This window comes from Hoplias malabaricus, chromosome 4, assembly GCF_029633855.1.
Source record: "Hoplias malabaricus isolate fHopMal1 chromosome 4, fHopMal1.hap1, whole genome shotgun sequence".
Taxonomy (NCBI): domain Eukaryota; kingdom Metazoa; phylum Chordata; class Actinopteri; order Characiformes; family Erythrinidae; genus Hoplias; species Hoplias malabaricus.
The window spans coordinates 9,261,073-9,333,161 of NC_089803.1; the positions used below are offsets into that span (position 1 = coordinate 9,261,073).

At 40.2% G+C, this 72,089-nt stretch overlaps 1 protein-coding gene across 1 annotated transcript; it reads right to left on the reverse strand.

Annotated features, from left to right (window-relative positions):
- Positions 1-11,334: 11,334 nt before the first annotated feature.
- Positions 11,335-48,725, reverse strand: LOC136695678 (chromosome partition protein Smc-like). The gene is made up of 7 exons (XM_066669899.1): positions 48,716-48,725; positions 48,582-48,631; positions 48,245-48,432; positions 46,896-47,050; positions 31,853-32,316; positions 13,288-13,493; positions 11,335-11,631 (listed from the first exon to the last, which is right to left on the reverse strand). The coding sequence occupies exons 2-7, from the start codon at positions 48,595-48,597 to the stop codon at positions 11,431-11,433; spliced, it is 1,230 nt and encodes a 409-aa protein (XP_066525996.1). The 5' UTR covers positions 48,598-48,631; positions 48,716-48,725; the 3' UTR covers positions 11,335-11,430.
- Positions 48,726-72,089: the final 23,364 nt, after the last annotated feature.

Consider the following 72,089-nt stretch of genomic DNA (forward strand, 5'->3'; position numbering starts at 1 on the left):
CCAAAAGGAGTTGTATGTTTACGGCAGGAACGACGTTGTTTTACTGCGCGAAGCATGTATCAAGTATCGCGAAGAATTCATTCAGTGCACAAAGCTAGACCCGTTTAATTATACGACATTAGCATCATGTTGTATGGCAGTATACAAAACACATTTTCTACCAAAAGACAAGCTGGCGTTGACACACAACAACGCATACATTAACCAGCACAAGACATTTTCTAACGTCTCTATTGAATGGCTTGAGTATGTTAAGCATGTAAGAGATGTTGATGTGCACCACGCTTTAACTCACGGGGAAATGAAGTTTGGCGCATATTATGTGGATGGTTATTATGAAAAAGATGGTGTGCGAAAAGCTTTAGAATTTAATGGTTGCATGCATCATGGTCATGAATGTCGTTACAACCCGAACCAGTGCCATCCTATGTCAAAGGTCTTGTATGGAGATTTGCGAATGCGGTTTGATACCAAGGTGGAGACGCTTGTTCGTGCATATGGTCTAGAAGTTGAAGTGATGTGGGAATGTCAGTGGGCATCTGCTAAGAGGGATGATTTGGATGTTGCCACGTTCATTTCTAATTACACAGCTCCTGAAAGACTCAAACCAAGAGACGCACTTTTTGGTGGTCGAACAAATGCGTATAATTTGTATTACAAAGCAAAGGAGGGTGAGAAGATTAGATATTTGGACTTCACCAGCTTGTACCCATTCTGCCAGGCCCGGAAGAAATACCCAGTAGGGCACCCCCAAATATTTTTCAAAGACTTTCAACCTCTTGAGGATTACTATGGTCTAGTCAAGGCAACAGTATATCCGCCAAGAAAACTCCTTCACCCTGTTTTACCATACCGTTGTAATGGAAAGTTAATGTTCCCGCTGTGCCGCACATGTGCCGAGCACGAAAACCAGTTGCATTCATGTATGCATAGTGATGAAGAGAGATCTATAACGGGGTCATGGGTCAGTATTGAACTAGTGAAGGCTGTTGAGAAAGGGTATGTAGTTGCAAAAATCCATGAAGTTTGGCATTTCCCAGACAGTTCAGAGACATTGTTCTGCGAGTATGTAAAGACGTTTTTACAGTACAAGCAGGAGGCCAGTGGTTATCCAGCACATGCTGTCACAGAGGAAGAGAGGGCCGAATACATCAGGGATTATTTTGAAAAGGAAAATATCCAACTGAATCCTGACAAGATATGCCTTAACCAGGCGCGTCGCTCTATTAACAAATTGTTGTTAAACAGCTTGTGGGGCCGTTTTTCAATGAGGGAAAACCTGCCCGTGTCTGAAGTGTTAACGGACCCTGAACAGTTTTCACAACACATCTTTGGTGACGGCTATGAGGTTAAACACTTTTCATTTGTGTCCGACACCGCAGCATTGATTCAGTGGTGCTATTCGGCTGGAGACAGCTGTCCAACACGTGATATTAATGTATTCCTCGGCGCATTTACAACAGCGCACGCTCGTTTAGAATTGTATAATCTAATGGATAAATTGGGAGACAGATTGTTGTATAGCGACACTGACAGTGTTATTTTTGTTTCTCGTGAAGGTGATTGGGAACCCCCTCTGGGGCCTTATTTAGGCGATTTGACAGACGAGATTGGTGGTGGTGATTACATTACAGAGTTCTGCTCTGGAGGTCCTAAGACGTACGGTTATCTTACAGCTGGCGGTAAAACATGCATGAAAGCAAAGGGCATTACGCTAAATTCTGAAAACTCAAAAGTTATTAGACTCGACACACTTATTGACCTTGTTGATAATTATGTGACGAATCGCGATACTAGCCGACACATACTTGCTCGCGCTGACGGCATTGTGAGAAATAAAAAGAACCTCACGCTGAAAAACAAATCAGTAGTGAAGCGGTTTAAAGTTGTGTACAACAAACGTGTCCTGTTGCCTGATTTTTCAACACTTCCTTATGGGTACTAAAGACGGTCGAGGTGTGATAGATGTTGACGGGTTTGATTTTAGATTACAACACCCATTTTCGTGTGTAATAAGCGGACCATCAAATTCCGGAAAAACTTTTTTTGTAAAACAGTTGATTGAGCGTTCTGATGAGTTGATTTCAAATAAAATAGAAAATATAGTATACATTTATGACTGCTGGCAACCCCTTTATGATGAAATGTTAAAGATAAGAAATATTGTTTTTGTTCAAGGGATACCAACGTCGCTATGTGATGACACACTTTTACCGCTTAACAGAAATAATTTGTTAATAATTGATGATGTTATGAAAGATGCCAGCAATAATGCCGAAGTGGAAAAGGTGTTTACACAGTATGTACATCACAGAAATTTAAGCGCCATTTACTTAATGCAAAATTTGTTTTTTCAAGGAAAGTCTAGTAGGACAATTAGTTTGAATACAAACTATCTCATATTATTTAAAAATCCAAGAGACAACAATCAGGTTTGTGTATTAGGTAGACAGATGTACCCCGGCAACACCAAATTTTTCATGGAATGTTTTCAAAATGCTGTTAGCAAGCCGTTCGGTCACCTTTTAATTGATTATAAAGCTAAGACTCCTGAAAACTTTCGTCTCAGAACAGATCTGCTTTCAAACACGCCTGTTGTTTACATTCCGAAAATACACAGATAGATCAGCATGTCGGACAGACTATATAGAAACCTGCCGCTTCTTAAACTTTTATTTAAAGCCACACCAGCACAGAGACGTGTTATTTTACAAACGGCGTCTAATGAACTTATCTTAACTCTGTGTGAGGTTGCCCTTAATGTTCTTAATGGCATTGTACCTCTCACATCAACACAATATCGTGAGTTAAAGAAGAAGAAGTCTGAAATTAAATTTATCGCTGATAAAAAGGTTGGTGTTTCACGGAAAAAGAAAATAATTAATCAGAAAGGCGGCTTTCTTTTACCATTGTTAAGCGTTGCTTTACCATTTATAGCAAGCTTGATAGCGGGGAAATAAACTGAAGACATGGAGTATGCTGAAAAATTATTTTTGGTACCTCAGCACCAGTTGGATAAGTTAAAGAGCGATAACAGTCGGGGCGCTGTCCGACAAATTGTAGAAAATGATTTGGACGTGTCGATCAGAGATATTTTGGCCAGGAGGGATCTCGACCCCCACGAGAAGGCCAAACTTTATACATCCGTGTTACAGAGATATTTAACCATCGCTAAACATGGTGATATGGAGACCAATACTTTAACATTGTCATTGCCGCATGCGGATACTGTTAATAAGGAAATAAATGTTGTCGATCAGACTGGTAACAAACATTCCATACTCGATGATGTTCTTAGAAATGTATCTTCGCGAAGCAGACAGAATGTTCAGTATGTTTTAGATACAATGTCTAAATCAAAAGATGTGTCTTCCTGGAATGAATTAGGAGAATTTGTCTTAAATGGACGTACGATCCCAGGGTCACATATTCTGGACTTGGTGAAAAGCATCACCGCCGCACACCGTGTTAGCGATGATCGTAGACCTCAGGGGTGGAGCGAGTTTCTAGAGGCTTTTGCTGTTTTAAACATCCCTCTTTCTACCATACCAAATAAGTTTGTCAGACAAAAAATTAATTTGTTAAAAAATAAAAAGTCTGCTGATTATGCTACACCAGTGAAAGACACTTTGCAATCGCCTGTTAAGAGTGTTGAACACCCCAGATTTCACTCCCCCGTTTTAGACAGAAGTGTTTGGTTAAACTTCTAATTGTTATATATTTTATTTTTATTTTATTTGATGTGTGTGTGATTGTGTTGTTTAATTGATTGTTTTGAATATTTTTCACATTGTTTGAAAACTGTCATTTGTTGTTTTATTATTGTTACATGTATATTTGTAAATAAACGAACCAGAGTTGAAAATCTTTTTTGAAAATCAGTGTTTTTATTCGTCAGCTTTACACTACACAGGGTTATACAATAAACATCTCTCTTTTTTGAACATGTTGTATACAAATAAACGACCTGTTCTTACAAACACACGGATACAAATGTTTCACAAAGGCTGAAACCATATTGTCATTTTTAGTTAAATTAAAACCATATTTTGACATCACTTCTTCATAATTACACAGTCTAACCATGTGGTATAGAAAAAACACACAATGTTGACCGCATGTAGTTGATGTAAAATCTTGAACTTGTCTGGTAGAATACCTCAAAGTCGTGCATGTTGTTTTAAGGAAATCACTAATAATTTTAGGGAACTTGTCATAGGTAGGTGCATTTCCAAAACTGTCAAAAAAACACCCGACACGGTCTTCACTTATGTAGATAGCAAGCCAATGTTCGCCAGGAAGATCAGATGAGTGTGTATTGACAATAGCCGTCACAGGTAATTTCCATATACCATTTGTTGGTAATTGGTCACATGCTAACACACCGAGAAAATGTGTGTTAACAGCCACTTTGTCCATTACAGCAGACAGCTCCAACGTATTCATTAGTAATAATCCACTAAAACTTGTCTTCGGTTAGAGATTTCAATGATGCTGTCAAAAACAGCATACACAACCAAATTTACAGTATGCGGGAGCGGCTGTCTGAAACGGACCTCCAGTCTAATATTACCTGATTTGACCAAAGACACGTGTTGACCGCATTCTTCATCAGGTGTGAGGTTAAACGCATACAGAGTGTAGCCCTGTAGGAAATCCTGCCTATCAATTGGCAATGCCTGGTTTTTCAGATGTCTTCCAGATGCAAGCGCTAACTGGAAGAATTCGCGCACGGCGGAACCAGTGTGGAAATCGGGTTGGTGTGGTTTGGCTGGAAATTGTTGGCCGTCTAAATAGACCGCAAGAAACTCCAAGTTGTAATGTTTAAACGCGAAGGGGTTTTTATTATACGCGCCTGTGAATGCATCATTATCAACCATGGCTATTATCATAGACTTGGGTAGAGTCCCCAAGAACAAATTTTCTTGGTTAGAAACACGTGTTCCAGCGGGTATGGAAAAGTTTTTTAGACACACTCTGTCAATGGGGTATTTAGCCGTTGTTGACAACAATGTCTGGGCATGACCCAACCTTACAGCTGGTGACACAGATACTTTTTTGACAAATAACGATGCAGAGAGAATATTCACTTTGTATGCTAACGCGTCATGCCGCATTAGACAGAAATCATCCTTATTACGTGTCATGCAAATTTTTATATCAACACCGTTAAGCATCAATTTCTCCTGAAAAAATATGTCGCTATGAATCGGGGTCAGCAGTTCTACCACATTACTAGCGTTTGTAAATGCGGCCCTCTTTGCCAAACCGCGATTGTTCCTTGCGGGGTTTGTTTCATCCATATGCCCTGCAGTGTCCAGATAAAAGAGGCCTGCAGAGAAGACAGTTTCCAGGGTGTCCCGACCATAGTTGGCAAGACATTCTATCATGCTACGGTATGGGTAGGTACTTGAACTCTGTGATACCAGCCTGTCTCCTAGGGACACGTCGACCTGTGAAAATATTGTGGCTCCAGGATAGTTTATCAACCCCACAGCGGCACCGTCATCAATGTCGCTTCCGTCAGGTTTTGTGATTTTAAGACGAAGGTATAATAGTGTGTTATTTAGATCCATATAATCTTCACCATGGCCGGCTATGAAAAACTCCAGTGGGGCAGTGTCGGATATTGCTGACAGCGGCGGAATTTCGACATAAGTGTTTTTCTCAATAGCGGTTTGTGTTAAAGGTACTGTAAACAAGTCCAGTTCTGATTTAATACACTCCTCAGACATGCGATGAAGTAGAGCCATGATCAGAAAATGGTTTTAATAGGTTTCCTACAGGTCGAGGTTGTTGTCTGCTTCCCCTTACGCTTTCTTTTTGACACTATGTGTTTTTTCATCTCAAGCTTGGTTTTCTTAGCAGGACGGCCACGCCTCTTACCAGGGGGTCGTTTCACAGATTTTCGAGCCATCACCAACATACCCGACCCATCTTGATTGTGTGCCATCATACGCGTCAGACCGTTACTGACAACATCGCTTACAATGTTTTTAGCAGCTGTTTTTAGATGTGGTTTGGCTATATTAAAACCCTTCTTGAACAACGGTATAGCCATTCTGAATAAATTTCTAAAAATCCCACCAAATCCCGCACCATACATTGTTGGGCTACCTGTATAGCCGGGCATGTGGCCTCCGGCCTGACTTTGATAGTAAGAAACGTAACGTTCAGGATCCATGGCCTGTCTGTTGAAAGATTCCATTTTCAAAACCTAATTCCTTGTTTTACAGGTCTAAAGTGTAGCTTTACAACCACTTTCCCATAAGAAAAATTTACGTGCTGGTTCTGATCGGTTTTCACTTCTATAGCGATATCGTTTATCTGTGATTTTGTTGTCGACACGTAGTGTGGCTTACTGTATCTAACTGTGACAATATCATGGTTGTTCCCTGATATATGTACACATCTTAACAGAGGTACAAAACTGTCACCAATTAATTGGTAATCAACAATGTCTGTGTAAACAAACATTGAGTAGAAACCACCATAGATGTCGACAGGGTGTGGCGCGTACTCTTTTTGTACGACATCCGGGTCATTTGTTTTAACTACACACTCTAGTATCACACCCGGTTTAAAACCCAAGATGATGGCTAGTTTACCATTAAATATCAAACCGATATCAGATAACGTCTTAATAAATAACCTGTGACTTATTTGGTCATAAACAAGACCTATTGAATGGTCTGCTAGATGGATATTAATCTCAGCAACTAATGCCGGTATATGGTTATAATACCCTGTAGGTAGTGTTATTTGTGTTGTTTTGCCAGATTTTTTATCAATTACGCTAAATGTGGCATCTAGCTCACAAAAGGTTGTCCACGTTCGTGGGTATTGAAACTCTATCACCCCTACTTCCCAGTCACCTTTTAGATCGATTGGTTTCGCTAGTTTTGTTCTATAATTAGAAATTTGATTATCGGGGTATACCGACATAGACGAATTGCTCGGCAGTGTGACGCAAAAACCATTGTCCCCCATATTTGTCCTTTGATGTAAATGAACTAGTTCACAAAGTACAACACCTTTTAAGGCCTTTGTATGTCCACAACATCATTTTCAGGAACCCAGCTGTTAAATTTTGACGGCCAACCTAACCATTTCACTAAAACCATTGTTTTTTTACCCTGTTTTTTTTTATCCAAAATCTTTTCAACTTTGAATGCTTTTTCTGTAGACATGCGTATTTTTTGCAACTCTTCTTCATAGAAACGGCCGTGTATAATGTCACCGTCATAATCTTTCAATTTATAAACGGGTGGTTGTCGTCGGATACATTCTGATATAGTGAAAAACTCCTGTGTATAGTTCTCCTCATACCCCTTTGTAAACGGACCCCTGACTTTAGAAATACGCACAACGTCACCAGTCTTGTACTTAAATATGGTTTTCTTGTCTAATTTGTTTCTCACACCATACAGCGTTTTAAACACGCTAGATTCGTTTTCTTTCGTCACATCAGCTGGCTTGGTTTTGATACTACGGTGGTAACTATTATTGTAACCGCTCATAATATCTTGTAAAACATCAATGTACCTTTTGGAGTTTACAGCTGTTAGATAACGCCACATACGACTTTTTAGCGTTCTATTAAACCGCTCTATGACACTGGCTTTTAGCTCACTACCTGTAGCAAAATGTTTGATTTTGTTTTTTGATACTAATTTTTGAAAATGTTTGTTGAAAAACTCTTTACCCCTGTCAGTCTGTAACTTTTGAGGAACTCTGCCTTCTTCTAATATGTTCGCAAATGCCTTTGAGACTTCTATACCAGACTTATTTTTTAACAGTCGAGCCCACGCATATTTGCTGAACACGTCAATACATGTCAACATATATTTATATCCGTAATTTTCCCTAGAATACGCACTCATATCAACAAGATCAGCTTGGAATTGAGCGTCAATGCCATATACTATAACCCGGTTTCTTTTGTAATTATGTCGTATGGGTTTGTGGAGTGTGTATGCATCCTCTCCAGATAACCAGTCTGAAACCTGTTGATCAGACAGACACAATCCTGTATTCTCTAAAACACCCCGTTTCAAACGATTTTTACCGCCTAATGAACCAGAATTAGACGGCGTGTAATATACCGTTCTCATAAGATTTGATGTGTCGATAGATGACATTGTTGAAAATAATGACCCCAGATTTGTTTGTTTGACTGTTTTATTCACAATGCATCGATGAAATCTAAAAAGTTTGCACACACATCTACATTTTTCTCAACTAGATATTCAACAAATGTTTCAATCACTTTACAAACATCAATTGGTTTCTTTGTTGAAAGTTTTATCACACAAATGTCTATTATATATGTACATAGACAAAGCACATAACCAATTTTTACCACATTTTCACTCTTAGGCATGAGAGACAGTAATTTACTAATAGTCACAAGGGTTGTTTCGTCAGAATCTATACATAACTGTGTCAAATGACACCAATCATGCGATGTTGATTTAACAATATTCATTTGGTTCTTGAAATTTTGTAAACGTTTAACATTGACATCATACACACTATTAATGAGTGTAAAATCATCCACACTATCGTCAATACATTTATACAACAAACGTGTCAATTCGCAGTTCACACGGTGTTTCAGCACACGCTTTGACAGACTTTGGTGTCCGCAAACTATCCCCATTTTCACTTAAACAGCTCTGCAAGTCTTTGAATCACCTTCCCAACAGTCAACGGCATCGCTGACAAACTGTTCAGAGGTTTGATCAATCAGGCTTTCTCTTAGTTCCTGCAGCTTTTCCACAATGTACGGCTCGCATTGTAATTCACAGACGACTGTTTCAACACATCCTTGAATTTTTAGAAGGGGTAGTTCTATTCCAAAACACTTTAGAAGCCCAGCTATGGCATGTTTTAAGGCGGGCGTGAACAATGTCCTTGTTATATCTTTATAGTATTTTTCAAAAAAGAAGATATCAGGTTCAAACAGACACGAATGTCGAAGTTGACTAGGGTGATCCACTTCACAACCAAGACATGTTTCCTTCAGCTTGTTGTTTATGATGTGTTGTAGGATTACAACGACAGTGGACTTTATCAGTTTTAGCGCCGTAGAGCTTACTTGCCCGTCCACCACATCAATCAGAGCAGATATAGCGTTGTCTTCAGGAGCTTCGGCGATTGTCAGTTGTCTAGCCATCAACGTTGCCAAATCATCCACCGGGTCTTGTCGAAAAACATGCGGGTTCACAATGTCCACACAACTGAGATCATCACCATATTGACCCAACAAACTGTTGTCTGATACCGCTTTGGTAACCGCCGTCGATTCACCATAGCTGTAGTTTACAAACCCACGACCCGTGTTAATCGGCGTATATTCAATGTCCGACAGTCGATAATTTCCACACCACATAGGTCCGCGGGTGTCGGGATGGTCTGCTGGAAGTATATCCTCAAACATGATGGCTTGCGTGTTGTTCGTGTCTTGACTTCGTGTGGTTTCAGTGTCGGCTTATGTTTCTTTTAACAGACATCACTGGAAGGCGTTGATCCACTTTTGACCATCCCACAAACGTCATAAGCCCGAGAATCAAACAGGTTAATTTTAACACCCCTAAAATATTCGCGAGGACTGCTACCAAATGCTTTACCATGCCGTTTCTTCCTTGGCGTAAAAGCAACGTTGGTTTCAGAACTAATAGTTGGTGTAACTGTAGAATCTCTAAAAAGAGACTGATTTACACACGCTGTAGACATTTTAAAAGCATTTAGACATAGAAATCCACCAGTGTCAGTTTAAATACCACATGCAAGCACAACCCACCCCAACATGTTGGGGGGTGTGAGGGTGTCAGGGGGTGGGGTGTAGGTGTGAGGGGAAGCCCATATAAGGACATCCTGTACTGACCTGTCACCTGGGTCATAAATCAGGGGTCATAAATCAAGGGGTCATAAATCATTCACAGAGGTGTTTGACAGAAGGTGTAGGATATATACTACTAGTAAATGCGCAGAGTTCTGTTGATAGAGACAAAATGGTTTGTAATAAAGTTTGGGTTCTCTCTGCTGCTTTAAAAAAAAACTTGGGAACTCTGGCAGCTCTGGAATGCATCATGTTGTAGTGTCAGTCCCACAGCCTGGATAAATAGGAAGGGTTCTAAATTCAGAATCCTGCCTTTTTTAAGTTACTGGATTGGAATACATTTACTTACGCTTTGTGTTCCAAGTATGTAATGCCTTTACATGTTACAATTAGAATCACTTTATTGGCTTGCACACAGAGGAATAGGTTCTCCTCAATTAACCCAATCCATGCAGTGAAACACACATTTGCATACACACATTAGTGAACACTAGGGGGCAGTGAGCACACATGCACACAGTGGACAGCCCTAGCCACTAGTGATGGGAATTTCGGCTCTTTTTGGGGAGCCGGCTCTTTTGGCTCGGCTCTTCATAAAGAGCCGGCTCTTTCGGCTCCTAAATGGCTCTTTGTTTTACCACTTATTTCCACTGGTACAGAACAATATTACCTACATTTTACATGACTATTATTAATTATTGTTCAATATTAAAAATAATAAATAGTGTTGCAATAGCCAATTGTTTTATGGCTGTCTTGTAATAACTCACTGATTGCACTCACACATTCAATGATAAAAAATCACTTGTAAACTCTGAAATATAGCCAATGGAACCCAAAAAGTAGGTATTACAATAGCTTATTAAATTAAATAATCATCCATTTCTGGGTAATAAAATAAACAAATACTCTGCAAAGTGTAAAAGAGCAGCATTCAACGGTAGTGATTAAAACAACCACAACTGTCAACAAACATTTAACTGATTTAACATTTTCTTCATCTATTTTTTGGAAGGCAGATTGGCATTCAGGAAAACCAAGTGTCTCAGCTTGGAGGGTTGGAGGGTTGGAGCTTGCTTGTTGTTCTCTGATTGGTTGAATGACAAGCCTTAGAAAAAAATGGCTCGGTCTTAGACGGGAACCGGCTCTCATCGTTCACTTACAAGAACCTGCTCTTTGAACCGGTTCGTTCGCGACCGACACATCACTACTAGCCACAGTGGTGCCTTACTCTGGGGATCGAACAAGCAACCTTCTAGTTAAATGCTCAGTTCCTTAACCACCAGGCCACAGCTGTATTCAACACAACACAGGTTTAAGCAGAACATTTAGTGCTCATGACTATTTTAACCATGATGGAGGCATAATAATTTTTTAACATTCAAGTTTAATACTAATGACAAAAAAATGCACGCAAGAAAATAAAGTAAAAAAAGATTAAAACAAAGGAAACAAAGAAATAAAGGTCATAGATCTAATTAACACGGTGATTTATTAAGTAGTTAAGAATACAGGATAATGTTTCAATTAAAGCTTGAAAAAGGAAAATATTAACAATAAATACAAATACTTTAGCCTTAGCTTTGTCACTTTTCAATAGCAGAGGTTGCCAAATTGCCAGAGACCTTAAGGTCCTCAAGCTGATTTTTCACATGGTCATATTGTTTCTGCCATTCCTCCGTGGACAGTGAGGCTGGGTCAATCTCCAGGAACTTGTAGGCGTCATTAGCTTGACTTTGGAATATCTGAACAGATTTGTTACAGGACGCTCCAAACATGCCCCAAATCTGCGAAACAACAGTCAGATATTTAGTCTCCGTTAATGCAAAATAACAAATAAGAACATTAAGGATGGGGGTTACCTGTATTTTTTTTCTATTAATTTTTCTCTGGGCATTCAGGCTTTGATACCTAGAGTTTCAGAGTTAGAGAGGTAGTTTGGTTGAGGTTTTCTTTGGTGTCCTGGATTGTGAGTATGTGAGCGAAAAAGGAGTGAGTCCACAAATTAACTGCCTTTAATAAACTGGTGCCTGACTGAGCAGTGTGTAAGACACTAGAGGAATAGCATTATGTTGAGTAAATTGAATGTCTTTTATTGATTTTGATAATTATCATCATCATCACCTTCTTTGCCGCTTAATCAATTTCAGGGTTGAGGTATTGATTTTGATGATGACAGAAATTCTAGAGTGAAGGTGGATGGCGTGATTGGTCGATTCAGCGTATTCACCACTCTCATTGCAAAGTTGATGATAGAATTTGGGGAAAAATGACTTGAGATTTGTGCTACTCCAGAAGCAATAAACAATCAATCTGGTTGTGTATTCTGCAGTTCACTAATCACCCCATATAATTCAGAGTCCGACAATGAACACTGTGGTCAATGTAAGGTAAAGTGGCCTGCATCTAACAATCATATACTCCATAAGTGATTAACAGTTAGTAGAGAAAGTATGTACATCATTTCTTGTTGATGTAAACCCACAGTGAAAAAAATAAAAACAAACAAAAAATACTCTTTTTTGATAGATTTTATAGGTAGATTTTTTGATAGATACATCTTCACAGCCATTTTGTGTTCTGTAGGTTTGGGTTCTATATGTATGTTCTGTGTGGGTTTCAATCATAATAGAAAATATAGCTGCTGGGTCTGTGTACATTTGGGCCATTTAATTTAAAAATGAGAAAATGGAAAACGAGAAAAAACCCGCTTCGAATTTGTAAAAAGTAAGTCACAAATAAATAAATGGAAGATGCACTGCCTGTTTTCAGGAATGGCTCAAGACAACTGTGCTCATTTTCATCTTTTCCAGCTGCTCTTCGTATTCCCAGAGCAGAACAGCCCTAGAACCAAACTCTGAAATTTCTCTGGATAACCTCAATCTTTTTACATGTTATTCAGAGCAGATGGAGAAATATATTGAACCTTACACTAAACTGTTTTTGAACTGGTTAACAGTTTTCTCACACAGTTGGGCACAAAGTGCTGAGCTACAACATATATTTGCTTGCAAAGCATGAGCCTTTGATGGAAGCTTGTTTATACCCAGTCATAACAATTTGTCACGTGTCACATGTTTACTGGAGATATTCCATAGACTGCATTACAACCATCTGAAAACAAATGGTGTATTATAAAAAAGATATATAACAGAGACCCTGACCTTTGAACAGCTGGAATCATAATAACAGGAACTTTTAAACCTACAGAAATTAGTCTCTTCAGTTTACAGTACAAAGTGTTGTCCAAAAAAGAAGTGATGCATCACAGTGATAAACACTGGCCCTGATGCAAATTTTTGGAATGGTTGTTGGCATCAGATTTAAATCTGGCAAATGTTTTTAAAAAAACAATACATTGTCTAATTTTCAATATTTAATATGTTGTCTTTGTACTATTTTAAAGAAAACAAAAAACAACCCTATTGTTCAACTAAAGTTACCTCAGAGGATGTATGGATTGACTTCAGAAATTTTTCCTTAAGGTCAGGATAATCGATGAGATCTTCACCCACAAAATTCTTGTCTTTGATGACACCCAACAAACTGTGCACCTTGTTCCAGAAGGCTTTCAGCTCAATGAAGACTTTCTGATTTTTACTCAGGTATACCTGGACATCTTGAAGGTGGGTTGGTTTGGGGATGATGCCTAGTGAATGTAGAAATTATGTACATGTATTAATAAATAATCTGGGATTTTCTGCATTTCTCAGTATTCACACGATATGTAATTCACAAAATGTAGTGGCTGCAACATTGTGATTTGTGACGGGATTAAAACTGTGTTCAGACCAAATGAGAATTGGGAGAAAGGAGATTATTCATCATGAATTAGTTACTTTTTCGAGTAACTAATTCACTCGAAAAAGTGTGTACCTAAACATGCTCTCTAAGGTATTCTCAAAAATCAAACACACAAATCATCTGCAGGGGGGGAACCACTACAGGAATTACTGAGCACTGAGCTTGAGGTAGAGATTCAGCAGATTCAGTAGATCCACAGACCATCAGACTTGTACACACTGTACCTCCTGACAATAAGTCCAACTCATTAAACTACAACTGTGTCCCCATCATCATACACTACACCAAAAATGTTTATGCTGCTGTTAATCCTGTTATTATTGCAGTAATGGATATTACATTTTATGACCAGTAATTGCACAATATTTTAAATGGAATAAACACCTATATATATATATATATATATATATATATATATATATATATATATATATATATATATATATATGTACATTAACATACAAAAGTCTTAAACTCCCTAAGACATAATTATTTTAAAATTATATATTAATTGGGGTGGGCGGCACAGTGGCGCAGCTCCAGGGGCCTGGAGGTTGTGGGTTCCATTCCTGCCGGGTGACTGTCTGTGAGGAGTTGGTGTGTTCTCCTCGTGTCCGTGTGAGTTTCCTCTGGGTGCTCCGGTTTCCTCCCACAGTCCAAAAACACACGTTGGTAGGTGGAAATGGCGACTAAAAAAAAAAGTGTGTGTGTGTTGCCCTGTGAAAGACTGGCATGTACAGGGTGTATTCCCGCCTTGCGCCCAATGATTCCAGGTAGGCTCTGGACCAGTGGCGGATGCTGGTCTTTCAAGGAGGGGAAGCTCAATTTTGGCCTACATCATAAAATGTGTCGGTTTATTTATACATGAATTCTATGAAAATGCTGTTAAGAGGATTAGGAAAGTCTGGTTCAACACAGAACAGAATGAAAATGTAATGCTCCCTCCGATCTTTACACCAAAGGGTCGCTGATTCGCTCATTTCACTGTCAATCAAAAAGGGATTCAGCCTCAGACAGATCATCCAATCAAGCTGAGCTTCCCTTGCAGTCTTAGAGCAATCGCCTCTGCTCTGGACCCACCGCAACCCTGAACTGGATAAGCGGTTACAGATAATGAATGAATGAATGAACTAATTAATTGTGGTGCTTTATAAGGAGCCCTGGAGGGGACATGGGTGAAAATAATAATTCGAGTGAACTATTTACAAATCGTTCATATGTTTTAGCTAATTCGAGTGAACGAATTAGTTATTCGAATTGATTCTCCGTAGAAGCAGCTGCCTTTTGCCAAAACTCTTATAATGTGCGAGCCGTGGTACTAATGACTGCAGTCACTGCACATGAAGTAAAATGACCTTATTTAGTCCGTAAAGACAAAACATATCAGTTCAGTGTTGATCACACTGTGTACATATGGATTATTAAGCGAGTGTATGGAAGTGTTGAAGTAAACGGCGTGCATCATCTTTTCGGCTGAAACACAACGACACCAAAATAGAATAATTATTTGCACTGGATCGAAGTCCAGAGCCTTACATTTCACACAATTGTCCTGTTTATAACTTAGGAGCCATAGATATTTTACATAAATAATATACATGGAGTTCTGCCATTGGTTTTACCTCCTATACTCCCTTGTTGAGGATTTTGGGGTGGGACTTTCAATTTAATGGGGGGGGGGGGTCAAATGCAACCCACATGACGTACTACACCTCTTATTTTGGCAAATTTAACCATTGCTGGCCTGTGGTGATACATGTTTCATTACAAATTTCAATAGCTTTTGAACCTTTGAGGATATTGTTTCTAAACAAGTTGTATTTGATAAAGTGCAACCCACATGATATTCTACACCTTTTATTTTGGTCAATTTAACCATTGCTGGCCCATGGTGATGGGTTTTTGAAAATAAATTTCAATAGCTTTTTAACCTTTTATGATATTGTTTCTAAACCAGTTGTATTTGAACAAGTGCCACGCACATGACATACTACACCTCTTATTTTGGTCAATTTAACAATTAATGTCCCATGATGATGCATTTTTGAGAATACATTTCAATAGCTTTTGAATGTTTAATGAAATTGCTCAAAAAGAACATGTAGCTGTTTGAATGAAGTAATGGTGGGGTAGGCAATAATTTGAGCAGCTTATTTAACAGGTTTTAAAATATTTTTATTGACCAACTGTCAATATTTTGCAGAATGTAAGTATATACACACAAAACAACAGCAATAGTTATAATCCAAAAAAAAAAATTACTTTCAATGTAAAAATCAAGTTGTCTGACTCATGAGAGACATAACTTTTGCCAGAGGTGTACATACAGTAGGTGTATGCAAAACGTTGGTGTTTTCACAGGATACATTTAAAGAAAGCTGGAGCAGACATTCCCAGAAACAGAGACTACCTTATGTAATGCATAACATGAGATGTGTTGCTACTTGTCTTGGACAATGTCCTAGATCCACAATGGCCCTTTACAGACAAACAGTCTCTGTTTCTGGGAATACCCTGAAAAAGTTCTAGCCACTTTGAAAGTGGCACTTTGAACTTTACAGCTGTTCTCAGTCTTGTTACCTTGCAACAGGCCTCATTTTCTTTTCATTTGTTTTTGCCCCTTTTTGAATACTGACGTTAGATCTGTTGTAAATTATTGTAAACACTGTGTATATATTTCACCAGAGTAGGGCTGGATGCCGTTTGTTTTGGGAGTGGGTTTTGTGTGTGTTTTTGTGTATAGACAGTGAGTAAGGTAAGATTGTCTTTTGTTTCTGTTTGTGTCCTTTTTGTTTCATGGTCTCCCCCTTCTTTGTTGGATGGTTGTGCTGATGCATGCCAAATAGTAGTTCCCCAGCCCTTTAGATCTCAAGTTTTGTCCCTAGCTCATGACCATCCCTGTTCTGGACATCTCGGCATTCGTAAAACATATCAGCATGTTGGGTATTTCTTTTGGCCAACAGTAAAGTTTGTCTCTGTCACAAGCGGGGTGTAGATAAAGTTGTTGCAGATGCTCTGTCTAGGTGTTAATGTTCTGTTCTGTTGTATTTGTAGGAGGGGGTGTTACGCTGCGCTGTGTATGTGTGTTTTCTCTCTCGCTCTCTCTGTACAATTATAGGTTCTGCAATCTGTTCCAGTCCGTCTGTTTGTAAACCAGTCTAGAGTTCATTCCACATTCCAGTTTGTGTATTTGTTCATTGTCCTGAGTCTGGTCCACCATTCAGTCCATGTGTTGTCTGTCAACATTTTGTCTACGTCATCTTGGCGGGAATCATAAATTAGTCTGTGTACGCTGCTAAGAACCCTTATTTTTGTGCTCTGATTTGTGTTGTGTATATTGAATTCTGTCTGTTTTCCTGGTTTTGACTTTGTTCCATTCCTACTTTGACTATGAGTTTTTTTTTGCCCCTTTTTGAATACTGATGTTAGATCTGTTGTAAATTATTGTAAACACTGTGTATATATTTCACCAGAGTAGGGTTGGCTGTCATTTGTTGTGGGAGTGGGTTTTGTGTTTTTGTGTATAGACAGTGAGTAAGGTAAGATTGCCTTTTGTTTCTTCATTTACATCTGTAGTTATTCCCTTCTTATACATTAATTACAACACACACCTCATTCTGTTATGGCTCAACCCTAGACTGGGTCGTAACACCGGTCTTGCCAATGGCTACAGCTTTGGGCAGCTGATGGGCTTGATATTCCTTACATAGGATATTTGGAGCTGGATGTCCTGTGTAAAAAGGTGATGTCTCACTGTGGGATCCTGGTTGTGAAGGATCCTCCTGGTGCCTTGTCGGCAGTCCCTGGTGTCTTGGGGATGAATGTTATTAGCCGGTGCTATCGGGAGCTTTTTGGTTTATGGTCCCTCTTTCTTTGTGCCTTCAGTGGCACATGCTCCAGGCCCAGTTACTGAGGCCTTGCAACAGTGTCATCGGTCTGCGGCCCAAGTTCCTAGGGACCCGATGGGTGCTGTAAGGGTTTGAGGCCCGGGTGCAGTGCGTATACCTGGTGGTGTGATGAAGGTGGTTATTAGCACTTGTCCAGAGTTATCTGGTGGCTTGTCTGCACTCTTTGAGCCTTCAGAGTCTGGGCTGCCCGCAGGTTTGTTGACATCTCCCTGTCTTGTCCAGGTGCTCGAGGCACCGTCCATATTCCAGTAGTTAATGTAGGGACCACAGAAGTCCTGCTTTATCCCCATACCTGTCTTGGCTTTTTAAGAAGCGCTCAGGTTGTTAGCCTATCAGCTGGGGTTATGGCAGTTAGGGTCGCTGCTGCCACAGTGTTGTCCCAAATAGTGGATAGCGAAGTGCAGAAGGGGATAGAGACTTTAGATTTATCGGGTTTGACAGATCTAGAACAGAAGGGGGTCAGATATCATTTACAGAGCTACAGCTCAGTTTTTCTACTCATGAGAGTGATCTGGGTTGTACAAACCTCATTGCCCATGAGATTCCCTTGCTAGATAATGTCCCAGTTCGGCAGAGGTATAGACATATTCCTCCATCAGAGTATGAGTTGGTAAAGGCTCATATTGATCATCTCCTTGAGGCTCAGGTCGTGTGAGAGAGTAGTAGTCCTTACGTGTCCCCTATTGTCCTGGTTAAAAAGGACGGGAGTCTGCATATGTGTGTGTGGACTATCGATTGCTTAATAGTAAGACGCGCAAAGATGCCTTTCCTTTGCCTCATATCGAGGAGAGCCTGGATGCCCTTTCAGAAGCCCGCTGGTTTTCTACTTTAGATCTGGCCAGCGGGTATAATCAAGTTCCACTGGCCGAACAAGATGAGTCTAAGACAGCTTTTTGTACCCCCTTTGGCTTATTTGAATGGAATCGAATGCCATTTGGGCTTTGTAATGCTCCAAGCACATTTCAGCGGCTAATGCAATGGATGTTTGGAGATCAGCAGTATCAGTCATTGCTTCTTTATTTGGATGATATTATTGTGTTTTCCTCATCTGTTTCCCAGCATCTGCAACGACTGGAACAGGTACTCGGGCGTCTGCAAAAGGAGGGTTTAAAAGCTAAGCTAAGTTGAGTAAATGTCTTTTTTTTTCAACAAGAAGTTAGGTACTTGGGGCATGTTATTTCGAGCAAGGAGGTTTCCACTGACCCTGCTAAGATAGAGGCAGTAGCCCAGTGGCAGCGTCCCTGCAGTGTGTCTAAGCTGCGTTCCATTCTGGGGTTTGCCAGTTATTATAGGCGCTTTGTAGAGGGTTTTGCTCAGTTGGCAGGTTGACTTTGAAATAAAGTATCGGTCTGGGCGCAGTAATAAGAGTGCTGATGCATTGTCCCGCCAGTATCTGTCAGGTCCTCATTTGGCTGAGCATGTTGTTCCAGGTACTTCTGTTCCTACGTCAGTTCAACAGGCCTCATGGGTGGGTCCTGTGGCATTTGTAACTCAGTCAGTGGTCTCTATTTTTCCAAGTAACTTCTCATTAGACCTTCAGTCCCTGCAAGATGCAGACCCCCTTCTTGGAGAGATTTTGGGGTTTTGGCGGAGACAAGTTGGGCCCACTCCTGCAGAGCGACGCCAGGTCTCTAGGCCGTCTATGGCACTATTGTGCCAGTGGGATCATGGTGGAGCATGATGGGGTGTTATATCGTCGGGTGTTTTGTTCTGATGGGGGGGGGGCGTAATTTCCAATTTATCTTGCCCACAGTTCTTAAACAGGAGACCTTGCAACACCTGCATCAGGAACATGGCCACCAGGGAATTGAACGGACCTCAGAATTGCTGAGGCAGCGTTGTTATTGGCCAGGGATGTTTGAGGACATTAAACAGTGGTGTCAAGCATGTGAGCGGTGTCAAGTTGCAAAAGATTCTGGGCAGGTACCACATACTTTTATGGGACATTTGCTAGCATCGAGGCCAAATGAAATCTTGGCTATTCATTTTACGGTGTTGGAACCTTCTTGAAACGGGTTGGACATGCTTGTGATGACGGATGTGTTCAGCAAATAACATAGGAGTTCCCACTCGTGATCAGCGAGCTTCGACGGTAGCACAGGTCCTGCTGATGGAGTGGTTCTTCAAGTTTGGTGTTCCAAGCCATATTCATTCCGATCAGGATAGGAGCTTTGAAAGTGTCCTGATGCAGCAATTGTGTTGCCTATATGGGGTAGAACGGTCTCAGATGACCCCATATCACCCTGCTGGTAATGGGCAGTGTGAGCGCTTTAATAGAACCCTTAAAATCTTCTGCGTACGTTGCCATCTTCCCAGAAGCGGTACTGTGCATCAAATTTGCCACAGATGGTTTTTTGCTATAATAACCCCCCCCCCCCCTGCCCATCTGGTGAATCTCCCTACTTTTTAATGTTTGGCCAGCAACCTAGGCTTCCCATAGACTTTTTGTTGGGTTAGGTTCTAGAGCCTGTGCCCGCGGAAACCCAGGATTGGGTGGCAGAGCACCAGGCAAGGCTTAAGTTGGCATTTGAGGGAGCTCATGAACGGTTGTTAGCAGCTGCTGGTCATAGGAAGGATCGGCAGGTTCGGGATGCACACTTACAGGAAGGACAGTTGGTTTACATCCGGGATCTTAGTACTGGGGGGCGGCATAAGATTCAGGACGTTTGGAGTTCTGTAGTATATCGGGTGGTGAGGGCCCCTTCAGGTGACGCGTCTGTCTATGCTATTGCCCCAGTCAATGACTTAAGGTCAGGCATGTCCATCGAAGAATCTTAAAAGCTTGTGTTCGGACTGAAGCCTTTCTTTCTCCCTAGGACTTCTCAGGTTCCCATTTCAGTGGTTCCTGGGGATAGTTCCGGTGAAGAGGATGACATTTGCCTGTTGGTATCCGAGGGTTTACCACCTCGTGGAACTGTTAAGTAACTCCAGTCCTACAATTTCCCTGGGGAGAGTATTGGTAGATCAGCATCCAGAGGAAATATCTGCACAGGGAAGTTCTCAGTCCCAGGATTCTTTGTTGCGTTTAGATGGTCAATCATGTTCTGGATTGCCATCTTTGTGACGGACTGCTCATTCCACAGCTGGTCAGCACTCTAATATTCATCATCTCCCCCGCCCAGCTGGTAGTGTAGATGAGGTGGTAGATGAACCATTAGGTTTTGTATTGAATGCACAGTCTGCCCTGTTTAGACCTTGGTGTTAGTTTATTTACCGCAGTGGGGAATGCTGTGCTACTGTCTCCTGGTATGTATGCAGATTATCTTACTTTTTAAAAATTAGATTTTAGTCAAATGTTTTGTTTAGTGTTTGTATTTTTCAGGTTCCTGAGCCTGGGTGGTCCTGGGTTTTTTCCAGTTCCTGCGATGCTGCTGTTTTGTCTGGGTTTTGTTTTAGTTAGGAAGGATTTGTTTCTGTTTTGTTTTAAAGACTACATTGTTTTGCTTTAGTTTTTTATTTTGTTTCTGTGACATTTTTTATTTATTTATTTTATTTTTTTTCCCCTTTGAATTTGAAAAAGTTATCATCACCATCAAGCGGTGTGTGTGGTGAAGAATATTGTCTTTTTGGAGTGAATTTTTGATTTCTTTTTTTATTTTGTTGCTCTTTCTGTGTTCTCTTTTTTGCTCTTTCTCCCTCTCTCCCCTGTCTAGACAGGAGCTGTGGGTCACGGCAGGAGGTTATAGGGTTGGTTTGTGGAGTCCCGGTCACTCGTCGTGCAGTGTAGAGCACTGGGTGTGTAACCTGTGGTGTGATTACATATGATGGTGGTATAGGGGACTCCCTTTGAGCTCAGTCTCTGCTGTGGTAAACCCGGCCCTGTTCTACTACTTGGTCTTGTCTAGTAATTATTTTACTGCTGATATTCATCCCAGTCCTGTTGGTTACATGAAACTTTGTTTTAAAATCTTTTGTTAATAAATTTGGAAGTGTTGGAAATGCGTCTCTGGCCTCTTGGTGTGAACGAACCTGAGTGTCTTTCTCATCTCTGGGCCGGAATGGGTTTTATTTTTTATTTATTTTTTTTTTCCTAGGGGTGAAAGTACCTTAGGTGGCATAGTCGTGCTACATCACTTTTATTGTATATTCCTCCTGACAACTACCACCTCACCACATAAACAAAGAATGCGCTTATCACTTATATTAAGCCAATCCAACCAGAGTTTTCTGTCAATTATTCAGTGCCGCAGCCAACGATGTCTCACTCCCTCCTATAGGGGTTTAGTGTTTCAGCTCTGCCTCACACCGGGAACTTACAGCTCTGTTTTAAGATGTTTATCTTTGTCCTGAGAAACTACACTTAATTTTCCCTCAACTTATCTGTAATGAAATTAACGCTGACTGACTTTTTAGAAGTCATTTTTTATACATAAAAATCACATTAGATAATTTCATATATGATTAACAATAACAGTAACTAGTTATCCTCAGAGTTTAATACATATAGGAGTCCTAAATAAGCAGACTATTTTTAAACACAGGACATATCCCACTAAACAAGGAACGTCCCTGGACGTTCCAAATAGGTCTAAAAGTAGTCTGTCTGTCAAGGACATATTTTAAACGTCAATGGACGTCCAAAATCCATCTTAAGTTAAGTGGTGACCAATCGATGGCGTCCAAAATGCGTTTTATACAAGTAATTTATTTCGGGACCAATTAATAACGTCAATGGACGTCCAAAATATGTCGAATAATCGTCTTTTCAATGTCTGTGTTTGGACGTCTTTTCAACTTTCATTTTCAACCTTAAGAGAATGTTGATTAGACGGCAGTAATTACGTTATTTCAACGTTGAATTAACGGCTAATTGTTTACTGGGATGGTAGCAATTGTTTTAATATAACTAATTATAAGACATCTGGACATATAAGTTATATATAATTGGTTAATGTTGTTTCAGTTCGTTTCTAACTAAGCCTACATATTATTCTTTATTTATTAATATTAGCGCGAGTTGTCCCTGCGGAGGCTGACGCACAGATAGACGCCTAACAAAGCTTCACAGGAATTATGTAAAATATCTATGGCTCCTAAGTTATAAACAGGACAATTGGTGAAATGTAAGGCTCTGGACTTCGATCCAGTGCAAATAATTATTCTATTTGTGTCGTTGTGTTTAAATGACAGCTTTGAGCTTCTAGTGCTCAGCCGAAAAGATGATGCACGCCGTTTACTTCAACACTTCCATACACTCGCTTAATAATCCATATGTACACAGTGTGATCAACACTGAACTGATATGTTTTGTCTTTACGGACTAAATAAGGTCATTTTACTTAATGTGCAGTGACTGCAGTCATTAGTACCACGGCTCGCACATTATAAGAGTTTTGGCAAAAGGCAGCTGGCTTCTACGGAGCCCCCGGAGAATCAATTCGAATAACTAATTCGTTCACTCGAATTAATTTTTTATTTTATTATTATTTTTTTTTAAACCCATGTCCCTTCCAGGGCTCCGTAGCTTTATGTACATCTTACTAGGAAAAAAAAAAAAAAAAACTATTCATATATTAATTGTGAAACATTCATTTCCAGAGGAAATCCACACAGACGCAGGGAGAACACACCAAACTCCTCACAGACAGTCACCCGGCACTTGAACCCACAACCTCCAGGACCCTGGAGCTGTATGACAGCAACACTACCTGATGCTCCACCGTGCTGCCTTACAAAAAATATAAATAATATAATAATATAAATACAAAAACAAATAGAGTAAAAATAAATATTATGTTTTGTAAAATAGTAAACGTGTTGTAACGAAAGAGACCTGGGGGGGCATAAATGGAGGGTGCATGGGAATTTGATCTACCAGTCCACATGTGATTTGTGGATCTATAGAAGGCATTTGACCATGCCCCCCGTATTCTGGATATTCTGTAGAGGGTATTGCTCCAGGAGTATGGAGTGCTGGGCTCATTACAAGCTATCCAGTCCCTCTATAAACAGAGCAGGAATCAGCAACTCCAAATCATGATACTCAGTCAGAAGAAGGTGGAGTGCTTTCTCCAGGTTGGTGAGCTCCTGCTTCAAGTGGAGGAGTTTGAGTATCTTGGGGTCTTGTTCACCAGTAGAGGAAAGATGGAACAGGGTGATTGAAATGTGGATTGACTGGTCTGGGAACATCTCTGTATCCCTCGGAAGGACTGGAAGAGGTGGCTAGGGAGAGGGAGGTCTGGGTGTCTTTACTGTGACCCCACAACCCAGACCCATATAAGCAGTAGACAATGGAAGGATGGATGGTGTTGTGAGCTAGTATGAAGAACAAAGTTTGTTTCCCGATGTACTCCTTGATAATATGGATTTTTTAAAATCACCTGCACACCTGATTTAACATAATGAAGCCTTGGTTAATAAAACTCGGCACTGGGTGATGACCACATGTAACAATGCCAATTCCTTGTTAATAGTGTTCAGTTAAAGTCTGTCTTTATATGTTATTTTCATGTTTATTTATGTATAATTTCACAAAATTTATTTGTTTATGTAACTCACCTGACGTGTCTGTGTAACTCCAGTTAGTGTGTGGAACCTTTCTTTTGATTTTTTGGTACCCCTACGTTTGGTTTCTGGGGACAGCCCCTTTATAAGGTGTAGTTTCGCACCCATCCGCCCCCTTTTCTCTGTGGCATTTGGCGGGAGCGGTGAGTGAAAGTTTGGGAAGTTGAGTAATTTTTAAACCATCTGTAATAAACAATAATATCTTTGTTTGGTTTGTGTAGGGGCTTAGAGTGAGTGACCGCTAACCGGAGTGTGATATTTTGATCATTGTTTTGTCAGTTTTCTCATCCAATAAATGGAGATGCACTTCAAAACACGTCGGTGGTCCGGTCATTATTAACCAACACAACGCAGAGAAAATAAGAAGAAGCCACCGGTTACACTTGGTGCCGTGAGACCCGTTGCATTGCCGATCAGCGCTCGTCTGATCTCCGGATGTAGCTGCAGTCACCCCCGTCTCTTCTCCCCCTGCTGCTGGCTTCGTGGCGGCGCGACCCGGGTGCGCCCTCCGCTGGCCGTCAAGGTGTGTCGTCACCATAGACACTCTAAGGGTCATTCCCATCAATACGACCCTCTTTTTCCTTTTGGGGGATAAACGTGAATAAGGGATGTGTGTTTTTAAAAGTGATTATTGAACTTCTAATTGGAAAAATATAAACATTTTGGTTCTGTATATTGGTTTGAAAATTTGATGGGTTTTGTGTTTTTATTTACGTTTTGCTGCATATCTGGTTGTTTCCTTTAAAAAAAAAATCTTTTTATTTTATTTTATTTTTTTTCCCCTTCTGCCAATTTTTTATTTATGATGTCAAGTGGGGACCCTTTCAAGGTTCAGTTTATGGCAGGTTATGGGCGTGGTGTCACCTTAGGAGAGGGAAGGGGCAAACAAATGCCTTCACTGTGTTTTGGTAGGGGTGGACTTGTGTCCCCTGGTGTCCCTAACTATGCAGCTGATCAATCTTTTATCAACTCACCTCTGATCCCCACTGCTAGCTCCACACCCATTTCCCAGCCAAACCCTAAGCCTGCCCAGGTGATTCCTGTTGAGGCCCTTGGTAGTCTGTTTAGTAATTTTGCTAAACAAATAGGGGACAGCATATCAGCAAGCCTTAATTCCATTTATCAGCCTAGTACTGTTCAGTCTCAGCCTACACTGTGTCAGTCTTCCATTGATGCATCACAGCTTAAGGTTGTTGTACAATCTGATGCCAGAGCTCCACCTTATTTCAGGGGTGATCACACTGATGCATTTTCTGTTCATGAATGGGAAGATATGATGAAAACTTACCTGAAGAGGGTTAAGTGTGAGACGTATACTGAAATGTATGACTTGATACTGTCAAGACTGACGGGCAGAGCTAGAGATGTGGTTAAAGTATCTCTCCCCAGTCGACTTGAGCTGTGTACATCTGATCTACCCACAGCAGTGTTTGAGATATTAAAGAGGAACTTCAGTGAGCTGGCATATTCTAATCTGCCCATGAAAGACTTTTATGGAACCCTGCCCAGGCGGCACAGTGGCGCAGCTGGTAGTGTCGCAGTCACACAGCTCCAGGAACCTGGAGGTTGTGGGTTTGATTCCCGCTCCGGGTGACTGTCTGTGAGGAGTTGGTGTGTTCTCCCCGTGTCCGCGTGGGTTTCCTCCGGGTGCTCCGGTTTCCTCCCAGAGTCCAAAAACACACGTTGCAGGTGGATTGGCGACTCGAAAGTGTCCGTAGGTGTGAATGTGTGTGTGTCTGTCTGTGTTGCCCTGTGAAGGACTGGCGTCCCCTCCAGGGTGTATTCCCGCCTTGCGCCCGATGATTCCGGGGAGACTCTGGACCCCCCGCGGTTACAGATAATGGATGGATGGATGGATGGATGGAACCCTGCCCCGGGCACAGGAGAGTGCTCTTGATTACTGGATTCGACTTAACAAATCCATTGATGCTGCTGATGAGTGTCTCCAGAGGCGAGGCAAATCTGTGGAGGACCCGAGTGCTGAAGTGGTCATGATGTTTATTAACCACTGTCCTGATCCCACTCTTGGCTTGTCTTTCCAGCTGAGGCCACCTGAGCAGTGGACTGCAGCTGAGGTTCAGGAGCGCCTAGATCATCATATGAGGAACAAGAGGAGGACTGCTTCACAGTCTCAGACCTCAGTGGGGTTGTCAGCTTTAAGCCAGAGCACTGTGGCTGATTCTTTTCACCCTTGTGATTCTCAGGCTGTTCTAGCAGCAATCCAGCCAAAGACCCCTTGTAACCCTCCACCTGCAGTCGCTCTGGTCTGCAGTCAGTCTGACTCTGATGATGTTGTGGTGGGTCAGAACCAGTCTGCTCGCTTGTCTACGCCCCCTGCTGTCCACGATGTGCCTCCTGTAGCAGTAACTCCAACAGCTGCTGAAAATGATCTTAAACAAGTTGTAACCATGTTTGACAAGGTTCTGTCTCTATGCAATGCTTCTCTTACTGCCAGTGTGAGACCAAGCAACCGCCAGCCTACCCGACGCCAGCCTGCCTATCCTGGCAACAAACAGTTCCCAGAGCCTTGTAGAGTCTGTGGTTCAAAGGATCACTCAACACATGCACACTGCAGGCTCTATAGGTTATGCCATAACTGCTTCAGTCCCGGCCATGTTAGGACTGAGTGTTCACGTTCCCCCCCGTCATGGGGCCGCTCCTACTCTTCCTCCCTCCGGTGCTGATTTAAACTAGCCTGCCCATGTGATGAGAGGGTTAACATGGGCGATGCCAGAGACACCCTCAACGACAAACATGATTTGCAGTCAACTTATGTGAACTGTTGTAGCTCTCTCCCAGATGACACAAAGGTGATCATTGTAGGCTCACACAGAGTAGAAGAAGCAAGTGACCTGTTTTATGCTTCAGTGAAAGTCAGTGATCAGTGTGCTCTGAGAGGGATGCTTGATTCAGGAAGCATGTCATGCACGCTTAGTGAAGAAGGGGAGTCCAAACTAAGAGCAGGAGGTGTCCTCACTGTTCCTCAACCTGTGCCTGAAAAGGTGGTCCTTGTTGGCTGTGGTGGCCTTATGACAAAACCCAAATGTATTTATGATCTTGACATTGAGATTCATGGCTCCAAGTTCACCGTCCCTACGTTCCTTGTTCCAGGGCAGAGAGATGAGCTGATTATTGGAAGCAATGTTATTAGACCCTTGATCCAAAATATGAGGTCTGATGTAAAACACTGGAAGCTTGTATGCTCCAGTTCCTCCAATCCTGAGTGCAAGCAATTTCTTGATTTGCTGTGTTGCATGACCCGTTGGTCTGGGTCTGTCATGCCTGACAAGGTTGGTACAGTTAAGTTAAGGCAGTCTATCACCCTTGCACCACAACAGGAGTATCTTGTGTGGGGGAAGTTGCCCATCAATGCCCATCTATCACCTGGGAGCACTGTCATCGTGGAGCCCACCTCCTCCCGTTCAGCCCCTAGAGACATAATTGTTGGACGGGTAGTGACACCCATGTGGGGTGATCGCTGGGTACCAATGAAAATCTTGAACCCAACAAAGACTCCTGTGACACTGCGGCGCAATGCGAAGGTGGCAGATGTCTTTCCATGTCTTGCTGTGGAAGACCTGCCCATTTCTCAGGGTGTCTGTAGACCTCAGACCAATTCGACTACTGAACCTGTCACAAATTCAGAACGGACCTCAAACCCATCTCAACGGCTGAAGGAATGTGGTTTGGCAGATATTGATCTGGAGGAATGTGAGGTGTCAGAGGAGTGGACACAGCAGCTGGTCGATGTCATACTTACTTACCAGGATGTCTTCTCTAAAGACAAGTTGGACTGTGGAGAAGCCAAGGGCTTTGTCCACCGCATTCACCTCACTGATGACCGCCCCTTTCGTCTTCCTTATCGTCGTGTGCCTCCAGCACACTATCACAAGCTGAGAGAGGTTCTTTCTGAGATGGAAACAAAAGGCATCATCAGTAAGTCAAGTCAGTGAATATGCTTCACCATTGGTCCTTGTCTGGAAGAAGTCAGGTGACTTAAGGATCTGCACTGACTTTCGCTGGCTCAATGCCAAAACAGTCAACGATGCCCACCCATTGCCCCACCAGGCTGATTGCCTTGCTGCCCTTGGTGGGAACGCCTTTTTCAGCACCATGGATCTCACATCGGGGTTTTACAACATCCCCCTCCATGAGTCTGACAGACGGTACACGGCCTTCACAACACCTTTGGGCCTGTACGAATACAACAGGCTTCCCCAGGGTCTGTGCAACTGTCCGGCATCCTTTATGAGAATGATGATCAGTGTTTTTGGTGACTTGAACTTTTCAAGTCTCCTCTGCTACCTTGATGATCTGCTCGTCTTTGCCCCTTCTGAGGAGGAGGCTTTGAAACGTCTGGACATGGTCTTTTCGCAGCTCGGAGCAAACAATCTGAAGCTGTCACAGAAGAAGTGTCACTTTCTTCGCAAGTCTGTAACATTTCTTGGCCATATGGTGGATAGCAGCGGTGTCTCAGTTGACCAGGAGAAAGTTAAGGTCATCTCAGCCTTCAGAAAACAGGACCTCATGGACTCTGATGGGCTCACGCCATCTCAGAGGAAAGTCAAATCTTTCCTTGGGATGGTGTTGTATTATCAACATTTCATCCCAGGCTGTTCTTCCATTGCAAAGCCGCTTTATGTTCTGACCGCTGGACAAAAGAGGAAGGTTAAGGGCTCACCCGGACGGCGGAGAGCTGGTACCTTCCGGGAGCTGTCTCCTCAGGACTGGACCCCTGCCTGTGAGGAAGCATTTGAGGCTCTCAAAAGTGCCCTCCTCCACAGTGTGGTGTTGGCACACCCAGACTTTGACAGGCCTTTCATCCTTTCCACCGATGCTTCCCTGGATGGTCTGGGTGCTGTCCTGTCCCAGGTGCCTGCTGGTGAGAACAGAGCAAGGCCAATTGCTTTTGCCAGCAAATCTCTCTCCCGAAGCCAAGCAAATTATCCTGCTCACAGGCTAGAGTTCTTAGCCCTTAAGTGGGCTGTCTGTGACAAATTCAGCCACTGGCTCAAGGGTCACAGGTTCACTGTATGGTCTGATAATAACCCTTTGACATACATCCTAACAAAACCCAAACTTGATGCTTGTGAGCAGCGGTGGGTCTCCAAACTGGCCCCTTACTGCTTTGAGATCTAACACATTCCTGGTCGTCTGAATGTGGTGGCAGATGCTCTCAGCAGGGACCCCTTTGTAAAACCTCTGCAGGGACGGCTGTTGTGCGTCCCTTACTCTGAGCTGTTAAAACAGGCTCAGGATATTAGTGACGGACAAGTGCAGGACACTTTACGCTTGACTTGCCAGCCACAGTCAATGGAGGACCCCTCTACCTCTGCTGCAGTTGACAGCTCACTATCTGAGGAGGATGTCTCCTCCCTTCTCTCCTCATTCGAAGAGTGGGACACAGCTTCGAGACAACGAGCAGCCTGCCTTGCTGACCATCTCACCTCCTTGGAGCCTGCTGGTCAGGATATGTGGCCCACCCTATGGGGAATGGCAATACAGAAAGGTTTAACCGAACCCTGGGTAACATGTTGAGAGCCCTGCCCCCTCACTCTAAACAGAAATGGCCGCAGATGATTCAAACAATGACTTTTGTCTATAATTGCACCATTCATGAGACCACTGGATTTGCACCATTCTATCTGATGTTTGGGAGGCTTCCTAGACTGCCGGTTGACCTGATGTTCAAGAATGTACTCCATGATGAGACTGTGTGTGGCTACAATGCTTATGTTAAATCTCTTTTGGGGGACCTGCACTGGGCAATGACTCTGGCTCAAAAGAACTGCACAGCTGAGCAAAAACATCAACGTGACCAGTACAACAAACGGGTCAAAGGTCTGCCTCTGTCACTTGGCGATAAGGTCCTGCTGGCAAACAAAGCTGCCCGAGGGAAACGGAAGCTTTCTGACAAGTGGGAGCCGGTTGTCTACACTGTGGTGGCTTCAAAGCCTGCTTTACACATCTATCGGATCAGGCATCCAGATGGACATGAACGTGTAGTCCACCGCAACCTGCTGCTACAGGTCAGCTTCTTGCCCCTGAGTGGAGTTCCGGACAGTGATGAAGCAGGTGTGCCCTCGCCTGACTGTGATGTGAGCAATGCCCCTCCATCTGACTGGAATGCGACTGAGATGTCTGGACTGAACACTGCTGCATCAACAGCTGAACCTTCCCTTGCTGGTTCTCTCTCTAGGGTTAGCGACTGGAATGGTGACCGAACTGCTGCTTGGGTCAGTGAGCAGTCCTCTTTAGATGAACCACTTGGTCCAGACAGTCCATCTCCTCCTGCTGCTGTGGCCGCCCCAGCTCCAGTTGGTCCTACTGCTACAGACATACCACCTGTTGCCCCTGCTCCCAAGCAGCCACCGTTGCATGTCTACCATATTCCTCCTCGGGGACTTGATGCGGTAGACCGATTAACATCAAATTTTGGCAGTTTGCCGTTTAATTGAGTCCATGACACAACTTGAGTCTGTTCTGGGGGTGGAGCCAAGTTCTGCTGTGGTTCTCCATGTGTAACCCTTGAGTTTCATGTCTTTCACTTTATTTTTTTATTTTTGTTTCTGTTTCATGGCATATTACATGATTGTTTTTATGCATTTCATTATTGACATGCTGCTATTTGTACATCTTTGTCATTTGCCCTCTTTTGTCTGGCATGAGAATGCGCGGTGTATGAGGCACCGCACGTTATTTGTGGAGCGCTATAGGTTTTGCTGGGCGCCAAGCAAGCTTTTAGCTCTCCTATCCTTTGAGTAGGAAGCTTTTGATGTTGATTCGCTCTGCCTGAAGATTGTTTTTTTTTGCTGGGTGTAGTTTTGTTCTACAACCCAAAATTTTGTGTAATTCTAGGGGGGTGAATGTAACAATGCCAATTCCTTGTTAATAGTGTTCAGTTAAAGTCTGTCTTTATATGTTATTTTCATGTTTATTTATGTATAATTTCACAAAATTTATTTGTTTATGTAACTCACATGACGTGTCTGTGTAACTCCAGTTAGTGTATGGAACCTTTCTTTTGATTTTTTGGTACCCCTACGTTTGGTTTCTGGGGACAGCCCCTTTATAAGGTGTAGTTTCGCGCCCATCCGCCCCCTTTTCTCTGTGGCATTTGGCGGGAGCGGTGAGTGAAATTTTGGGAAGTTGAGTAACTTTTAAACCATCTGTAATAAACAATAATATCTTTGTTTGGTTTGTGTAGGGGCTTAGAGTGAGTGACCGCTAACCGGAGTGTGATATATTGATCATTGTTTTGTCAGGTATGTTTTATATAATCCGTTTCTGTATTCAGTACATTATTGTGTGCACCGTCCCCGCCGGCCCCCTTTTCTCTGTGGCATTTGGCGGGAGCGGGGCTTAGAGTGAGTGACCGCTAACCGGAGTGTGATATTTTGATCATTGTTTTGTCAGTTTTCTCATCCAATAAATGGAGATGCACTTCAAAACATGTCGGTGGTCCGGTCATTATTAACCAACACAAAGCAGAGAAAATAAGAAGAAGCCACCAGTTACACACACATAATACTGGACTGCCATGAGGAGAGATGTGGGAAAAGTTAAACAAACACATTCATACACAGAAAATCACTGTATATATTAAAATGTACTTTTTTAGGCAAAAAAAAAATAATAATTTTGCACAGTCCAGTATTGTGTGGGGATGGACAGATCAGCAGCTCATATACAGAAATTACTCTTAAAAACTCTTCATATTACTTGGGGCATGTAGCATATAAAGTAACAAGGACACATAAATATATATGCATCCATGTGTAAAGAAACTCACCCTGGTCAGTTTGGATTTTGGCTAGACTTTTCCGCTTGTCAATTAGCTGTACCTGCAGGTCCCATGCTCTCTGTTTTGCAGATGCCTTCGAACTGTGCAAACCATTCAGTTCTGCTTCAAGTCTCTTGATATTGGCAATAGCCTCAGGAGGAAAATTTGAATTCACAACTGATTTAATTATAGGACCAAAGAAGGGCACCATAGCAGTCATAAGGCCAATTTTTGCATTGTTTACTTCAAAATCTCTCTTTTCCCTCTGAAGCTGATTATTCTTGGCATCAATTTTCCTCTGGATCTCTTCAGTCTCTGCATTGGTGTCCTTCAGCTGCTCTTCAAGTTTCTTTAAAGAGTCTTTTATCGCCTGCTGCTCCTCTGAGAGCCTCTGCAGTGCAACTTCTGTTTCTTTCTTTTCTGTAATGATGTTACTTGTTGTCGTAGCTACATCCTTGTTGAGTGTTTCATACCTAAATGTTAGACATTGGAATAAGACTTGAAAATTATTAGTGAGTCCCTTCAGTGTGTCTTGTTTTGTAAGCTGTACTTTTCTTTAATGTATTGATTCAACATTGTACACCATTTAATGAACATTAGCATATTAAGTAAGAATATTAAAGGAACACTCTGAATTTTTCATTTTTAAGTAAAAATATCACAAAGATTGTGAGGCTCCTCCAGCCTATAATATGGAGAAGAGTGCCTCTCTCTCTCATTGCACCCAGAGGTATTCCTCTAAAAACTTGGCCATGCAAGTTCAGAACCAGGGGACAGAGATCTCTCATGAGAAATGTGCAACACTTTACAGCTCATGGTTGTTTAAGTAACTACCAGGAAAAAGAAGCTTGATTCTTCTTGTACAGACATTATGGCAGAAAGAGCAAGGAGGAGAGTGAGAGCCGATGCTTAAAAGCTAATATTGGACCAACATTATTCAGAGTTAGCTGAGACAGTCATAAAGACACCAGTTGGTGTAGTAAGTATTTGCTGAACTTTGTTCATGTGTTGTGGTGCTATTGATAAGGGTTTTTTTTTTTTTTTTTTTTTTTTTTTTTTTTTAAGAAAGTGTTATCAGGTTTTTGAGAGTTACTCAGCAGTAAGCCAGGGTTTGTGTCTGCTACCATTAGCTGGATTAGCACACTTTTTTTTTTTTTTATCATTTAGTATCAATTCTGGTAGTAAGTGCTGTTCTCTGGTTGCTGTGCGGTTGTAATAAGTTAGATTTTGTGTCTGTGGAACCTAAGTTTTGTTGATGACAAAGTGTTAGAAGCAGGTTTTTTAGCTTAACTTTGTAGCTTTGGACAGCAATGTTTTTTTGCCGGTTGTAATACCAAATTTGTAATAACTACTGATGCGCACAAAAAAAAAACTGATGCGCACAAAAACCGGATGCACACAAAAAGAAAATTGATGCACACAAAAAACTGATGCACACAAAAGAAAACTGATGCACACAAACTGATGCACACAAAAAGAAAATTGATGCACACAAAACTGATGCACACAAAAGAAAACTGATGCACACAAACTGATGCACACAAAAAGAAAATTGATGCACACAAAACTGATGCACACAAAAGAAAACTGATGCACACAAACTGATGCACACAAAAAGAAAACTGATGCACACTAAAAACTGATGCACACAAAAGAAAACTGATGCACACAAAAAGAAAATTGATGCACACAAAACTGATGCACACAAAAAGAAAACTGATGCACACAAAAAGAAAACTGATGCACACAAAAAGAAAACAGATGCACACCAAAAGAAAACCGATGCACACAACAACTGATGCACACAAAAAGAAAACTGATGCACACAACTGATGCACACAAAAAGAAAACTGATGCACACAAAAAGAAAACAGATGCACACAAAAAGAAAACTGATGCACACAACTGATGCACACAAAAAGAAAACTGATGCACACAAAAAGAAAACTGATGCACACAAAATACAGATGCACACAAAAAGAAAACTGATGCACACAACTGATGCACACAAAAAGAAAACTGATGCACACAAAAAGAAAACTGATGCACACAAAAAGAAAACAGATGCACACAAAAAACAGATGCACACAAAAAGAAAACAGATGCACACAACTGATGCACACAAAAAGAAAACTGATGCACACAACTGATGCACACAAAAAGAAAACTGATGCACACAAAAAGAAAACTGATGCACACAAAAAGAAAACTGATGCACACAACTGATGCACACAAAAAGAAAACTGATGCACACAACTGATGCACACAAAAAGAAAACTGATGCACACAAAAAGAAAACTGATGCACACAAAAAGAAAACAGATGCACACAAAAAGAAAACTGATGCACACAACTGATGCACACAAAAAGAAAACAGATGCACACAAACAGATGCACACAGAGAACTGATGCACACAAAAAGAAAACTGATGCACACAAAAAGAAAACTGATGCACACAAAAAGAAAACTGATGCACACAAAAAGAAAACAGATGCACACAAAAAGAAAACAGATGCACACAAACAGATGCACACAGAGAACTGATGCACACAAAAAGAAAACTGATGCACACAAAAAGAAAACTGATGCACACAAAAAGAAAACAGATGCACACAAAAAGAAAACTGATGCACACAACTGATGCACACAAAAAGAAAACTGATGCACACAAAAAGAAAACTGATGCACACAAAAAGAAAACAGATGCACACAAACAGATGCACACAGAGAACTGATGCACACACAAAGAAAACTGATGCACACAAAAATAAAACTGATGCACACAAAAACCGGATGCGCACACACAGAAAACTGATGCACACAAACAACTGATGCACACAGAAAGAAAACTGATGCACACCAAAAGAAAACTGATGCGCACACAAAAAACTGATGCACACAAAAACAAAACTGATGCACACAACTGATGCACACAAAAAGAAAACAGATGCACACAAAAAGAAAACAGATGCACACACAAAAAACTGATGCACACAAAAAGAAAACTGATGCACTCCAAAAGAAAACTGATGCACACAAAAAGAAAACTGATGTACACAAAAAGAAAACTGATGCACACAAAAAGAAAACTGATGCACACAAACTGATGTACACAAAAAGAAAACTGATGTACACAAAAAGAAAACAGATGCACACAAAAAGAAAACAGATGCACACAAAAAACAGATGCACACAAAAAGAAAACTGATGCACACCAAAAGAAAACCGATGCACACAACAACTGATGCACACAAAAAGAAAACTGATGCACACAAAAAGAAAACTGATGCACACAAAAAGAAAACTAATGCACACAACAGATGCACACAAAAAACAGATGCACACAAAAAGAAAACAGATGCGCACAAAAAACTGATGCACACAAAAAGAAAACTGATGCACACCAAAAGAAAACTGATGCACACAAAAAACTGATGCACACAAAAAGAAAACAGATGCACACAAACTGATGCACACAAAAATAAAACTGATGCACACAAAAACCGGATGCGCACACACAGAAAACTGATGCACACAAACAACTGATGCACACAGAAAGAAAACTGATGCACACAAAAAGAAAACTGATGCGCACACAAAAAACTGATGCACACAAAAAGAAAACTGATGCACACAACTGATGCACACAAAAAGAAAACAGATGCACACACAAAAAACTGATGCACACAAAAAGAAAACTGATGCACACCAAAAGAAAACTGATGCACACAAAAAGAAAACTGATGCACACAAACTGATGCACACAAAAAGAAAACTGATGCACACAAACTGATATACACAAAAAGAAAACTGATGCACACAAACTGATGTACACAAAAAGAAAACTGATGCACACAAACTGATATACACAAAAAGAAAACTGATGCACACAAACTGATGTACACAAAAAGAAAACTGATGCACACCAAAAGAAAACTGATGCACACAAAAAGAAAACTGATGCACACAAACTGATGCACACAAAAAGAAAACTGATGCACACAAACTGATATACACAAAAAGAAAACTGATGCACACAAACTGATGTACACAAAAAGAAAACTGATGCACACAAACTGATATACACAAAAAGAAAACTGATGCACACAAACTGATGTACACAAAAAGAAAACTGATGCACACCAAAAGAAAACTGATGCACACAAAAAGAAAACTGATGCACACAAACTGATGCACACAAAAAGAAAACTGATGCACACAAACTGATATACACAAAAAGAAAACTGATGCACACAAACTGATGTACACAAAAAGAAAACTGATGCACACAAACTGATATACACAAAAAGAAAACAGATGCACACAACTGATGCACACAAAAAGAAAACTGATGCACACAACTGATGCACACAAAAAGAAAACTGATGCACACAAAAAGAAAACTGATGCACACAAAAAGAAAACTGATGCACACAACTGATGCACACAAAAAGAAAACTGATGCACACAACTGATGCACACAAAAAGAAAACTGATGCACACAAAAAGAAAACTGATGCACACAAAAAGAAAACAGATGCACACAAAAAGAAAACTGATGCACACAACTGATGCACACAAAAAGAAAACAGATGCACACAAACAGATGCACACAGAGAACTGATGCACACAAAAAGAAAACTGATGCACACAAAAAGAAAACTGATGCACACAAAAAGAAAACTGATGCACACAAAAAGAAAACAGATGCACACAAAAAGAAAACAGATGCACACAAACAGATGCACACAGAGAACTGATGCACACAAAAAGAAAACTGATGCACACAAAAAGAAAACAGATGCACACAAAAAGAAAACTGATGCACACAACTGATGCACACAAAAAGAAAACTGATGCACACAAAAAGAAAACAGATGCACACAAACAGATGCACACAGAGAACTGATGCACACACAAAGAAAACTGATGCACACAAAAATAAAACTGATGCACACAAAAACCGGATGCGCACACACAGAAAACTGATGCACACAAACAACTGATGCACACAGAAAGAAAACTGATGCACACCAAAAGAAAACTGATGCGCACACAAAAAACTGATGCACACAAAAACAAAACTGATGCACACAACTGATGCACACAAAAAGAAAACAGATGCACACAAAAAGAAAACAGATGCACACACAAAAAACTGATGCACACAAAAAGAAAACTGATGCACTCCAAAAGAAAACTGATGCACACAAAAAGAAAACTGATGTACACAAAAAGAAAACTGATGCACACAAAAAGAAAACTGATGCACACAAACTGATGTACACAAAAAGAAAACTGATGTACACAAAAAGAAAACAGATGCACACAAAAAGAAAACAGATGCACACAAAAAACAGATGCACACAAAAAGAAAACTGATGCACACCAAAAGAAAACCGATGCACACAACAACTGATGCACACAAAAAGAAAACTGATGCACACAAAAAGAAAACTGATGCACACAAAAAGAAAACTAATGCACACAACAGATGCACACAAAAAACAGATGCACACAAAAAGAAAACAGATGCGCACAAAAAACTGATGCACACAAAAAGAAAACTGATGCACACCAAAAGAAAACTGATGCACACAAAAAACTGATGCACACAAAAAGAAAACAGATGCACACAAACTGATGCACACAAAAATAAAACTGATGCACACAAAAACCGGATGCGCACACACAGAAAACTGATGCACACAAACAACTGATGCACACAGAAAGAAAACTGATGCACACAAAAAGAAAACTGATGCGCACACAAAAAACTGATGCACACAAAAAGAAAACTGATGCACACAACTGATGCACACAAAAAGAAAACAGATGCACACACAAAAAACTGATGCACACAAAAAGAAAACTGATGCACACCAAAAGAAAACTGATGCACACAAAAAGAAAACTGATGCACACAAACTGATGCACACAAAAAGAAAACTGATGCACACAAACTGATATACACAAAAAGAAAACTGATGCACACAAACTGATATACACAAAAAGAAAACTGATGCACACAAACTGATATACACAAAAAGAAAACAGATGCACACAAACTGATATACACAAAAAGAAAACTGATGCACACAAACTGATATACACAAAAAGAAAACTGATGCACACAAACTGATGTACACAAAAAGAAAACTGATGCACACAAACTGATGTACACAAAAAGAAAACTGATGCACACAAACTGATGTACACAAAAAGAAAACTGATGCACACAAACTGATGTACACAAAAAGAAAACAGATGCACACAAAAAGAAAACAGATGCACACAAACAGATGCACACAGAGAACAGATGCACACAAAAAGAAAACTGATGCACACAAAAAGAAAACAGATGCACACAAAAAGAAAACTGATGCACACAAAAAGAAAACAGATGCACACAAAAAGAAAACTGATGCACACAACTGATGCACACAAAAAGAAAACTGATGCACACAAAAAGAAAACTGATGCACACAAAAAGAAAACAGATGCACACAAACAGATGCACACAGAGAACTGATGCACACACAAAGAAAACTGATGCACACAAAAATAAAACTGATGCACACAAAAACCGGATGCGCACACACAGAAAACTGATGCACACAAACAACTGATGCACACAGAAAGAAAACTGATGCACACCAAAAGAAAACTGATGCGCACACAAAAAACTGATGCACACAAAAACAAAACTGATGCACACAACTGATGCACACAAAAAGAAAACAGATGCACACAAAAAGAAAACAGATGCACACACAAAAAACTGATGCACACAAAAAGAAAACTGATGCACTCCAAAAGAAAACTGATGCACACAAAAAGAAAACTGATGTACACAAAAAGAAAACTGATGCACACAAAAAGAAAACTGATGCACACAAACTGATGTACACAAAAAGAAAACTGATGTACACAAAAAGAAAACAGATGCACACAAAAAGAAAACAGATGCACACAAAAAACAGATGCACACAAAAAGAAAACTGATGCACACCAAAAGAAAACCGATGCACACAACAACTGATGCACACAAAAAGAAAACTGATGCACACAAAAAACTGATGCACACAAAAAGAAAACAGATGCACACAAACTGATGCACACAAAAATAAAACTGATGCACACAAAAACCGGATGCGCACACACAGAAAACTGATGCACACAAACAACTGATGCACACAGAAAGAAAACTGATGCACACAAAAAGAAAACTGATGCGCACACAAAAAACTGATGCACACAAAAAGAAAACTGATGCACACAACTGATGCACACAAAAAGAAAACAGATGCACACACAAAAAACTGATGCACACAAAAAGAAAACTGATGCACACCAAAAGAAAACTGATGCACACAAAAAGAAAACTGATGCACACAAACTGATGCACACAAAAAGAAAACTGATGCACACAAACTGATATACACAAAAAGAAAACTGATGCACACAAACTGATGTACACAAAAAGAAAACTGATGCACACAAACTGATGTACACAAAAAGAAAACAGATGCACACAAAAAGAAAACAGATGCACACAAACAGATGCACACAGAGAACAGATGCACACAAAAAGAAAACTGATGCACACAAAAAGAAAACAGATGCACACAAAAAGAAAACTGATGCACACAAAAAGAAAACAGATGCACACAAACTGATGTACACAAAAAGAAAACAGATGCACACAAAAAGAAAACAGATGCACACAAAAAGAAAACAGATGCACACAAACAGATGCACACAGAGAACAGATGCACACAAAAAGAAAACTGATGCACACAAAAAGAAAACAGATGCACACAAAAAGAAAACAGATGCACACAAAAAACAGATGCACACAAAAAGAAAACCGATGCACACAAAAAGAAAACTGATGCACACAACTGATGCACACAAAAAGAAAACAGATGCACACAAAAAGAAAACTGATGCACACAACTGATGCACACAAAAAGAAAACAGATGTACACAAGAAGAAAACTGATGTACACAAAAAGAAAACATGCACACAACTGATGCACACAAAAACCAGATGCACACAGAGAACTGATGCACACAAAAAGGAAACTGATGCACACAAAAAGAAAACTGATGCACACACAAATAAAATGATGCACACACAAAAGACTGCCCTCTGGGTTGCTGCTTTTTCCCAGAAAGTTGCTACTGCAAACAGAAAAGCAACAAAGTTAATTGTTAAAGCTAGAACGCAAAGCATTATGGTAGTTATGGAGTTTGTAAAGCCACAACAAAAATGGCCGCCATGACAACGCGGGAAATGGGAAAAAAACTCATGTAAGTATTTTTTTTTTTTTTTTTGTTTTTTTTTTGTTTTTTGTTTTTTTTAAACCTTGTTCCTGTTTTGTATCATTGTATGTTATGTAGTGTTATGGATGTGATTGTCTTTATGTGTTCATCTGATTGTAACAGCGTCTTTGGGTTACTGAAAAGCGCTTTAAAAATTCCATTTATTATTATTATTATTATTATTAATTTTGGTTAAGTTAAGTAATTTTATACTGTTTTCCCTTATGCTAACTATATGCTTGTATAAATTTAAACTACTGATTATTAAGGCAGGTAGTGTCGCAGTCACACAGCTCCAGGAACCTGGAGGTTGTGGGTTCGATTCCCGCTCCGGGTGACTGTCTGTGAGGAGTTGGTGTGTTCTCCCCGTTTCCGCGTGGGTTTCTTCCGGGTGCTCCGGTTTCCTGCCACAGTCCAAAAACACACGTTGCAGGTGGATTGGCGACTCGAAAGTGTCTGTGTTGCCCTGTGAAGGACTGGCGCCCCCTCCAGGGTGTATTCCCGCCTTGCGCCCAATGATTCCAGGTAGGCTCTGGACCCACCGCGACCCTGACTTGGATAAGCGGTTACAGATAATGGATGGATGGATGGATGGATTATTAAGGTTGAGTTAGCCCAGAAGCTCAATGTTGTATTGCAACTCTTCGCTTCCACCTTAAATTACCTGATGCTGGATTATAACTAACTCCTGAAAGTTTTCCCTATATCTTGGAAAAGATTTTAATGTGTGAGCAATCACTTTGTGCTGACTATATGCAGTTGTATTGTTTAACATTCAGCTTCTGACTTGTGTTCACTAAGAAGCGTTTAAATTTTTCGATTCCACCTTAAGTAATGCAGCAGTAACTTTAGCTGTTACTGCCAAAGCATTTAAGGTGGATTTGAAAGTAATACGTTTGGACAGGAGTAATTCAGCAGGGTAGGCTGGCTCACTGTGGTTACATGTTTGTTGATTATTAATATATCAAAGATAGTTGGAAAGGAAAGTCTATGTATTATTTGGACAAAAAATTACAGAAACCTTATATGGACAATAAATATATAAATAATATAAAATGCATTATTCATAAATGGAAATGTTTTTAATGCGTGTAAAATAGGTGGTGTTGATTCTCAGAGTGGTTTATTATTTTTATATCCATCCATTGTGAGATGTACATTATATATTGTACATTTAGAATCATTTTGAATCTGCATGCTGGTCAGCCAGCTTTTACACAGAATTCTGAATTGAGCAGTTTGTGGATTTACTCGAGGAAGTACACTATGATGGCAGTCATGCACACCAGTGCTTGATTTGCTTCTGTTTCATGGCAGTTCTGCAGCAGGAGGATCTGGACCTGTGCAATATTCAGTGGAACCTCCACAGTGTTAGACCATCTTGGCAATTTCACTGTCCAGGAGGTGTGCCTGATGAACTCTACAGCCTTCCTCACGGGTATTTAATCATTTACAGTTAACATTTAAGGGAACAGCTGATCGTCTTGACACATTTAAATACAAAATCATGGGCTTTAAGCAGGGAGTACACCTGGGCGTACAGGTAATGATCATGGTTGGCTTGTGTGCTATTGTGAGAGTGATCAGTACGTCATAAAACCACAAGTCAATTTTATCCATTGACCAAAAAGGACCACTGAAATTGTACAACTTTAGACAGTGGTCAGTCTCTTGCTCTGCATACTCTCATTCTGCCATCATTCTCCCTGTTATTTACCAGTCATGCCAAAAAGGTATGATTTATTTTGTGGATCATTTTTAGCACTGCAGTGACATTGATTTGGTGGTGGTGGGTTAGTGTGTGTTGTGCTGGTGTTGTGTGTGTGTGTGTGTGTGTGTTGTGCTCCAGCTGTTGTGAAAGACACAGCTGGAGTTTTTAAATCCCTCAGTCCATAAACCAAAAACATCAGCTGACCATGTCCTATGTCCACTGATGAAGGGCTAGAGGATGACCAACACAAACTGCAGCAACAGATGAGCTATTTTCTATGACTTTATTTTTACAAAGTGGACCAACAAGGTAGGAGTGTCTAACAGAGTGGACAGTGTACTGGACCTGCACTGCTGTACCTGATCCACTTGTACCAGCACAACTAACACACCACCACCAAATCAGTGTCACTGCAGCACTGAGAATAATTCATTCATTGTCTGTAACCACTTACCCAGTTCAGGGTCGTAGGGGTGCCGGAGCCTACCCAGAATCACTGGGTGCAAGGTAGAACACACCCTGGAGGGGGCGCCAGTCCCTCACAGGGTGACATACACTCTATGGACAAATTTGAGGTGCCAATACACCTACCAACGTGTGTTTTTGGACCATGGGAGGAAACCCCCGCGGACAGGGGGAGAACACACCACACTCCTCGCAGACAGTCACCCGGAGCGGGACTTGAAGTCACAATCTCCAGGTCCCTGGAGCTGTGTAACTGAGACACTACCTGCGGCACCACTGAGAATGATCCACCACCCAAATCATACTTGTTCTGTGGCCTGAGTGTTCAAGGACAGGGTCAAAGAGGGCAAACGTTGTATGGAGAGAAAAACATTGACCACCAGAACTACAAAGTGATTTGGTGTAGATCATATTAGACCTTAAATGTAAATACAAGGTAGGTGTTCATAATCGAGTGATCGTTCATAAACATACATGAATAATCAGTTTGGGCTGCTGTTATATTTTGTATTGCACAAACGGAGGGTCTTCTTAATTGGACATTTATAACACAATGTTCTTGAGGTTTATGGGCCACATAAACGTTTGTGCATGTTGCCATCAACATACAAATAATACTTGATCATTAGTGAATTTTACAATTTTATATATATATATATATATATATATATCAGTGGCGGATGCTGGTCTATCAAGGAGGGGAAGCTCAATTTCGGCCTACATCATAAAATGTGTCGGTTTATTTATACATAAATTCTACCCTCCATTCCTTTTTAAGAAAATGATCTGTGACCCTGTCGTACCAACAAGGCGTCTTTTCCAGGGACTTGACTAGTGTCCTCTCAATGGCCAGCAGAGCTAGGCTGCTTAAACGGCCTTGGCCCATGTGAAGTGTGTCCGCCTGTGCTCCCACGGATCTTTAATCCAAGGGTTTGCTGATTCGCTCACTTTGCTGTCAATCAAAAAGGGAGACAGATCATCCAATCATCATGCAGAAACTGAGCGTCCGGGCCAGCCGAGGCCAGCCCACTGCCCCATAGACCCCCAGAGACGCTGAGCGTCCGATGGGCGGGACAAAGCCCAGCATTTATCCAATGACTCGTCTCGTTTCGCTGCACTTCGCTGCTTCGCTATTGAACTCTGTGTACGCTCAGCGTCCTCACTGTTTAAAGCACCATGAAGGGAATGATTGAGAGGAAAGCCGCGTCTTTACCAGTGATAAGAAGCTGATTCTGAACAAAAGTTGAGCGCGTTGTAGTGCATATTTATTCAATGACATGTACACACAACAGTATATATTTGATCACTTATTTTTTTACATTTTATGGGAAGCTGAGCTTCCCTTGCAGTCTTAGAGCAATCACCTCTGATATATATATATATATATGTGTGTGTGTATATATGTATTTTTTTTTAATCAAAATTGTCTTTGGCTGGATAAATTCTTTGAATTGAATGAACCTGAGCTGAAACATTATTGGACATATTACCTGTTTATTTAGTGCCTAAAAAACTTGCTAAACCTTCACATTAAAACATTTCACACATTTAAACGTCTCTTCAGTCAACTGCACTTACCTCTAAGAAGGAACATTTATTATCCCATATACAGCTTTGTACAGAACAGCACTGTAGACATGTATCAATGCATGTTAATATTTCTGAAAATATTTGGCTTTTTTTTTTTCCTTGTGTATTTGCAGACATGGTGGATTTATTGGCCACAGATCTTGAGCTCCAGCCATTCCACGAGATTGCAGAAGTACCACCTCTGTGTTGGGATGAAATTATGCAAGAATTGTTGGAACAGATGTTTACCAGAAACCAACTAATTCATCCCCAAACCTGGAAGGAAGCCATTCAGTTTTACTTAAATCTTAAGGACATTTGTGGGCTGTAGGCTACACATTTAAATGTGATGTGACACACACCAAATAATTAATTATGAACATTCATTCATGCAAAAATCTAATCAGCCTATCAAATGTAATACATCAAATTATTCAAATGTGTCATTAGCTTCAGGGTGTGTTATCAAGCATCATAACTGTACAAATATGTTCTCATTTAGTGTGCAGGTATAGGTTGTTTTGACAAAAGGAGAAACTTGTGTTACAATTAAGTGTACAAATGTTTGTGTTGAACCATATTTTAAGTATATGCAGGGCCCTATGTAACTTAATTCCATCCATCCATCCATTATCTGTAACCGCTTATCCAATTTAGGGTCGCGGGGGGTCCAGAGCCTACCTGGAATCATTGGGCGCAAGGCGGGAATACACCCTGGAGGGGGCGCCAGTCCTTCACAGGGCAACACAGACACACACACATTCACACCTACAGACACTTTCGAGTCGCCAATCCACCTGCAACGTGTGTTTTTGGACTGTGGGAGGAAACCGGAGCACCCGGAGGAAACCCACACGGACACGGGGAGAACACACCAACTCCTCACAGACAGTCACCCGGAGTGGGAATCGAACCCACAACCTCCAGGCCCCTGGAGCTGTGTGACTGCGACACTACCTGTAACTTAATTCTTTAAATTTAAAAATTTTTAAAAATGTTTAAATCTTTTACTGTGGTTATACCATAGACAGCATGCTTATCATGTCATATTCTGGATTATAAGCTGTATATAAACCTTTCTAATGTCTTAGTCTTTGTGTTTTGAGAAATTTATTAATGAAACAAAATTCTCCCAAATTAGTCAAAAATCATCTTAAATAAAATCTTTTTTGTCTGAAAGCTTCGTTAATATTTTAAGTTTTAATTCACAGTTGTTGGGAATGATGTAATCACTTTTGATATTAAGAGTCCAACAGAAAAATATTTTCCTTAAATATGAATAAAAAAAAAAAAACAATTTCCTTTACATAACCCCAAAGATAAAAGTCTAAGGGGGTCACCCCTTAAAATGATCCACAAAATAAATCACACCCCTTAAGTAAATTATTAAGTGACATTAATAATGTCAATAAACCGACAAACATGTAACCATAGTGAGCCAGCCTGCCCTGCTTAAATTACTCCTGTCTGAACTTTCAAATCCACCTTAAATGCTGTGGCACTAACAGTTAGCTAATGTTACTGCTGCATTACTTAAGGTGGAAACAAAAATCTTAAATGCTTCGTAGCAAACACCAGTCAGAAGCCGAATGTTAAACAATACACCTGCATATAGTCAGCAAATCATGGCCAAGATATAGGAAAAAGGTTCCAGAGTTAGTTATAATCCAGCGTCAGGTAATTTAAGGTGGAAGCGAAAAGTTGCAATACAACATTGAGCTTCTGGGCTAACTCAACATTAAGAATCAGTAGTTTAAATTTATACAAGCATATAGTTAGCATAAGGGAAAACAGTATAAACTTACTTAACTTACTCAAAATTAATAATACTTACATGAGTTTTTTTCCATTTCCCACGTTGTCATGGCGGCCATTTTTTGTTGTGGCTTTACAAACTCTATGACTATGATAATGCTTTGGTGCTAGTTTTAGCAATTAGCTTTGTTGCTTTTTTGTTTGGAGCAGCAACTTTCTGGGAAAAAGCAGCAGCCCATCTCTGCAGAAAGAGGGCAGTCTTTTTTTGTGTGTGTGTGCATCAGTTTATTTTGTGTGCATCAGTTTTGTTTCTGTGTGCCTGTGTGTTTCAGTTTTGTTTCTGTGTGTATCAGTTTTGTTTCTGTGTGCATCTGTTATGTTTTTATGTGCATGTGTGCATCAGTTTTTTTTTTGTGTGTGTGCATCAGGTTTTTTTGTGTGCATCGATTTTTAATTTTCTCTTTTTTTGTGCATTTGCCCTTCAGGGCCACCGTAAATAACACTGTCCAGTGTATATTATGAGCGATATATAGGTTTTATCATGTAGTCAACAACATTTTACACACATTTTACACCCAATTGTATTGATCATTTGACCAATGTGACGTGACCAATGTGAATTTTCCTCGGCTCAAAAAGTCTGTGTGTGTGCTTTTCTGTGTGAAGAGAGAGAGAGACAGAATGAATGGTGTGTACATGTGCTTGTCTGTGAGAGGAGACCGGGAGGGTATAAGATGTTTTCACAACTGTACTATAAATGTGAAATACACACAGAAACAGGCAGGAGGAGCTCAGGAGACAAAAATGTTTTAAAAATATATTAGTCCTTTAAAAGCATTACAAAATGGAATGAATTGCCTTGGTTGACTGTTTTCAATTGTTAAAGACAATGGATATTGTCATTCATTCTCTCCTGCAATTCTATTTTGTAATTTAATATATATCTCTATATATGTATATATTTTATATATTTGTTATTTTATTAGAATGACTTTTTGTGCTTACTTTCATTTTGGTTTGTTTATCTTAACACATGACAGTGAATGTAAGCACAAAAAGGGAAAAAAAACACCCACTACAAATAAATAAATAGAAAGTTTTAAAAATGTAATTTCCAGTCCTTATTAAGTCTGAACATCACATACACTTGACAAAATTCAAATGTATACTTTACAGATTAAAGCTTTAAAATCTTATTTAATAAAAAGATGGAATGTTGTTACCTTTGCAACATCTTGTCCACATCTTGAATCATTTCAAAAATCCTGAGTCTTGCTTCTTCCAAGTCTTTTACAGCTTCTGTTGTTTTATTTTTTTCAATTGCATTGATCAGCTTGGGAAGCAATGAAGAAACTAAGTTTTGGCTGCGCTCCACACACTGCAGTGGAAGGAAAAATATGATATATGTAAATGCTACTTTATTTAATTCTTAGCTGATATCTTAATTAAAAGGTGCAACCTAAAATGCATCATGTGTTAAGAAGCGAAACTGAACTGATTTGAATTAACCAGTCCAAAACAAACTTAGTTTAAATGAATAAAAGTAATATTTCACATCAGTTCATTTGGGATATTATTATGTCTTTGTAAACTTGCTTTAATTATATTTTACAGTGTTCTTGAATTGTTTTGTGTTTCTTATATTTTTTGTTTTTTAATTTGATCACAAATATAGCATCAATATGAAGTGAAGTGGGCAGCACGGTAGTGCAGCAGGTTAGTGTCGCAGTCACACAGCTCCAGGGACCTGGAGGTTGTGGGTTCGATTCCTGCTCCGGGTGACTGTCTGTGAGGAGTTGGTGTGTTCTCCCTGTGTCCGCGTGGGTTTCCTCCGGGTGCTCCGGTTTCCTCCCACAGTCCAAAAACACACGTTGGTAGGTGGATTGGCGACTCAAAAAAGTGTCTGTAGGTGTGAGGGTGTGAGCGAATGTGTGTGTGTTGCCCTGTGAAGGACTGGCGCCCCCTCCAGGGTGTATTCCCGCCTTGCGCCCAATGATTCCAGGTAGGCTCTGGACCCCTGCGACCCTGAATTGGATAAGCGGTTACAGATAATGAATGAAGTGAAGTGCTTTTATTTGTCCAGATGTGAAAATGTGAAAACCTCATTACATTCAGAGGGCTTGTAAAGGAAAACCAAGTTACTATTGAAAAAAAAACCTTCAGAAGAAAGACCCTGGAAAGAAATAGCATCAAATATTATGTTAATTATTCATTGTCAAACAAGTCATATTCATACTAAAATCTGCTTGGCCATGGACAAGTGCTAAGGTCCAATATTGGGATCCTTATAAACCACAGCTTAATAGTACAACATGAAAATACTCTTCTGAAACCCCACTGACATCCATGTGATAAGACTGGTGGTATGCTGATGTGAGCAAGAACATCAGGGGTCCTGCACCTTTATTATTTGGACCTTTAATTACTATTACAGTGTTCATATATACTGAAATGTTAGCACCTATGATGCTGCCTCTACTGGTTTCTGTCATGAGGTAAACACATGTTACTTTATGTAGGAACTGATTTAATAAAATTTAAACACAGGGGAATTTGAAAAGGTGTAAGGTACCTTCAGCATGACCGCTTCAGAAGATTTAAAGAGAAGCTGGGTTTCCACAGCTCGCATCCTAAGGAGCCTCTCCAGTTTGGGGAATTTACCCAAACACAGGTAGGAGAGTTGAAAGAGAAGAGAGATCTGCTGCGATGAGGGGAGAAGTTCATCAATGAACCCAGGTCCCGATGTGAGTGGCACGATTTCTGTGATTTTCACAAAAAATAAATGAATAATTGAATCAGCACGTATTTTAGTTATTAAAGAACATAACGTAAAACAAATCTTAAACTGTATTAGACACCTTAAAAAATGACATTAGAATACATTAAAGTATTGGTATGGTTTTACTTGCCCTTGCTGTCAGCCATTGTATGTAAAGGTGGATTGGTGATGGGTGGTGTCCTAAAAATCGATGATTCAAATATTTAGTGGATGGAGAAATGTTAAAAGGTGACAAAAGTTATGAAGCTACTGAGAGAAGCTTACGTGCAGAGCTTTAACCTTCTTCAAGGTGTAGACAACTGAGCCCTCACTGAAGCAGTTTTATACCACAATGCCCCTCCTCCTGTCACAGTCAGAGCATTTATGAAATCTGACACTCTCAACAGGAACTGTTTATTTTAACTGACACCACATGTGAAATACAGACTGATTCTGTCATAGCTATTTCATCTTTTTTCCACATGTATCACTAAGTACTTTTTTTATGAAAGAATGTTTTTATTTCATTGATATGACAAAGAAAATGTTTCAGTTTTTAAAATGTTATTCTTAAGTTCCATCATGTTGCTTGTAGGTCCACAAATGGTTTAGCCTTAGCAAGGTTATAAAAGAATGACAGAACACATGAACAAATCAGAAGTGGGTGTGAAAGGAAGAGGTTCAGGAAAGGTTGTATGCCTTTGTTGGTGAAGTTGATCAGCGCTAATCATTACAAACAGCATGAGCATTGTGTATACAGGATAAAGGATAAGGATACAGGAGTTTTCACAGAATGGACATGGCTTAAAACATAGCGCTCTTCACCTAGCCTGCACATTTAAAATCCTTTCCAATATATAAAAAAAATATTATTAAAAACATAGATGTATTTATTATTATGCCATAGAATCCCACTCTTTGATCTAAAAAAATAAGCGTTTCAATGGATAAAATGAGCAATTGTAAAGAATGATTTTATTGTTGTTGTTTATGGAAAACTGTTGTTAGGTATCTTGTTATTGTGATGGCGATCTCGAGATGTAGGTTTTAGTATATGGCCCATACACTATGCCAGTCAAAAGTTTGGACACACCAACTCAGGGTGGGTTTCCTTCGTTTTGGGCCATTTTCCACATGTTGTGAATGTACAAAAACAGTCTGTACAAAAAAAACAATTTGTACAAATTTTCTCATTCAACGGTTTCTCTTTGTTTTGAATTATTTTCTATGTTGTAAACTAATGTGTCACACAGCTCCAGGGACCTGGAGGTTGTGGGTTCGATTCCTGCTCCGGGTGACTGTCTGTGAGGAGTTGGTGTGTTCTCCCCGTGTCTGCGTGGGTTTCCTCTGGGTGCTCCGGTTTCCTCCCACAGTCCAAAAGCACACGTTGGTAGGTGGATTGGCAACTCAAAAGTGTCCGTAGGTGTGAGTGTGTGAGTGAATATGTGTGTGTGTCTGTGTTGCCCTGTGAAGGACTGGCGCCCCCGCCAGGGTGTATTCCTGCCTTGCGCCCAATGATTCCAGGTAGGCTCTGGACCCACCGTGACCCAGAATAGGATCAGGGGTTACAGATAATGAATGAATGAATGAATGAATAAACTAATGTGTGTAATAAGAGTTTATTTGTAGAACTGCCCCCTTCTTAATGTGTTTGAGACTGTAACTTGTGTTGTGCAGAGGTAGGGGCTGGTCCACAGTTCTAGACAATGACTAGCCTGGTTCCACCAATGACTAATGATATGTGTCCAAACTGATACTGTATATACACCAATCAGCCATAAAATTATAACATTATGATCACCTTCTTGTTTCTACATTCATTGAGTGCATTGTGTAGTTCTACAGACTGTAGCTGATCTGTTTTTATGACATATTTTGTTTCCCCCCTTTCCCCTTATTCTTTAATGCTCAAGACCCCCACAGAGCAGGTGTGATGTGGTGGTGGATCATTCTCAGTGCTGCAGTGACACTGACGTGGTGGTGGTGTGTTAGTGTGTGTTGTGCTGGTGTAGAGTGGATCAGACAGAGCAGTGCTGCTGGAGTTTTTAAACCCTGTGTCCACTCTCTGTCCACTCTGTGAGACACTCCTCCCTCGTTGGTCCACCTTGTAGATGTAAAGTCAGAGACAGTAGCTCATCTGTCGCTGCGCAGTGTGTGTCGCTCGTCCTCTAGTCCTCCATCAGTGACACAGGATGCTGTAGGCTGGATGTTTTTGGTTGGTGGACTGTTCTCAGTCCAGACACGGAGGGGTTTAAAAACTCCAGCAGCACTGCTGTGTCTGATCCACTCTACACCAGCACAACACACACTAACACACCACCACCACGTCAGTGTCACTGCAGCGCTGAGAATGATCCACCACCATAATCACACCACATCATCTCTATTTGGGTCCTGACCTCACTACACAAACTCGGCCCTGTGCAATATGGTTTGTGAGCATTGGACTGTGTGTTTACATCAACATAAAAGAACTGGTGCTTGTTTTTTGTTGCTGCTGGAGTTTGTGAGAGTTGGGTGTAGGCTGTGTAACTCAGTTTTCCCTTAATTCCGAACAAACGATCTTCTTCTTGCCTCTGATCAAGACCACATATCCCTGTCGGTGCTTCTTGACCTCAGTGCAGCTTTCGATACGACCACAGTATTCCTCTAGAAAGGTTAGAGAACATTGTTGGAATCACAGGGATCCCCTTATTATGATTCAAATTTTACTTAACGGAACGTTATCAATTTGTAAAAGTAAACAATTAATCATCAAATTATTAAAGTCAGATTTGGAATTCCGCAAGGCTGTATTTTAGGACCGTTATTATTTACATTATTCATGTTAACGCTAGGCACAGTTATAAGAAACCATGACATTAACTTTCACTGTTACACAGACGACATGCAATTGTACATATCAATCAAGCCAAGATGACAAACACAGCTTGAAGAAAATTGAGGACTGTGTAAAAGATGTGAAAAGCTGGATGTTGTGTAAATTCCTTCTTCTAAACAGTAACAAAGCATAGGTCCTGCTTCTGGGTCCAAAGGTGGCAAGAAATAAATTATTAGGTTTTAATTTAAACCTCGCTGACTTTCCAGTTAAACCTGGTTCAGCAGCAAAAAATCTTGGCGTCATAATTGACATAGATTTATCATTTGATCAGCACATATGCAGTATCACTAGGACAGCTCTTTTACATTGTCACAACATCGCCAAGATTAGAAATGCCTTATCCCTGCAGGACGCAGGAACTTTAACTAGTTCAAAATGCTGCAGCCAGGGTCCTCACTAAAACTAGACAATTTGAACATATCAGTCCAGTTCTATCATCACTTCATTGGCTGCCTGTTAAATTTCTCCATTAATTACAAAATTCTGTTATTAACATATGAAGTCCTACATGGGCTTGCTCTTGAATACCTTCAAGATACTATTTCCTATGATGAGCCTCCACGATTACTCAGATCACAGAGTATTGGACTTCCCAGAATTCAGAAGGCCTCAGCTGGGGGAAAAGCTTTTTCTTATAAAGCCCCAACTCTGGAATGATCTTCCAGAAAATATTCAGGACTCAGACACAATCTTCAATTGCAATCTTCAAATCTAGGCTAAAAACTCATTAGTTTATCTTTTGGTAGTTAACCCTCCTGTTATGTTCATTTTTCAGGAACAGCAAGTTCCTTACTTAAGGCACAGTCTGTGATCTTTTTTTTTTTTTTACCACCACTTCTGTAAGATGGCACGGGCACCTGCTGCAGTCGCATCTGTGCACACACCCAGCCCCTGTTTGGGTGAGTGGACAGACGGAATGTAATTTCGCTGCAATGTTGTACTTGTATAACTTTGTATGTGACAATAAATGCAATTCAATTCAATTCAATCTATTACGTATTCTAAATACAGTAACTTATATTGTGTATTCTAAATACAATTACTTCTATTACGTATTCTAAATAGTTACTTCTTTTATGTATTCTAAATACATTTACTTATAATATGTATTCTAAATACAGTTACTTCTATTGTGTATTCTAAATAATTACTTCTATTACGTATTCTAAATACAGTTACTTCTATTTTGTAATCTAAACACAGTTACTTCCATTATGTATTCTAAATACAGTTATTTCTATTAAGTATTCTAAATACATTTACTTCTATTTTTTAATCTAAATAGTTATTTCTATTACATATTCTAAATACAGTTACTACTATTGTGCATTGTAAATACAGTTATTTCTATTATGTATTCTAAATACAGTTACTTCTATTTTGTAATCTAAATACAGTTACTTCTATTACATATTCTAAATACTGTTACTTATATTGTGCATTCTAAAAACAGTATGTATTCTAAATGCAGGGTGGGCCATTTATATGGATACACCTTAATAAAATGGGAATGGTTGGTGATATTAACTTCCTGTTTGTGGCACTTTAGTATATGGGAGGGGGAAAACTTTTCAAGATGGGTGGTAACCATGGTGGCCATTTTGAAGTCGATTTTGGATCCAACTTTTGTTTTTTCAATGGGAAGAGGGTCTTGTGACACATCAAAATTATTGGGAATTTCACAAGAAAAACAATGGTGTGGTTTTAATGTAACTTTATTCTTTCATGAGTTATTTACAAGTTTCTCTTTGCTTACAGACATTGACATGTCGCAGAGGTTAACACGTGAGGAGCGGATAGAAATTGTGTTGATGTCTGGCGAACGCAGTAACCGGGTCATTGCAGCAGATTTCAATGCAAAACACCCACGAGACCACCCATCTCCTGTGCTACAGTTAGCAAACTGCTTGCCAAGTTTCGTGAAACTGGTTCAGTGTTGGATTTACCAAAATGTGGACACATGAAAATTGTCACTAATTAAGAAACATGTCCTAGCTTCATTCAGCAAGAGCCCACAGTGTAGCACTTACTGCATGTCACTGGAAAGTGGCATCAGTCGAACATCCCTTCAGCGCATATTAGCTACTCACAAATGGCACCCTTACAAACTCCAGCTGCTGCAGCATCTCAATGAGTATGACCCAGATTTGCGCACTGAATTTGCAGAATGGGCAAAAAAAAAAAAATTGGAACAGGACCCTCAGTTTACACAGAAGATTTTGTTCAGTGATGAGGCAAACTTTTATGTGAATGGTGAAGTTAACAAACAAAACCACAGCTATTGGTCTGACACTAACCCACATTGGATAGATCCCTCCAAGACTGTTGGAACAAAAAACTGATGGTGTGGTATGTGGGGTACATAGATAGTGGGGCCATTCTTCATCAATGGAAACCTCAAGGACACTGGATATGCAAAATTGCTACATGATGATGTGTTTCCCTATTTATGCACTGAAGCTGGCACGTTCCCTGAGGTTTTCCAGGAAGATGGTGCACCACTTTTATTAGTGGGAGAAGAGGGTTGCATTGACAATCCAACACAATGGGCAGTACTTTGAACACATTTTATAAGTGGTCAGAAACTTGTAGATAACTCATGAAAGAATATAGTTACGTTAAAACCAAGCACACCATTGTTTTTCTTGTGAAATTCCCAATAATTTGTGTGTCACATGACTCTCTTCCCATTGAAAAAACAAAAAGTTGGATCCAAAATGGCTGACTTCAAAATGGCCGCCATAGTCACCACCAATCTTAAAAAGTTTTCCCCGTCCCATGTACTAATGTACCACAAACAGGAAGTTAATATCACCAACCATTCCCATTTTATTAAGGTGTATCCATATAAATGGCCCACCCTGTATATCTCAATATCTTCTTCTCATGAGTTAATAACAAAAAGTCACTTCTGAGTCAAAGCTAATGACTCAGTACTCACACAGGAACTTTTATTAACATTCAGCTTTTATTGCTCAAATATTAAATTATATATATATATATATAATAATATTCATTCATTATCTGTAACCGCTTATCCAGTTCAGGGTCGCTGTGGGTCCAGAGCCTACCTGGAATCATTGGGCGCAAGGCAGGAATACGCCCTGGAGGGGGCGCCAGTCCTTCACAGGGCAACACAGACACTCACGGACACTTTTGAGTTGCCAATCCACCTACCAACGTGTGTTTTTGGACTGTGTGAGGAAACCAGAGCACCCAGAAATGGGGAGAACACACCAACTCCTCACAGACAGTCACCCGGTGCGGGAATCGAACCCACAACCTCCAGATCCCTGGAGCTGTGTGACTGTGACACTACCTGCTGCGCCACCGTGCAGCCCAGCCAGAGAATCAAAACAGATTAATTTTAACATCCCTAAAGCACCCACAAGGTTTATCATGCCATTTCATTCTTGGCACAAAAACCAAATTGGTTTGACTAGCGTAAGAACTAACAGTTGGTGTAACTGTTGAATCTCTAAATAGAGTCTGATTTACACAAGCTGTCGACATTTTAAAGTGTTTAGCCATAGAAAACCACCAGTGTCAATTTAAATACCACATGCAAACCACCACATGTTGGGGGGTGTGGGGTTAGAGGGGTGGGGAGATAAGCACTTCCCGTTCAGGGCAGCGGTAGGTCCAGCACCAGCTTCCCTTCTGAGTTTGGAGCCAAAGCCTTTCCTGGAGAAAATGCCTTCATCAATTTTCTGCCCGAAAGCCCCAAAGTGGACATAACAGAATTGTACTGGGCATTGAATGCTGCAATGAAAACAAGTGAAAAATACCTTTTATATTTGAAAATAAAACACTTTGTGAATTTGGCTGTGCACCAATACTCATGTGTTTTCCATTCATCATACCCAAGCATATCAGAAAAGTCCAGAGTTTTCAAACACCATGGGCTATCCTTGTCCACCCTATAGGACACATAGTTCGCTGCTAAGGAATTCCTGATCATCTGGAACACACTGTCTGGCTTTAAGTGCTAGGTAAGGGATGATAACTGCTAAACACTCCGATGCACCCACAGTGGTACAGCGGGTTTTCTCCCAGGTGCTGTATCATTATGAAATACTGGAAATATTTTTCTTCATCTGATCCACACTTAGGCTAAACAAGAGAAACATGCTCTCCATCTTCCCACTGAGAGTGTTTCCACACACCACACCTTCTAATTAATCTGTTCTATTTTCGTGTATGCAAAAGTTAATGCAACACAGAGTTTTCTGCTGTTGACATGTTTAGCCCGGTCCTGTTTACACAGGCTGTGAATTGTTCTCTGTCTCCCTGAGTACTAAGTGTTAAAAACGCCACAGTAAAATAAGAGCATACGTTCAGTTTGGTCAACAACGGCTCTCACTGTGGTTCACTGGAGTCCCAAAACTTTAGAAATATCTTTATAACCTTTTCCAGACTCCAGAGTTCTTAATTACTTTATTTCTGATTTGTTCCTGAATTTCTTTGGATCTTGGCATAATGTCTAGCTTTTAAGGATCTTTTGTTCTAATTGTCTTTTTCAGGCAGGTGATCTAAGCGATTTCTTGATTCATAACAGGTGTGGCAGTAATCAGGCCTGGGTGTGGCTAGAGAAATTGAACTTATGATAAACCACAGTTGGCGTCACGGTGGTGCAGCAGGTAGTGTCGCAGTCACTCAGCTCCAGGGACCTGGAGGTTGTTGTTACAGCCTGTCTAGGTAAGCTGCAACATAATAATAAAAAAAAAGAAATAATATATGTCTTCCCCCAACTCCTCACACTTCAATCCCACCAGACCAAGAAAACTACACAGGGTCACAAGACTCCAGTCTCCAAATGTTTTATTGACTGCAAGATTATAATGGAAGCAAAACTTCAGGAGGGGTCTAAGCCTAAAATAAACAAAACCCCTTTCCACCCAACATATATAACTTACCTACCCGAAAATAATAAAGAAAGAAAATACAAAAACATTACCTAACTCCCTAACATAAACAGAAGCAATTCAACCCCTTTAATGAAAAGAAATAAGGCTACACCCCCTACAGCTTCCAATTTAGTAGGATAACTATTAGATTAACACCACATTAGATAGCTGACTCACACACAATAGCATGAGCTGAATCACAAACAATAGCATGTCAACATATGCACACACAAGCCTTAGTCTGGCAGGAAGAAGCAATGGCAAGGAGGAAGAGGAGGAGCTTCTTTCAGTCAACCAGCAGGGCTTTATATCTGTTCCGCCTTAATCCTGTCAGCCAACCAGAGCACGGTTCCAGCAGCAAATCAGCAGCAGCACCTGTGGCATTTACTCAGGGTAGAGAAACACAACACAAATAAGTCACTAGACGTAACAGTTGTGGGTTTGATTCCCGCTCCGGGTGACTGTCTGTGAGGAGGGTGGGTTTCCTCCGGGTACTCCGGTTTTCTCCCACATTCCATATTGGATAAGCGGTTACAGATAATGAATGAATAAACCACAGTTATGTTTTAACTGGAGGGGCAAACACTTTTTTTGGATTTGGTTTGGATTTTTTTCTACGTTGATAATAAAATTTAAAAACTGCTTTTTGTGTTTACTTGTTTTGTCTTTGACTAATATTTATATATATATCATCAAACAATATTAATATTGTTTGATGATCTGAAATATTTAAGAGTGAAAAACATAACAAAATAAGAAATCATGATGGGAGAACACACTTTTTCACATCTCTCTCATATCTCTCAGTATTTTCAGGTAAAGCAGACTGTAAAAGAACATCAGAGAATACAGTCTCTAAAGTGTCAAGACAGAGAAGGGTTTGACTGGCAAGGCATTTCCCACAAAATTGTTGCTTTTTCTTAATGACCCCATAAGGTTTGGCCTGCTTCGACCTGTACTGACACCAATCATAGATGTACACAGGCAAACGCAGGTCAGGAGAGACATTGATAGGTTGAAAACACCTGTTTTTAATTTTGACTAAATAAAGTACAGACTTGAGACTTGAGCATATGCATGACATCAGATAATGCCCTGATATATATTATCATTTATTTTTTGCCATGTTTTGCTAACAAACTGGTCCAAAATACATTAACTACATTTTTGTCTAAAAAGTGCAAATATTTTCTACATCATCATATTGACTTATTTGTAAATGTTGTTTTAATTTTTTTTATGAATGTTCATTCATATCTCTATTGATATACTTTTTGCTCAACATTAATTTTCATATAAAGGAGTAAAATTTAGCATTTCAATCTTGTCTTTTTTCAGCAACTAGTAATGGTGAACTTGATTGATTAATGTGTTATTTGTAAAGAAGTAAATATTACAAATATATTTTTTATGAATACACTTTATTTCTTAAAATATATAAGCAATGTTATAAAGTGTAAACAGATTGGAATAAACTTGTGCAAAACAATAACAATAAAAATGTGGTAAAATGGTGAGGTTTTATTACAAATTTATAAATAAAAATTAAACACCTTGATGCCACCAGCGGGAGAGGGTTTTTAATAGTAAGCAGTCCATGCGCTCAGTTTGTTTGCTTGCTGCTGCTGTACTACTGTTTCTAAGCTTTTTACTTAAAGCCTTTACTGTTAATACTTTGCTAACTTAACCTTGTTAGTTGTACTTGGTGTTTTTCTAAATTTACTGTTAATACCACTACCACTTTTATTGTTGATTTTCATATTAATAACTAACGCTTCTCTGCTCTCCTGATTATGGTGACCGCGGAGGGACGATCACTCTCCAGGCTCAGCACAGAGATCGAGCAGCTGTGCCACAAAATTCAGCGTCTCTTGGAGAAGCAGACGGAGCTCCAGCGGGAGAAGACAAGGCTCGAGGCCGCCCGCGACGCCTCCTACGCGGCCGTTGGCACGCCAGCTCCTTCATCGCGGCGGCTCTCCGGCATAGCCATCTTTACTCCAGCTCCGATCTGGGAGGTCGTCTCCCCCTCTACAGCAGCCAGTCTTCACCTCTTCTAACCGGTTTGAGGTGCTCAGCTCCTGGCCCTCACTTGCACCGGCACCGAGAGCTAAACAGGGCGGTGTTCTTATTATTGGTGACTCTATAGTCAGACATTTAAGAGCCTCAGGCACTAAAAGTAATGCTACTGTGTCCTGTCTCCCAGGTGCTCGTGTCCTGGATATTGCCAGGCGACTTCCCTCGGCGCTGCAGCAGCATGAGGACTTCGACACCCTTGTTCTCCATGTGGGGACAAACGACACTTCCACCTGCTGCAGCGAGGTCCTGAAGGAGCACTACCATTCGCTTCTGGATACTGCTCGGAAGAAGACGGACACCAAGATCATCAACTTCACCCCCTTACCCACCTACAGACAAGGACGTGAGACGTACAGCAGGCTCTTCGCACTCCACACCTGGCTCCGGGTTTGGTGTGGCACTGTCGGCGTGGACTACGTCAACCACTGGGAGTGTTTTCGGGAACTTCCTGCGCTCTACCGCCGGGACGGCCTTCACCCTAGTCGTCTAGGTTCTGCAGTTATCTCTGGGAACATCGAGGATGTTCTACGCAAGGCTTGACTTATCCCACCCACCAGCACAAACCAGGCAAGTAGATTACACAGCGAACAGGTAAGTGATATTAAGGATACACTTACAGACAATGGCCATTTGTTTGCCCACAGGGGAAGATGTATCTACAAAGCTTGCTCTAAGAAATATACACATTTGTTACAGTATCAAGATTGTGTTTGTCCCCTGAATCAAACATAAACCCAGAAAATATCAAACAGCATGCCCCAATAACCTAATCACTATTAAACCATCAGAAATAGAAAGCAGTATCATTCCCTCAGACCTAAAGTTTGGCCTACTCAATATAAGAGCACTTAACTCTAAATAAGTCATTATACATGAAATAATAATGGATCAGAAAGGTGATGTTTTATGTCTTAGTGAAAATTGGGTCAGAAATTATGAACACAGCCCCAGACTGACAGGCAAAGGGGGTGTATTATGTATAATTTACAAAAATAATTTAATTATTAACCAAAAACATGGTTACAACTGTACTTCCTTCGAAATCATGTACATTAACATAATTAACCCCGCCACAAATAAGAACACTATCTCCTTATTAAACATTTATAGACCACCAGGGCCCTATTCAGAATTTATAAAAGAATTTGGTGAACTAGCTGCTAATTTAGCAGTGTCCTGTGATAAATTAATAATTGTAGGAGACTTTAACATTCATTTTGAGAAAAGTGATGATCCCCTAAAAAAGGCGTTCACATCAATCATAGATTCTGTTGGTTTCACACAAAATGTATCAGGTCCTACGCATTATTGTAATCATTCAATATACTTGGTTTTGACCCTGGGCACGAACACAAAAAACCTAAATATTCTCCCTCAGTCTTCCATGGTCTCGGACCACTACCTAATTTCATATGAACTGAGTTTAGATATTAAAAAATGTACATGCCCACATTATTATCTAAAGCGCTCACTAACCCCATCTACAGCCCCTAAATTTACTGAAAACATCACTGATTTATTGACCTCAGTCAGTAGTCCAGCAGACCCACTGGAGCTAGACAGACTAACTGACTATTTAGATAACACACTTCGATCAACTTTAGATAGTGTAGCACCACTTAAGCGTAAAAAGCTACGACAGAAAAAACTCACCCCCTGGTATAATGAAGAAATACTCACTATAAAACAAACCGTGAGAAAATTAGAGCGGAAATGGCGGTCGACTAAACTGGATGTATTTCACTGTGCCTGGAAAGACAGCCTTATCGAATATAGAAGGGCACTGGTCAATGTACGTTCAGCACATCTGTCCTCACTGACTGAAAATAATAAAAACAATCTTAGAGCACTCCTTAATGTAATTTTAAATTTACAAACAATCGGGCAGCTACTGATCCACAGATCCCAGCCATTCACACCAGCAATGCTTTTATGGACTTTTTTAACAACAAGACTGAAAATATTAGACAAACAATAAATACCATATTACTAAATCCAGCCTGTCTGTCATCTGGTGTGGGTGATACAGAACAAAACAGAGAAGAAAGACTAGAGGACTTTGACCCACTACCACAGCTAGAATTGGAGAAAATCATCTACTCGTCAAATTGTACGACCTGCACACTTGATGCAATACCAACAAAACTATTTAAAGAAGTATTACCAGTCATAATCAATCCCCTTTTAACAATCATAAATTCGTCCCTTAGACTGGGTCACATACCCAAAGCATTTAACTAGCAGTTATTAAACCCCTGATCAAAAAACCGAATCTTGATCCTAGTGTACTATCCAATTACAGACCCATCTCTAACCTTCCCTTCATATCTAAGATCTTAGAAAAAGTTGTGGCCCAATAAATTTGCTCATACTTACATAAGAATAACATATATGAAAAATTTGGTTTTAGGCCACACCATAGCACCGAAACGGCTTTAGTTAAGATAACAAATGACCTTCTTCTCACCTTTGCTCAAGGCTGCATATCCATGCTAGTTCTACTCGACCTCAGTGCAGCTTTTGATACAATTGATCATACTATTCTGCTAGAAAGATTAAAAAACAGGATTGGAATAACAGGAATGGCTTTTTTAAGTCTTACCTCACAGATCACTACCAGTCTGTAAAAGTAAATAATGTTTCTTCTATTCATACAAAAATGAGATTTGGAATTCCCCAAGGATCCATTGTAGGACCTCGTAATACCTGCGAGACCTCATTACACACTATGAACCACCAAGATTAGATCTCAGGGCACCGGCCTCTTACTAGTACCCAGAATTCATAAGACTTCAGCGGGGGGGAAAGCCTTCTCCTACAACGCCCCTCAGCTCTGGAACAATCTTCCAGCTAGTGTTCGGGACGCAGACACTGTCACTATGTTTAAGTCTAGGCTCAAAACACACTTGTTCAGTTTAGCCTTTGGCAACTAACCTCTGTCTAGTTTAAGGTTGTCGTTTCAGGAACTCATGGACATGGGGAATCAGGATAAACTCGGATGATGTGCTCACAATTTCTCTTGTTTGGAGCGGAAGCATGTCTTTGCCTGAGCTCCTTCTGGTTTCCCTCCTCCCAGTCTGTTACAGTCAGATCCGTCACTACACTAATGAAAATATTCACATGGTCTTTTTCTCTGCTGCACTCAGCTAAACTGACTGCTTCCCTTTACTGTTCTCTGAGAAAATGGTGGCCCACTGATGGAAGATTGTTTGCTGGATTCTCCTGCGGCCCAGACCAGACCAAACCAGCTGATCACCTCCATCCACTGCTGCCAGCCTCTGACCACTCACCATGATCAACTACACTGAAGTAGAAATGGACTCAGATTAGCAACACTGACTGATTCTTCCAATCTGGTGCACTATTATTATGCCCCAAGATTGATGTCACTATTATTATTATTATTATTATTACTATTATTGTACTGTAGCATAATGACACTTAATTGGTGATCATTTAAAATGCAATCTATAGTTTGATCAGAGGCTTGATCCCCTTTATGAGTCTTGGTTCCTCCCAAGGTTTCTTCCTCAAGCCTCGAGGGAGTTTTTCCTTGCCACTGTCGCCTTCGGCTTGCTCGCATCGGGCTTTGATTTAAATGTTCTGTTCTGAAACTAACTATGTGAAGCTGCTTTGTGACAACGTCAGTTGTAAAAGGCGCTATATAAATAAATTTGATTTGATTTGATAAGCGGCAAAAACCAGTGTGTCCCCTGAGAATACGCTTTGGCTCCCTGGAAAAGGCTGAACTGCCAGTGCCCTGAGATCTACCTCACTTGTCTGATGAATAATTATGTATTTAAACAGATTGTAGATGAAACCACATTAGTCCAATATTCAACGTCATACGCTCATCAAAGAGAGTCATACTGACATTTTATATTTAAATTTCATATAGACATTTTGTTCACAAAATGCCTTTGTGTTTAAGATAATTCATTATTTCTAAATTCAGGAAATCTAGCCTGCTCATATTATGTCACTGCTATCATCAGTTTTGTGTAGTGTGTTGTACATATTGCCAGCTTTGCTTGGCACTCGTGACGGCACTTAATAACACTTAATAAATGTTTTCCGGTTCTGTAAAGTAGCAAAATATTTTCTGAGGAATGGGCTTTTGTTTTGGGGATAACAGACTTAGCATTGAGTAACTTAGTCAGCTGTAAATTTACCTAACATGGGGTTAATCTATAAACAAAACATGTGAGAAGGTGTATCACATTTCTTGAGCTCATCCTAACCTTCCACTTTTTCATCCCACCCCTCTCTTTCCACTCCTCTCTCCATCTGTCTCTACTCATCATCCCAACCTGTGGGACCTCTGTGGCAGCTGTCACTCCATGACTCCAACTTTCTAGCTTGCACCCCTCTACAGGTGATGCTGTGTGCCTGCCTCCTGCCCTACACTCTGGCCACTCAAAGCAGTCTATTCACTGCATGGCTACCTTGTTGCTGATTCCCTCTCATCATCCCACCCCTCACTTATCAACCCACCCTCTCCCCCCTGCAGCAGCCGGCACTCCATGCCTCAAACTTTCCAGCTCACATCACTTGCATAGGTGATGCTGCAGTCCTGCCTCCTGCCTAGCACTCTGGGCACTCAACACAGTCCCCTCACTGCACAGCTTCCTTGTTGTGGATCCCACCCTCCCTTTATCCTCCCAGATTCTAATTCGACAGCTTGTGTGCTTTGTGGATATTCGTCCCAACCCCTTCCACTTGCAACCCTCATCTTGACCCCTCTGCTGCTGAACTCCTCCCACCCTCCAGCTTCCAGCTCATGCTTTCTCTTTTCAGGTGCTGTTGTGAGCCATCGTCCCAACCCCTCCCCTCTGCTGCTGTGCTGCTCACCCTCTCCAGCTTTCCACCTCATCCTCTTTTCAGGTGCTGCCATGGATCTTCATTGTAATCACCTTCCCTTTTCAGCTGACCTACACCCTGCCTTTTCCTTTATTGCCCTCGCTCTCTCCTGATGTGGAACGCTCCTGCTCTTTGTGTGTGTGTGTGTGTGTGTGTGTGTTTATTTTTGTCGCACTGTCTTTCTCAGTTGTGTACTTTCAAGATACAGTTGGGTTCCAGGAGAGTGTATAATTTGTGGGAGACCCTCTGGGAGAAGTTGGATGTCTGCTTTATTGTTTTCTGAGTGCCTGCATTAGAATGTGTAATCTATAAATAATCTAAATCATTCACATGGATGAACGCTAACATAAGTCAATGAACTTTTTTGCAAATATTTGCCCGAAATAACAGTTTAACTAAATATCATTAACTAGATGATAGTGCAATTTCCGTCCCAGTGCTGGCTTAGCATTTCCCTAGCAATAAAACATATAATGTTACGTTTTGCTCCCTGATGTCAGACAGGAGGGCAGTCGTTAACTCTAAGGGAGTAGAGAGGTGGATCCATTTGTATTTATGAATTATAGAGAATATGAATATTGTCAGAGTTTGTGGTGCGACTTCTGCAGATCTAACTACAACAGTGAAACTAAAAGGAGAGAACCAACAGGTAACAGACCTGGGTCCCCTAAAACACTGGCACCCACTAGTCTACCTTCAACAAACCTGAGTGATCCAGTGTGAGCAGTGGGACCACAGCACCTGTGTCTGTTTACCACAACTCCCTCTGTCCCTGAAGCCCTAGATCTACTACAGCCTTTATCTAAGGGGAAAGGCTCATTAATAAATGCTGCACTAAAGAAGTAAGTTTTCAACCTAGTTTGTCCCAAAACCTAGTGAGCTTTCTACATAAAGATAATTTATGTCATAGGGTCTGTTCCAAAACCTAGTTGACTGACTACATAAAGATCATTTATGTCATAGGGTCTGTCCTGTGTCTATATAATATGGGTTCTGGAACTCTGTAATAATGTGGTAATGTAAGCTATAGTTTTAATCATATATTATAATTATCTTATAATTCTGGCTTATTCTCACAATGGTGTCCTGTTTTATATAAATATATGCTGATGTGCTGCACCTGATTCTAGTTTAGGCATTTTAAGTTGTAATAAATACAGAGTGTTCTGATATATATATATAATTTTTTTATCACAAGAAAATGAACAAAATAATTCACAAGATATTTCTGTTGTATGTGTTCAGTTATACTATCTCCATCTCTCTATATTGTTCAAATGAATATAAAATGTCAGTATGTTGTAAATATCTTTAAAAAGACAAAGGTTTTCAGTGGTTCTTTCACATTACATTTTGCCTTGTAACAAGAAATCAATGACAATATCATTTGAGAAGCAGCTTTGACAGATTAGTTAAAAAAGTATTTCTCAACATTGAATATAAAATTCAGCTCATCATGACCACTGTCTTTTAACTGATTTAAATGTGGAACTGGAGGTAGGGCAAAATAATTTGAATGACTTGAGATTTGCTTGACTTAGCAGGGACTTGAATTTTTCCACAGTGACTTGGGACTTCCTTGAGACTTAGGTTAAGACTTGAGATTTGCTCATGACTTGTACATGAGTGACCTACTCCCACCTCTGGTAATTACCCAGTCAGTGTGTGTTGTTCAGACTAGAGTGATACATCACTCAGGACTTCTGGTAAAACCCCATGCCAAATGATGTTAAAAGTGATTTGTAGGAGGGGGTTACTGTTGGGAGATGCATAGGTAGGACACATCTCACGGTAGCTCCGACAGATTTCGTTAATTAAACCCATATAAAGCACAGGGTGATCTAGCACACCGAAATATAAAGCACTTTAGAAATTACGTTTTTGACTGGGATACTTAAGATATAAGAGATACTGGTAATGAGAGATAATCCAAAGACAGAGTTGACCGATGGAACAGGCCGTGAAGCAAACGTGGGCCTGTACGGTGGCCCTGAAGGGCAAACGCACAAAAAGAAAACTGATGCGCACATAAAAAGCTGATGCACACACAAAAGAAAACTGATGCACCCACAAAACACCTGACGCACACAAAAAAAGGACTGCCCTCTATCTGCAGAGATGGGGTGCTGCTTTTTCCCAGACAATTGCTGCTGCAAACAAAAATGAAGTTAATTGCTAAAGCTAGCAAGCAAAGCATTATGGTAGTTATGGAGTTTGTAAAGCCACAACAAAAATGGCCACTATGACAACACGGGAAATGGAAAAAACTCACGTAAGTATTATTAATTTTGAGTAAGTTAAGTTTCCTTATGCTAACTACATGCTTGTAGAAATGTAAACTACTGATTATTAAAGTTGAGTTAGCCCAGAAGCTCAATATTGTATTGCAACTTTTCGCTTCTACCTTAAATTACCTGATGCTGGATTATAACTTACTCCTGAACGTATTTACTATATGTTGGGCATGATTTGAATGTGTGAGCAGGCATTTTATGCTGACTATATGTAGGTCTATTATGTAACATTCAGACCAGTGACTGGTGTTCGTTAAGAAGCGTTTGAATTTTTCGCTTCCACCTTAAGTACTGCAACAGTAATGTTAGCTAACTGTTACTGCCAAAGCATTTAAGGTGGATTTGAAAGTAAGATGTTCGGACAGGATTAATTCAGTAGGGTAGGCTGGCTCACTGTGTTTACATGTTTGTTGGTTTACTTGCATTATTAATATATCAAAGATAGTTGGAAAGGAAGAAGGCAGAGTCTGCCATGGTTTTCATGCTCATTTATGCCAGTTTCCATAAAGATTTTAAATAAGGTTTAAGGGGTGTGCAATAATATGAGTGATGTACAATGACTTATATATAGTTTTTTTCCCTTGTGATCATTGCAAGCTTTCAGACAAAAAAAAAAAAAAGATTTTGTTTAAGATGATTTTTGACTAATTTGGGAGAATTTTATTTTATTCATAAATTTCTCAAAACACTAAAACATTAAAAAGGTTTATATACAGCTTATAATGCAGAATATAACATGATAAGCATGCTGTCTATGGTATAACCACAGTAAAAAAAGATTTAAACAGTTTTCTTGCATGTTTTGTGCATGCATTAGTTTTCTTTTTGTGCGTGCATCAGTTTTCTTTTTGTGCGCATCAGTGTTCTTTTTGTGCATTTGCCCTTCAGGGCCACTGCAGGGCCCCCGTGAGGTACAGCAACAAGAACCATCAGGGGAAGCTAATGCTAATATTGTCTTGGTGGCCATTGAATCACTCCATTTAGAACTACGCTCCAGCACAACAGAAATTTGCTGTAAAATTGATGAACAGGTTCCTGAGGCAGTGAGCACACTCAGAAGTGAAATGACAGCAATAAGAGAAGAAACAGAGGCAAAAATTACAGGTCTAAAGTCTAAATTGGTCTGTCATGATGGAACCTTAAACAGTTTAACGGATTCTGCATCGTAGACAACAGACACGTTTGCTGAGATAGAGTCAACAGTAAAACCGTGTTACAGTGGAACAACTAACGTTAAAGTGCATGGACTTGGAAGGATGCGCTAAAAGGCAGAATTTAAGAATCGCAGGCATTAAGAGGGATTTTTAAATGTTTTGTTAAGGTTGAAAATATATTAAAATCACTAAATACAATATGAATCCTGCCTCAGGACAGAGATTCCCTCAATGGTTGTTCCAGACATGGGAGATGAATTCAAATGCTGTTATTTGTTTTAAAAACAAAATATTTATTTTTAACAAATTATATTTTACACAAGCACCACACTTATTGAGACTAATGCAATGTTGTAAAGATCCATTTCTGTGGGTCTAAATCCATTTCTGTGGATAACCGTGGTATGCAGTCACACCTGGCATCCCTGACTACTGCAGTTTCTAAAAATGGAACTGTAGAGACATGTATGCCAACGCAAAAGCAGGATACTAATGAGGAGGTGTCACAATACTTTTGACCGTAGTGTATGTGTGGGTATACAAACATGGATCAGCCATAAAATTAAAACCACATTATTTCTAAACACCTTTGGAGTTAGTTTTATTGTTGAGGCTGATCTGTGTGCGAATACTGTCATATAGAAGGGTTGGATGCCGCTGTTTAAACTACATTTTGAAGGGTCAGTAAGTTAACACGTCCTCTGTGGAGAACATATTTAAAGATGGTGTTTTACTGCAGATCTTTAGAATCAGTTTATATTTACTGGCTTCATTTAACGTAGTAGTAAATAAGAAACAGAATAAATGTGACATTACTTTTGCACAGATCACTTAATGTTTATGAATATAACTGTATTTGTACAAATTGCAGAGCGTGAGACACAGGGTATGATGTATTCATTTGTGAACAGTGAAACATATTTGTTGGGTTTTAGATGGTGTTAAAAAACTCAAACCCAGTTTGATGAACACTGGTTGCTCCTGTGTGGCAGGATGTGCAAATACCTTGTCCTTTTTTATGAAAGCACTCCAAGTGAAACATTGGTGGTATATTTATTGTTCAAAAGACAGTGGTGGACAGTGACAAAATAAATGTCTCTACAAAGTAAGTATCTGTACTTTACTGAAATATTTCCATTTTTCCAGTGTCACAGTCACACAGCTCTAGGATCATTGGGTTGTGGGTGACTGTATGTGAGAAGTTATATCTTACTTTCTACTCCACTACATTCTGAAAATCTGCTGTTCCTATTGGTTTATGTGTGAATGTAACGTGTCTGAACAAATCTGCTCCACAAAGCCCACCACTAGGAGACAAACAAACACAGTCACTGCATGGAGACAGGTGTCCAAGACACTGAACTATGTTCTAAACTATTTATTAATGGTGACTTACTAAGACTCATTATCCACTTTAATTCTGTTATTGACTGATGTCGACAACATGTGAAGTATAATAGTGTTTCACTGTGCATAGCAGGACTATTGAGGCGTTTGTGGGTAAACACCTGACTCTTCTGAAACTCATTTAACCGTTTTGTGACAACAGTCCTTGCCTCCTGCTCTAACAGATATATTCTGGCCAAATGGAAAACAAACACAGAAAATCAGGTGTTAATTTCGTTTTGAATGTGCAGAGTTTGTGAACTGTGCTCTGAAACATGCTGAACTCCACTGAGACGTGCTGCACTGCTCTGTCACCCCGAGAGTGAATTTCCCGTGCTGAAAACCCCCTTTTACTGCAGTGTTCATGAGGACTTTCTGTATGAAGAATAGGATTCAGGATAAAACCGCGGATGTGAGAGAATGAGATAGATAGATAGAAGGAGTTGTGGTAAAAGGAGCCCTGGGGAACATTCATGCATCGTATGTAAGCCCTTATCCAGTTCAGGGTCACGGTGGGTCGGGAGCCTATGCACTAGGCGCAAGGCAGGTATACACCCTGGAGGGGGTGCAGAACACAAAATTACAAATAACACAATGTCTTATCCATAATCTGAGGTAAACTTAAATATGAAGAATAAATATGTTTACATACCCTACCATATCATTGCAATAGTATATTAGAAAATTAAATAAATATTTATTAATGGGCAATAACATAATTAGGCTAATGGCCTAGGCTCAGTGTTTTTGGTTCATAGGGATAGGCTGTCAATGTATTAGCAAAATAGCCTAACGTCATTGAGGGTGGTGTTCATTCTGTAGTGAGTTGAGTGTGTATAAAAGTACAGGACAGATTATTAATTGTTGTTCAGGTTTTCACTGTTAAGAACATGCAAGTGTCAAACTGCTGTAACATCCTGCACAAACCTCAGGAACATTTCTCACCATACGCCCAACTTCCTCCCAGTCTAAGGTGGGGTTATGTTTGTGGTTGCTTTATTTAACAGAAGCTGTTTAACGTTGTAGCTAGACACATTAAACTCAGTTTGCTGATAACACGGCCCTGTGACTAATTTCTATATAAACCTGTGGAAAAAGCCTGTAGTTAGAGACATGAGTCGTTTTGACCATTGGATTACCACTTTGAAATGTGGGATCATTGAAAAAAAAAACATAAAAGTAAAATGCACAGGAAACTATCCCATTTCTGAATTCTGTGTAAAAAGCAGAATATGTTTTCTTTTCTTTTTTCTAAGAATTTCTCTCTAACGAACTATTTCACAATAAAACCCCGCTGATTCACCATTAATCTTTTTACATTTTACAAAAATTTTGTAAAAGAAACATCACGTGCCTGTGATGTGTGAACACTAATTTAACTTCATTACACAGTAACACTGGGTCAGTGCAGCACTAAGAACAGAATATACTTCATTACACAGTAACACTGGGTCAGTGCAGCACTAAGAACAGAATATACTTCATTACACAGTAACACTGGGTCAGTGCAGCACTAAGAACAGAATATACTTCATTACACAGTAACGCTGGCTCAGTGCAGAACTAAGAACAGAATATACTTCATTACACAGTAACGCTGGGTCAGTGCAGCACTAAGAACAGAATATACTTCATTACACAGTAACGCTGGGTCAGTGCAGCACTAAGAACAGAATATACTTCATTACACAGTAACGCTGGGTCAGTGCAGCACTAAGAACAGAATATACTTCATTACACAGTAACGCTGGGTCAGTGCAGCACTAAGAATATACTTCATTACACAGTACACAAGAACAGAATATACATACAGCCAGTTTGTATTTGTATTTCTAAAGTATATATAAAAATATATATAAAATCATTTTTCTTTCAGCTCTAGTCACCACACAGGAGCACTGTGTAGTTCTACAATTACGGACTGTAGTCCATCTGTTACTCTGCATAAGCTATTGTCCCACTTTCACCCCGTTTCTCAATAATTAGGGTCCCCACAAGACCTCCATTGGACTCCTGCACAGGTGGACCATCCTCAGCGCTGCAGTGACACTGACGTGGTGGTGGTGTGTTAGTGTGTGTTGTGCTGGTGCAAGTGGATCAGACAAAGCAGTGCTGCTGGTCTTTTTAAAACCTGCAGTTTAACTGCTGAACTGAGCATAGTCCACTGACCAAAAACTTCCAGCCGACAGGGTCCTGTGCTACTAATGAAGGACTAGAGGATGACCAATGGACAATGAAATTGCGGGAATACTCCTGACCTGTTAAGACATTACTACAAGCTCTATTTGCAGAGAGACAGTCTATCGTCTCCTCCTCAAAAACACTGGAACGGGTCCACAATTGCATCATCTTCTTCTTCTTTTTTTTTTTTTTTTACACAAAACCGCCTGCAGCACACACAGTGCTTCTGTAGCAGTGATTTACAGGGGGCGGGGGGAGGAGGCCCTTAAGGAGTCTGGAATTTAGTTTTGCTTTAAATATTAATTACATTTAAAGATCACAATAAATGTTGCTCACTAATGTAAATGTCATGTTCTGGGTAAATAAATTGATTGATTGATGGATTGAATTGTGTGTCCTATCCTACACAGTGTCTGGAGACAGTCCTCATCCCCTGCACGAAATGTTTTAGTCCACTTTCACCGGGCTTTTTAACCAGATGCGTTTAACTTAGAGTTCATTCTGCTACAGTGGCAAAATGTTTGCTTCTCAGATCAGAAAAGAGATGCAGGAAAGACACGATAAATTAATCAATAAAGAAATACAATAAATGAGGGAAAACAACTGCTAACAACTTCTTTCCCAAAAAACGTGAACCCAAATGTGAAAGCAAATTCACATTTCAATACACACTTCAATACCACAGTGATTGACAGTACTAAAAACTGCAGAACACAAAATTACAAATAACACAATGTCTTATCCATAATCTGAGGTAAACTTAAATATGAAGAATAAATATGTTTACATACCCTACCACATCATTGCAATAGTATATTAGAAAATTAAATAAATATTTATTAATGGGCAATAACATAATTAGGCTAATGGCCTAGGCTCAGTGTTTTTGGTTCATAAGAATAGGCTGTCAAAGTATTAGCAAAATAGCCTAACGTCATTGAGGGTGGTGTTCATTCTGTAGTGAGTTGAGTGTGTATAAAAGTACAGGACAGATTATTAATTGTTGTTCAGGTTTTCACTGTTAAGAACATGCAAGTGTCAAACTGCTGTAACATCCTGCACAAACCTCAGGAACCTTTCTCACCATACGCCCAACTTCCTCCCAGTCTAAGGTGGGGTTATGTTTGTGGTTGCTTTATTTAACAGAAGCTGTTTAACGTTGTAGCTAGACACATTAAACTCAGTTTGCTGATAACACGGCCCTGTGACTAATTTCTATATAAACCTGTGGAAAAAGCCTGTAGTTAGAGACATGAGTCGTTTTGACCATTGGATTACCACTTTGAAATGTGGGATCATTGAAAAAAAAACATGAAAGTACAATGCACAGGAAACTATCCCATTTCTGAATTCTGTGTAAAAAACAGAATATGTTTTCTTTTCTTTTTTCTAAGAATTTCTCTCTAACGAACTATTTCACAATAAAACCCCGCTGATTCACCATTAATCTTTTTACATTTTACTAAAATTTTGTAAAAGAAACATCACGTGCCTGTGATGTGTGAACACTAATTTAACTTCATTACACAGTAACACTGGGTCAGTGCAGCACTAAGAACAGAATATACTTCATTACACAGTAACACTGGGTCAGTGCAGCACTAAGAACAGAATATACTTCATTACACAGTAACACTGGGTCAGTGCAGCACTAAGAACAGAATATACTTCATTACACAGTAACGCTGGGTCAGTGCAGCACTAAGAACAGAATATACTTCATTACACAGTAACGCTGGGTCAGTGCAGCACTAAGAACAGAATATACTTCATTACACAGTAACGCTGGGTCAGTGCAGCACTAAGAACAGAATATACTTCATTACACAGTAACGCTGGGTCAGTGCAGCACTAAGAACAGAATATACTTCATTACACAGTAACGCTGGGTCAGTGCAGCACTAAGAACAGAATATACTT

Coding starts and splice junctions, on each gene's coding strand:
- LOC136695678 (XM_066669899.1), bottom strand. Junction 13,494..31,852: donor CAAAATCCAAACTGACCAGG/GTGAGTTTCTTT, acceptor TACATTCACTAG/GCATCATCCCCAAACCAACC. Junction 11,632..13,287: donor CAATCCATACATCCTCTGAG/GTAACTTTAGTT, acceptor GTTGTTTCGCAG/ATTTGGGGCATGTTTGGAGC.